The sequence below is a fragment of the Suncus etruscus genome, chromosome 2 (genome assembly GCF_024139225.1).
Source record: "Suncus etruscus isolate mSunEtr1 chromosome 2, mSunEtr1.pri.cur, whole genome shotgun sequence".
NCBI classification, from domain to species: Eukaryota; Metazoa; Chordata; class Mammalia; order Eulipotyphla; family Soricidae; genus Suncus; species Suncus etruscus.
In genome coordinates, this window is record NC_064849.1 from 92,748,131 (window position 1) to 92,820,219 (window position 72,089).

Sequence of the window (72,089 nt, forward strand, 5' to 3'; positions counted from 1 at the left end):
GATGCATACAGATACTGGCCTTGTGTGGGACATTCCCACAGGCCCTTGAAATTCTGTGGAGACCGGGATACTGAACCATTCTGCATTGTGTAGGGTCTGCTGGCCAATAGGTCACCCTGGGGTGACCCTGCAGAGTTCCCTGCACTGTTGGGAGTATGGTGGAGTGTTAACACCCCCACCCCCCGTTGGCTCAGGCCCAGCTCCCAGGACCGAGTGTCCCTTCCCTGCAGGGACTCCCCCACACTACTTTCCTTGGGGATTGCAAAGAGCCTTCTAGGCAGAGAAGAGCCTCACTGCCCTGCGGTGCTGTGGTGCTATCTGGGCCTTCCCTGGTCCCCACCCGTGCAGCCTGGATTTTTATCTTCTCCCCGGCCCACCCTGGATCCTCCCTGCTCATTAGTCCCCTGCACCCCAGCCCACTCTACCGATCACTCCTCCCTTCTTCCCTGACCACCCCTGGCCCAGACCTTGCAGCTGTGAGGTGCACCAGTAAGTGGGGCCCAGCATGAGAGAAGGGGAGACGGCCCTCAGTCTCTCTTGGTCTGGGCTGGATGCTGCTCTAGCTGGGGCCAGCCGCCACCTTGTGGGCGCTGCAGGCAGTGCCTGGTGCCCTTCCCAGCATAGTCTAGCCCTCTGCCAGGTCTGCTCCCCTCACTTCCTCTTCTTGCTGGGCTCTGACACACCCCCTTCTCAATGACTGAGAATTTATATTCTGCTACCCCATGTGCACAAGTGAGGGGCACAGAGATAATGAGAGAAGGACAAAGCTGCCTGATGACCGGAGGGTGGGGGGTGGGGTGGCGGAACCCTCTCTCATCCTTTCCCATCCCAGCCATTTATGATCTAATTGGACTAGATACCATTTTCAGCAGGGAAGAATTTTTCAGTTTTGCTAATTTTTATTGATGTAAACACTGGTTTACACAGATGTTCATGATACATCTGCTCCAACACTAAAATCCCTCGACCAGTGTCACCTTCCTCCACTGTCCCCAGATTCCCTTCCCCTCCCCTTGGCAGACATGAAATGAATTTTATTTTTGTTTATAACAAAGTGGTAGTGGAATTGTTGGGGGGGGGAATAAAATGATAGCTAAAGAAAATTCAGCAGGTGAGGGGCCGGAGTGACAGCACAACAGATAAGGCAGTTGCCTTGCAAGCGGCCAACCGGGGTCTGGTCCTTGGCATTCCAAATGACCCCCTGAGCACTGCCAGGAATGGTGCTTTTTTGTTTGTTTTTTGGGTCACACCCGGCAGCGCTCAGGGGTTACTCCTGGCTCTACGCTCAGAAATTGCTCCTGGCAGGCTTGGGGGACCATATGGGATGCTGGGATTCAAATCACTGTTCTGTGTCTAAGGCAAACTCCTTACCACTGTGCTATCTCTCCAACCCCAGGAATGTTTCTTGAGTAATCCTGAGTGCTGCCATGTGTGGTCCCTCCCCCCCCAATCAAAATCAAACAAAAATAATAAAATTCAGGCAAAATGTCACAGGACTGATTGGCTCAACCGGATTACTGGGTGCTCCCCTCTGGTCCCCCCCACATTCATTCCAACCACAGCTGGTTGTCTACTGTGGGATTCCAATTTATGCTCCTTACTGGCCACGGCTGTGTCTGCTACTGTGGCAGCCTTTAGGCTAGAGTGGAGACCCTTTCAGGTCCCTGGGGACAGGAAGCAAGGTGAGGACAGCACAGTCTTCCCAAGCCCCTTCTTTAGGACTCCCCCTTCTGCCTCCCCTTCCCCCACCAACGAAGCAGCAGGCCCTCCACAGACGTCTCATTTTCCATGGCTCGCCTCCTCTGCCGTGGCTAATTGTTGTGGGATCTACTTGTTGCAGAGGGAGACCGGGAGTCCCGGCTTCCCTGGTGATGCGGGCAACTGGAGGATAATTGGTCTTTCATCTGAGATGTTCTTCCTCGAGGACACTTGCTGCAGGCAGACCAGGTGCTATTGGCTTCCTTTCAGAGATAAGGTTTGCCTCAAAACATGGGTGCCAGTGCTGCCATGCAAGACCCAAGCAGATCTCAGCTCCACACAGGGAGTGGGGGCTAGACAGAAAGGCGAGGACCTGAGGGCCACATCCCAGGTGGCTTCTGTTGGGGGTAGGTGTGAGCCCTGAGAACTGGGTGATGGACACGGGTCACCTGTCCCTGCAGGAAGCCTGTGGTCTGGGGAGACTGCCTTTTGAACCCAGAAGGTGTCATCTGCCCACATCCATCTGCTTCCCACTGCCTCATGGAACCTGGATCTGAGAGGGCACTGCTGTGAGGGCTGCAGAGGACACAGATTTGGGGCAAGTGATGCAAACATTACCCCAGGTACTCAGCACCCAGAGACCTTGAGCAGCCAGGTCAGGGGAAAGTGGGTGACTAGGAAGGCAGGGGCCCAGCCCCAATGGTGCCTTTCAGGGTGATTAAGGAAACCACGTATCCCCCCCCCCTCCCCGATCCTGGGACCAGCTGCAGCTGCTGCCCCCACTCTCAGAAGCCTCTTACCCCCTATTTCTCAACCCTCATACATACCCTGGCACTGCCCACAGTCTCTCACTCCCACCTACCTGGCCCCAAGCACCATGTGCAGGGGATAAGGGTGATCTGAGGAGGAGGGGTTCAGTGTCTGCAGACATTTGTAGCTTCTCTGGTGATCTCCTGCCACTCCTTGGTTGCATGTCGAAATGTCCTGGCCGGTTCTTCTGATTCCAGTTTCAAACAGACTGGACATGCCATGTAAAGGGCCAAAGTTAGGGGTGTGAGGTGACTGAAATTTCTTCTGTCTTGCTGTCGCAGGACCATGCTTGTGCTCAGTGTACAGCCCACCTCCCTGTCTCAGGGTGTACCTGGGACATAGTGAGGTCATCCTCCAGTCAGGCAATAAGCTCCAATGTGATCGACATTTAGACACCGGCCACCTGTATCTTTAGCATGTGATAGGGCTCAATCCCTTTATTAGTCATCATCACTCACCAATGAATATCTTTTTTTTTTTTTTTGGTTTTTCGGGCCACACCGTTTGATGCTCAGGGGTTACTCCTGGCTAAGCGCTCAGAAATTGCCCCTGGCTTGGGGGGACCATATGGGACGCCAGGGGATCGAACCGCGGTCCTGATCCTTGGCTAGCGCTTGCAAGGCAGACACCTTACCTCTAGCGCCACCTTGCCGGCCCCACCAATGAATATCTTTATGAATCATCCATGTTTACAGATGTCATCAGCAGTCTACTATTTGTTTTTTTTTTGTTTTTTTTTGTTTTTTTTTTGAGCAACACCTGGTGGTGCTGAGGGGATACTCCTGGCTCTGCACTCAGGAATCACTCGTGGCAGGTTGGGGGGATAAAAAATTGGGTTGGCTGCTTGCGAAGGCAAATGCCTTCCCTGATGTACTATTGCTCTGGCCCCTCTTTTTTTTTTTTTTTGGTTTGGTTTGGGGCCATACCAGGCAGTGCTCAGTGCTTACTCCTGGCACTGTGCTAGGAATCAGCCCTGGAAGATTCAGGGGACCACATGGGATGTTGAAAACTGAATTCAGGTCTGCCACACGTACAAAACAAGTGCTCTTCCCACTGTACTGTCACTCTGGCCCCATCCTGGTGGCCCATCTGTCTGGTGTCTATTGTCGATCATTTCTTCTGCATTGCCTATTTTTTATTGTCTATACATCTATCTCCATGCTCCATCTGTTCCCTGTCTCTCTCCCCATGTCTCTCTCCATGCATTCTAAAAGAATGCTCCTTGGGCTGGAGAGATAGTGCAGTGATAGGGCATTTGCCTTGCGTGCAGCCAATTCAGGACGGATGGGACCACACCCCCCATTTCCTCCTGTGTAATCTTACCTGCTAATAGATCCTCCCATCTCTGGGAGGGGTCTTGGAAGGTTATAAAAGATTTTGCCTGAGGGGCAAAAGAGGATTTTGGCTGGATGAGGTTGGAGATAGGAGCAGGAGGACACATGGCTGAAAGAAGTTAAGACTCAGCAAGCTAAGATGGCATGTGCTTAAATAGGTTTATGGTATAGGCCACACATGTTGGCCAGGGCAAATAAAGATGTTCTCTCTCTGAAAGCCTGACTGCATGTGAGTTTTCTGCCCGCCGCAATCACCTGAACTGGCAGGCCCGCCGGCTGATGGAGGTGAAGCCACGTGCTCCTGTGCTGGAGGACAAAGGCCTCCATCACCATCCACCTCCATCTAGCTCCATCCAAAGGGCCCAATTTATTATTTTAATCAACAGGGCGGTTCGAATCCCAGCATCCCATATGGTCCTCCGTGCCTGCCAGGGGTGATTTCTGAGTGCAGAGCCAGGAGTAACCCTTGAGCACCACCGGGTGTGACCCCAAAATAAAAACAAACCAAAACAAAATGAAACAAAAATAAAAGAATGTCACTCGACATTCTGGGGAGAGGGCAAGACAGAGAGACTGCAAGAATGAGCACGAGAGAGAGAGAGAGAGAGAGAGAGAGAGAGAGAGAGAGAGAGAGAGAGAGAGAGAGAGAGAGAGAGAGAGAGAGAAAGAGACAGAGAGACACAGAGACAGAGACAGATGCTGAACCTCGTCTTGGCCAGGTGGGGGCACCACAGAGCACTGCACGCAGGAACACTGCATGCTCCCTGCCATCAGCCCCCCTGCATGTCATTGCTGGGAGGGATGTCAGCAAGAAAACCCAGTATTAACCTGCACCCTCAGGACCAGGCAGTTGCCCTGTGTCCTCAAGGTGCCCTGGAAGGCAGAAACCCACTGAGAGGAGAAAGTGACTCTGGGTAAAGCCAGTGCTCAGGCATTTACTCTGAAATGGCCCTGGTGTGTGTGTGTGTGTGTGTGTGTGTGTGTGTGTGTGTGTGTGTGTGTGTGTGTGTGTAAAGCCAGTGCTCAGGCATTTACTCTGAGATGGCCCTGGTGTGTGTGTGTGTGTGTGTGTGTGTGTGTGTGTGATGGCCTTGGTGTGTGTGTGTGTGTGATTTCTCACTTTTTTACAATCCTGGACAAAGCAACAATCCAATCACTTCTGAAGGTGCTCAGGGGACCCTCTCTAAGCTGGGGGATTGATAGAACCAGGATCGGCCATGTGCTCCATCACCCCAACTAGTCGTATTCTATTTGGATTCTATGAGGATTCCATTCTATCTGCAAAAACATTCCCCCAAAGATTGCCTTCTCCAGGCTAAGAATCAGGTATGCATGAATTTATTGAAAATGTGTCCAATAAGATTTTCCACATGGAAGGAACCATATTTTTAACCTCTTTCCGCATATTATTATAAACAATATTTCCTCATTTTCTGGGATTTCTTAGAAAGGGCTAAGTTGGGGAACAGAAGAGAAAATGAAGGCAGGGAGAAGAACAGGAATGAGATACCAGGAAGGGTGTATAGGTGGCAGCTTGGGGACCCTAGGGTGACCCCTGCCGCGAGGACACGGGGACTCAAGAGAGGGGAGGAGAGATCGGGTCATGCACACCATCGAATGATCACGGCCCCCCGCGGTCCACATTCCCTGATGAGCACAGGATGGATGAGTCAATGGTAGTGGTAGTGGTGGGGTCGTCTTCTGTTTTGGGGGTAGGCCGAGAGAGAGAAACACACCACGCAGGGTCTGCCCTGTCCCACGGGAGAGGGCATGTCAGGGGTAAATCCTGTACCCCTCACAGTCCACAACAAGCACCCAGTTTCACCCAGGGTTGGGGGGGCAGCCGTGCTAAGATGTCTCCAGAACCCGGCCACTTCACATTTTTGCATTTTCACGAGTCAATGAGATAAGTCTAAGCGAGGTATCTGGGACATGAGAGACACGACCATGGAATTTTGTCTCTGAATGGCAGTGGCCTGCCAGGGTAGGGTCAGCAAGGGGCAGGACACAGCAGAAAGGGGCCTTGGGCACAGCATTGCCAGCTGGGGTGAAGGGCGGGCACAGCAGGGCAGGAACGGGGATGCTGGTCATAGCTGCTGTCCAGGGGATGAGCGGGGGCCACGGCGGGCAGGCATGGGGCAGGGCGGGCTGGGACCAGGCCCTTCTCTGTGGGGACTCCCAGGGGCCTCGGATGGGACCGTCCGTGCATGGAGGGAACCGCAGGCAGGGCTGCTGGCACATCTGTGCAGAAAGAACTTCGACGTCTCCTCGGCGTTCGGGGCTCAGTTCCTGCAGAAGGGCGCACGATGGTGGAGGAGGAGATGAGGGCGTGAGAGGGGTGAGTGTGACTGTGTGTGGGGGGACGCGGCTCGGAGAGGCGGCGCGAGGCGTGGCTCAGCCATCGGACACAGGTGGGGTGACCCAGCCATACTTCTCGTGCGTCTTCACCAGGCTCTTGAAGGTCGCCTCTGCTTCCTTGCGGCTGAAGGATTTTTTGGACTTGCCGGCTTTTCTGCAGATGCGGCCCTGCAGGAGAAAAGAGAAAGAACCAGGTGAGGGGCCAGGAAACAACTGAAATTTTTATTGTCCCACTGTCCTCATGAGATGCAGAGAGGGGATGGGAGACCCTGGCGATTGCTCTAACTCAGGGGTCCTAGAAATTTTTAGATACTGTCTCTCAGAACGATGGCAGGCCGAACTATAGTTGTTTTGTTTTGTTGTGTTGTGTTGTGTTGTGTTTGGGAGTTACACCCCCCCGCTGTATTCAGGGTGGCTTTGCACTCAAGGATCATCTAGGTGGTATTAGGGGGGTAGAGAATGAACCTGTATCAACTGTGTATAAGGCAAGACACTTGCTCACTGTATTATTACTTTGGTAGCCTCATTTAATTTTTATTTATTTGTTTACTTATTTTTGGTTTTTAGGCCATGTCTGGTGGTGCTCAGGGGTTACTCCTGGCTCTGCACTCAGAAATCGCTCCTGGCAGACTTTGGGGGACCATATGGGATGCCGGGTATTGAACCTGGGAACGTCCTGGGTTGGCCGCGTGCAAGGCAAACGTCTTACCCCTGTGCTATCACTGCAGCCACACAGACTATACATTTAAAAAAAAAAAAAACTATGAACAAATTCCTATGCATGATGCACATACCTTATTTTGAAGTTAAAAACAAAATGGGAACAAATACAGTATTTAAAATGAAGAACAAGTAAAGTTAATTCAACAAACTTATCAGTATTTCAATGGGAACTATGGGCCTACTTTTGGCGACCTGAAGTTATTTGGAGGACCACTGCCTGAGACTGAGACTGAGAAGAGGAGCCAAGAGACAGACAGAAGGAGGGAGTTGGAGAGTGGTTGCACATCCCACACTTGAGCACTGTGACTTGGAACAAGTTAGTGGCTACGCAGGATAGGCAGCAGGAGCAAAAACACCAGCGGGCCTCATGGACCCCTACTGTAGCTCATTCTTTTTGCATAATTCTGAGTGTGTCATCTGAACACACATGTCTACCAAGCCACAAAGCATTGCCTTAGAACCCAGCTGCCTGGTCTACACTAGGAAATCATGTCTCTTTTGTGATGACATATTCTGCCTGTCACTTTCCCTCCTTTTGTCCCCCAGTTCTGGCCCAGAGGGACCTTTTCCAACCCTTGCTGTTATGAGGAGCATTTTCAATAATGCTCAGATGCACACAAGCCAGCTGGACTCACTCTCCGGTTCTCACCGGCACCCACTTCTCTTCCTATAACCATCTTTTCCTTCTCTACTGACACACATGATGGTACTTTGGAGGGTTGCATTTGCAGCTGGCTGAGCATATAGATGTAACTAGACCTCCTGGGCAGGTGGTGTCAAGTTTTGAGGTTTATCATTAATTTCTGGGGCTAAGTTTTAGGCTTTCAAACCTTCGGAACACACAGCTATGGGACTATAAATTGTCTCGTGCCTGCCAAAGTGCCCAACACCAGTTATTTTTTTCTTTTTACTCAGTTTCCTTCCTTCCTTCCTTCCTTCCTTCCTTCCTTCCTTCCTTCCTTCCTTCCTTCCTTCCTTCCTTCCTTCCTTCCTTCCTTCCTTCCTTCCTTCCCTCCCTCCCTCCCTCCCTCCCTCCCTCCCTCTCTCCCTCCCTCCCTCCCTCCCTTCCTCCTTCCCTCCCTTCCTTCCTTCCTTCCTTCCTTCCTTCCTTCCTTCCTTCCTTCCTTCCTTCCTTCCTTCCTTCCTTCCTTCCTTCCTTCCTTCCTTCCTTCCTTCCTTCCTTCCTTCTGAGGCATCTTCACCCTAAAGTTCTACCCTGAAGACACAGGAACTTGAATCTGAGGGGAGGGCTGGGCCCACGTCTGTGGCAATGTCCTTAATAGTCACAAATGAACTCAACCGAAGTGCTCAATGCTGAGAGAAAGATGAAGAAAGGTGTGTTTTCTCTGTATACAGAACACTCCTCACTACCACACATGCAGTGTGATAGTGCTTCACTATCACAGTGAATATAGGTGAACCCTTCCCCCAATCTCCTTTTTCTCTAACCTCTTCTTTTGGTTTGTAAAAGCTCACCTGGTTTACAGGACCTCGACCCACGCTGGTGGGTAGAGCTCTGGATAATAAAGAAAGAATCTGGCTTTGGGCATGAGAGAGAAAGCACATGGCAGACAGAGGGAGCACGCGGCAGAGAGAGGCCATGAAGATAAAAGCAGACTGACTCCGGTTATCTTTTTCCCGCTGCTTGGTGTATTATTTCTCTGCCGCTATCTTGCTTCATCAGACCTGTTCTACTAGGGATTAGAAACACAGTGCCTGAGGTGGCCCTACCCAACTCGTGGATATTTTTTTATATTTTTATTTTCAAGTGACCATGCCTCATCACCACAAGAAATTCCTCGCTACCACAGAAGATGAACCATATTTTTGGTGACAGGATGGAGGGCTTCATATTAAGTGACATGGGTCTAAAAGAGAAAGGTTGATCTCACTCATAGTCTTGAGAACCACAGAGAAACCACAGGGAATAGACAGAACGAAAACAAGTCTCAGTATCTTTTTTTTTTTTTTTTAAGTCTCAGTATCTTGCCCACAGATCCTTGGGTGACCAAGGGGCCAGGCACAGTGTGGGGGAGGACTTAACTCAGTAATGGCTGGTGGGTAGATTTGCAACATTAGAGAGGTGTGGACCTGTACCCCTAAAATATGTACCACCTTGTATGCCACCATCACCTCTGTTAGGTCACACTTATTTTATCTAAAACAAAGATCATCCCTGGTTCCTTTGTATGTTTGTTTACAACTTGGATTTACCCCCAAAACAGAGATTGTTTTACTAGCTTAGGGTAGCTTAAGCTATCTGCCTTTACACTGTCCTTACTACCCCACCTGAGGATGAACTATGTACTCAATAAAAATGACAATTCTGGCACGCAAATGGCTCTCCATACAAGGTAGAAGACTGCCAGACAACACATGTTTCACCTCAGCCTGGTTTGGATTATTTCATGCATGACCTTGACTCAGACTCATTCACCTGAGGTTGGAGATATGGCGAGTGGGGTGATTTTATAACCTCCACGAATACAGCGGCACAATCACAGAAACTGTTGTGGAGGCCAATAAGTGAGAGAGCAGGTGGCTGGAATATCTGAGGCCCTAGGGTCAATGGTTCCCAAACTCCACCATGGCATATCTGTGGTAGTGTCTGAACACCACAGAGACTGACCCACAACAGCACGTGGATTAACTCCATTCAAAACAATAGGAAGGGAGTCTGGAGTGATAGCATGGTGGTAGGGTGTTTGCCTTGCATGCAGCAGACCCAGGATAAACCCGGGTTTGATCTCTGGCATCCCATATCGTCCCTTGAGCCTGCCAGGAGTAATTTCTGAGTGCAGATTCAGAGTAACTACTGACTACCATCAGGTATGGCCCCAAAACAAAACAAACAGACAAAAACAGACAAAAAAAACCAAACAAACAAAACAACAGGCAGAAAAGTCACCTCAGCTAGGTGTCTCCCCAGTGAGACACTAGAATGCCACAGGGCACCCTCAGTGGTATGAGACCAAGAACATAGGTGTTTCTGCTCAAGGGGGAATGTCCTTGGGGGTCAATAGGCCCTGCTGGGGTTCCTGGGGACTGGGTTCACAGACATGGTCTTGAGATGGGACATCAGGGGGTCTGAGACCAGTGGGGGCAGTAGGATTTGGGGTAGAGAGGCCTGGACCCCGGTTTCAATGCAGGAATGTCGAGGTCAGTGCTGAGGGAACTTGTCTGTACATGTGCCCAAACATACAGATATACATGTGTGCATGTGTGCATATGTGTATTCGTACATGTGTGTGTGATGGAGAAATCAGAGGTCTGGGAGTGTGGGCTGAGCTGGTCAAGGAAGCTCAGGATGGGTGTGTAGTCCTGCTGAGAAGCTGCACTGAGGGCCTGGGGAGGGAGAAGTCATCTAGGAAACAAGTGTTTGTGGCTCTGGCACGTTGTTCCCAGGAAACATTGGTCTGGCCTCCTCCTCCTCCTCCTCCTCCTCTTCTTCCTCCTCCTCCTCCTCCTCCTCCCCCCTTCTGCTTCCCCCTCCCCCCTCCTCCTCTTCCTTCTCCTTCTCAATTAGTAAGTTGTTCCTGATTGAGTTTCAGACATGTCCAACACCCTGTATCAGGGCACATTTCCTGCCACTAATGTCCCCAGTTTTCCTCTATCCTCCCCCCTGTCTGCTTCTGGGGAACACATTTTTCTTCTCTCCCTCCCTGTTATTTGCAAGATTGTTACTGAAATGGTATCATGCATATCACTCGTGGCTGTTTTTGATGCTTGCAAACCCATGCACCACCCCCCACTTCAAAGAAAGTTCCAGCAGTGATGAAATCAGTCCTGAGATAGATTATATTTTCTCTGATGAAGCAAGCAGAGAAAAAGAAACTTTTAGCCAAAATTTTAAATTTGAGTAGAATATCAGTAGAACAAGTTTAAACCTGATGAAATCAGTCCTGAGATAGATTATATTTTCTCTGATGAAGCAAGCAGAGATAAAGAAACTTTTAGCCAAAACTTTGAGTAGAATATCAATAGAACAAGTTTAAACCTGCTTTCTTTGGGGGAATGAGCTCCCTTGGGACCTTGCAGATCAACCCAGGGGCACTGGGGTTTGAGCTTAAAGCCTTACTCTGGCCAAGCAACACCACAAACCATTGAGCAATCTTCTGGGACCCTTAGGGCAGGAATTGAGTACTCCTCCCTGCAACCCTCTAGAACAGGGGTCTCAAACTCGCGGCCTGCGGGCCCTTTGCGGCCCTCCATACAACATTTTGCGGTCCTCTGTACATTTTGTGGCCCACGGCCGGCCTTCAAATATCACAGTATTTGCGATTATTTGCTTACCGAATAATTGCAATAAAAATCGCATTAGTAAGAAAAAAAATTGCATTAAACATTTTTTCTTACTAATGCGATTTTTTATTACGAATATTCAGTAAGCGAAATCCCTTATGCGGTCCTGCCTCACCCTGACTTTGCCTCCTGCGGCCCCCAGGTAAATTGAGTTTGAGACCCCTGCTCTAGAAGGATTGACAGGGGAATCAGACCTGCAAACAACCCACCAAAAGTCACCCAGGATTCTCACAGCTCTGGTCCTCTGCCCAGCCTCACAGCTCTCGATGCCCAGGGTCTGGGGTATTCTGACACTCTAGGGAACACCACGGAGAGCCCCAACTTTCATCTGCATCCTACTGGACTTGACTAGTAGGACAGACATGGAGCCAAGCTTGAGGATGCTTGGAGCCTCCCAACACAGCCCCAGATGCTCAAGCTGTCTCCCATAAACCACTTTCTCAAAAACTCAAAGTCTGGTTCATAGGGGTACAGTGAGAAGACTCCAGAACTATCTCTAAGTCCTCACAAGATAGCCAACTTCCTGCTAGACACTCGCCTCTCTCACAGGCTGATTCTCTTCTTTCCATTCATCAGCTTCCAGGTAACCATGTCAGATAACACTGCCCCACCCTGAAGGCCTCCTGGGTTTCAGGGATGGTGGGTGGTAGGACCCCAGTCATGTGTGCCCTGGGGAGGAATATGAGGAGAGGATACAGAAGGCTCAGGGGACACTGAAACCCAGTGGGCTAAAGCTTTCTCAGACCAGTTTCTTGAGAGAAAACACTCCCTCACCCAGTGTTACCCTCACTCAGAATCATCATGAACACTCCTCAGACCATGGACTCTTTTGCAGCTAATGGACCTCCACAGCCATCAACCATTGACGCTCAGTCCATTGACCCTCCCTGAACCATGGAACCTCCTCTATGGTATAGGATCTTCTCAGACTATGGGCCCTCCTCAGATCATGGATGTTCCTTAGACCTTAAGCCCTCTTCAAATCATGCACCCTCCTCAGACCATGGACTCTACTCAGATCATGAAATTTCCTCTAGGTCATGGATTCTCCTCTAGGCCATGGACCTTTCTCAGATCATGAGCCATCCTTAGACAAGGAACTCTCTTCTAGACTTTGAACTCTCATTTAGGCTATGGATATTTCTCAAACCATGTATCTTCCTCAGATCTTAGTCCCTCTTCAGCTCATGGACTCTCCTCAGATGATGGACCCTCCTCCAGATCCCTGATTACATCCTTTATGCCCCTGGTTCAGGACTGAACTCCAAAGAAGCATTTGTGGGGGTATGGCCAAGCCCCTTTGCATTTGTGAATGTTGGCATAACCCACACAAACTGAACTTCATACAGACTTTCTCTGGAGGTAAGAAAACTTAGGGCAAAGACTGCATGAACCAGGTTGGGGCTCTCAGAACAAGTGGGATCTTTCTGGCAAAGGCAAGGCTGTCTCCATAAAAATGTCCTGTGATTGTCATCCAGGTAGGAAGTCTGCCTGAAATGCCAAGTTCTAGTTTCTCCATCCAACCCTGCCCAGCCCAGGGCTGATTTCATTTGACCTACTAAAAACTACAGGTGCTTTTCTGGAAGCAGCCAGGATGGGCTATTCTTACTTTCAGGTCACGGCTTTGGGGAGGCTCCGACTACAGCTCTTTCATCTAGAAACGGCCATGCTGCTGGGCTTTGGCATGAAACAGAAATTGTACAGAGCCAAGGAGAGAATTTCATCAGTGGGCTGAGAAAGCATCCCGGGGCCTCTTCAGAGCAGCCCATGAGAAGTGACGAGTTTCGTGAGGCCTGAGCCCGCCCAGCTGCTCTGCTGTGGAACTTGCAGGAGTGCCCAGAAGGGTCCCTCATGGAAGGTGAAATCAAGACAAGTTTATGGGCCCAGGTTCTCAGAGCCAGCGGAGTGGCTGGGAACAGAAGATACTGGAGTACCCCATAGACAACACTCTGGGCTGTATCAATGAGTCTGCATTTTACTGATGCCATTTCGGGGCCTCCCAAGTGGTCATTGGATTTGTCAGGGGGCATCTCCTGGCAATTCTCAGCCAACTGAGTAGTTCAAGGGGAAGGGTTAATGTTTTGGAATTTAGGGCCACTATGTGCTTGCTGGGTGTGCTCTGCGGCCATTCCTGGTGCTGCCTAAGGGACCACATTGAATCAAAACCAAATGGAGGTTCTCACATGTGAGGCCTGTGCCCCAACCCTGCATGATCTCCCTGAACCTTGCAGTTTCTTTCTTTCTTTTTTATTTTTAGGGGTGCAGTGAGGTTGTGGCACACCTCATTGTGCTTAGGAGTTATTCCTGGCTTTGTGCTCAAGTATGATCCCTGATCCCTGGTGGTGTTCAGGAAAACCTTCTTGTGGTAGCAGTAATTTGAAATGGTATTGGCCATCTGAGTGCAAGGCGAGTGCTTCTCCCCTGCACTCTCTACTCTCTTGCAATTTCTTGCTTATTAGTTTGTGTGTTTTTTTTTGGGGGGGGTGGGCCTCACCCAGCAGTGCTCAGGGATGACTCCTGGCTATGTGCTCAGGAATTACTTATTCCTGGCAGTCTTAGGGGGAACCCTACATGATGCATGGGATTGAACATGGGTGCATCACGGTCAAGACAAATGTCCTCCCATTGTGCTATCATTCTGGCCTCCCATTCAATTAATATATGGGCACCTCACAGTCTATATTAATCAGAAGCAGAGTTTTTGGATCTACTTCCAACAGTCTCTGTCCATATGGGAAAAGACCTTTCTCTCAGGGTGGCCCGAGATTCTTCAGTCCATATGAACTGGTCATCAGGATTTTGTTCTATTCCTTCATTGTATCCCCAAACTGATTTCCCCTTATCATTGGAGACTTCGCCTTCTTCCTGATCTACCCATGGAAATGCCACCTATGGGTCCTGTCTTGAGTCCCAGCCCACGTGAAGCTGAGAGTGATGGAAAAGATGCTCCAGGGTGCCCCAAGCCTGCAAGGACGCAGGTGGTGACCCTGCCCAAATTGTTGAGACTGAGCGCCACTGTTCAGGGGTCTTTTCACTTTCTTTCCCTCCTCATGTGGCTTTTTTGACACAGGAGTAGAGAAGGAAGAAGAAAGCTCATTGCTTGCCCATGAAAAGCCCAATCCTTGTCTAGACTATCCTTCTGTCCACACTCCGCAAGGACTGTCCCTTTGGCCAGAGTCCCAAAGGACTGTCCTTTCTCTTAGAGTCCCCAAGATACCTGCAGAATGTTCCAAATGTCCCAATCAAATTCCCCTCAAAGAGGGACCAACATGGTTGGTCCTCTGATGTGTGGGTTACTAGCTGCACATCCAGGCTGCAGATGGGGGTGCCCAGAGGCCCTGGATGAATCTCTGACGCCAGGGGAAGGGGACTCTGAGTTGCAGAACAGGACACAGGGACCATGCAGTCCAGAAAGTGGCCAGAACATAGGGACTGTCCCTCTCCCTGTCACACTTTGGGGAGGACACAAATGCTTCCTGGATGAAGGTCTCATCACTCTAACTTCCCACTCTCTGGCCACTCCCTCCTCACTGACAACATTAGCACTGAGAACCCCACCCCGAGACTTCTGCAGAGAGTTCCTGAACCTGAACAATCTAGCACTCATTGGCAACCTAATGACCAGTTAGGGGGCAACTGGGTCTCGTGGTTGGGGGAACCAGATCTGCCTGCTGGAGATGGGCACATGTGAGGGGGTTTGAATGAACAGGTGTGAAAGGGCCTTATCTGAGAGACCCCACTTGCAGGTCCAGCCCTTGCCCTCCTTTCTCGAGACATGGCAGCACTTGAGAGTCTTAGCGATGCCCTTAGCCAAGAGAAAGATGCATGTTGGGGGTGGGTGCCTGTACTGACAGCAGGAAACAAAAAGAGAACACCATGACAATCTCCTGTGGTTGGCCACAGTACTGAGGAAGGCCCCATGCTTGGTGGTAAAGAGGGGGAGAGGAGAATGGGTGTGGGGGGAAGGGACGCTGGGTGCTATCTTGGTTCTGCTTCACAAAAAAAAATTTTTTTTGGAGCTGGAGAGATAGCACAGCAGTAGGGTGTTTGTCTTGCATGCAGCCAACCCAGGACAAACAGTGGTTTGAATACCGCCATCCCATATGGTCCCTGAGCCTATCAGGAGCAATTTCTGAGCTCAGAGCAAGGAGTAACTCCTGAGCACCGCTGGGTATGACACAAAATCCAAAAAAAAAAATTTCTTTTATGGCTGTCAGAGTCCGGACCTGCTAACCTCTGGACCCCAGAATTCCACATTACTCCATGTGCACCCCACACATGGTTTATACTGGACATTGGTGATAGCCAGGCCAGGAGCATGAAACAAGGGGCCATCTCCACTGACAGGCACTGGGTAGGTGCTGCGACATGCCAACCTGGACTCAGGGGCCAACCTGGCCCATGCTAGGCCCATGTAGGGAGTCAGGGCTTCCTGAGAAGATGCCAGCAGTGGGAGGTTGAGTCGGTGCTCGAGAGCCAGTAAAAGCCACAGAACAGGGCCCCCACAGGACAAGGAGAGTGGCCCACCATTCCCCAGGGAACACTCAGCCCTGTGCTTACAAGAGCTGCTATGAGAAGCCACAGAGCAAATCACCAATCGGTTTTCCTGCCTTCTGAGTGTGACTGGGGCTTGTGTGGAGTCAATACTCACACATACACACATGCACACCGTGTCCTGCACACACAAACACATACTGTGGGACGACACAGATGTGCAATTGCACACACATATATACACACACATGAACACACACAATGCACAAACACACATGCATGCACATATGGGTGAAAACACACACCACACTATGCACACACTAACCATGCACACACATTCATGATGCACATGAATGAACACACACATATATACGCACACACAGCTTCTTCCATCTCCCATTGGACCTGGCAGAAAGAATGGCCTCGGGGTTTCACCCGCCTCCCAGGGTATTATGAGTTTTTCTGGGCCACCTGGATGTAATAGTCTGTCGACCTCATTCTTTGTTGATGAGAAAAATACCTACATAGAAAATCCAAAAGGCTCAGTTGGATTTGAAAAACCTCTTTGTTGAGGTTTGAGCCCTTCACACATATACAGATGTCCACACACAGTTGTACACACATACACACGTGCAAACACAGATACACACAGATGCACACACACTCTCACACACAGATATGCACACATGCACATAGACACAGATGCACACAGATGTTCATACACTTGTACAAATGCACTTACACAGATGTATGCTCACATAGAGACACACATAGATGTACACGCAGGCATGCTCATTCATGCACACAGACACACACAGATAGCATTGAACATGGCTAATGTGCATTAGAGGATTCCCAGACTGTCCCCCAGTCAGATGTGTCCTGGACAGAGGCACTGGGTGGGGCAGGGCCTTCTGGGAGATACACTCATGGTTCATGGCATCACAGAGGGTGCTGGGAAATGGAGCTTGGATGGGGGAGGAACCTGCTGGAGCACAACTGCCACATGTGCTTCGAGAACCTGGGAGCACCGGGGAGTAGGTGTAGTCACTACAGGGGCAAGGGGTAGGAGCCTGCTCTGGGTACTGTGTGCTGTGTGCTAAGCTGATGAGTGAGAACAGCATGAGAGGCTGGGCAGGCAGCATTGAGTGGATCGCCTGGGTGAGAGACGCAGACCCTCCTCCTACACAGCCATGGCAGGGATATGAGAGCAGAAGTGGGAGAGGACATCTGGGGTGTGGGACAAGCACAGTCTCACGGCAGTGTGGCAGGGAAACAAAGGGGTGTGTGTTCTGCATTGCCCTTTAATTGTGAGTGGAAATTAGAGGACGCTCCGCACCATCCTGACTTCAATACAGATTCCAGATCTTCAATACAGAAACAGGATTCCAACAACATAGACTGTGTGAAAAATAAAACTAGTGGCACGACAGACAATGACCTGGACTGGACAAAATATTTTGCCTGGAGTCTAGAGTTGGTCTTATGCCAGGAAACTTCAGGGGTAGGGTCTCCTTGTATTTAGGCCAAGGCTTTTCCTTCCCATGTCCCCCATACTTTGGTGGGTCTATGCAAACAATAATTGACACTCTAACACTGTTTTTACTGTGTTCCTTTGACTCTAAACCTTAAAAAAAAAACCATTTAAACTTTTGAGGTTAAGTTAAACTAATATGTGCATGGAAATGTAAAAAACTACTATGCCTTCACGTTTAAGGAGTTACATAAATATTATGGCTTTAGATTGCTTGGTGTACCGCTAAGAAATGGTATAATGTACTACAATCTGGGGACTTTAGGGACTAAGTAATTGTACATGGGTTCGGTTTTATTTTTCTTAATGTTCTTTGACTGTAAGATCAAAAGTAAAGGGTCAGCAGGGGGATTTCTTGAGAACTCTGTTTTTGGGTGATTACCCTTTCACTGTAACTTTACCTTGTCCTCTTTGCATCATTGTTCACATAATTAAAAATAAATAAAAAACAAACAAACAAAAGGGGGTGTGACCACCTTAGTCATAGTTTCATTTCTTATTTGATTTTTGCTAAAGGGTGAGGAGGGGTCAGATGGACGCTCTCACTTTCATCATCACCATTACCTTCATCACCTCTATCATCACTCTCACCTCCATCATTTTCACCATTACCATCATCACCTCCACACTACCATCACCTTCATCATCACTTCACCATCATGTTCTTACCACCATAACCTCTATCACCACCATCACTTAGTCACTACTATCACCTCCTTGCCACCATCTTCTCCATAACCTTCACCACCATCACCATCATCTCCTCACCATCATCTTCATCATCACCGTCACCTCCATCATTACCATCACCTCATCACCACCATAACTTCCTCACCACCATCACCATCACTCTCATAACCCTCATCCTCCACAAAGGTGGAGAAGGCAGTGTCAGTACTGGCTCCTCACTCTAAAACAGGCTGTGTTTGGGGACAAAGCCCAAACACCCCTAACTGTGTGACAGCAGCATGTGTGCTCTGTGAAGGGTCCAGGAACATGCCTGCAAAAAAGTGGGCACAGTCTCTCCTTTGTCTGCTTTCTCAAGCCCCAGGGCCTCCACCTAAGGCAGCTCCTGTTCCCACTGGCACCGCAGCTCAGTAACTGTTGTGAAGTTGAACCAAATTAGAGCAATCTCCTTCCCTAATAAATCACTATTATCACAAGGGCAGATCAAAGTTGGCAGTCACAGAGAAAAATCCATTTGTTACTTTCCCCTCTAATCGACATTTTTTAGGTTATATGCATTTAGTGAAGAAATGAAAATATTCTGTCAGGCTTTGACAGAATATTTTCATTATGATATTAAACAGTCAGGAAAGTTACCCTGAAAAATGAAATGTAAACATCTAAGCACTTTCTGTCTGATTAAAAAGTTAATAAATTGGAGCCAGAGACAGCATGGAGGTAAGGCGCTTGCCTTTGCATGCAGAAGGACGGTGGTTCAAATCCCGGCATCCCATATAGTCCCCCGAGCCTGCCAGGAGCAATTTCTGAGTGTAGAGTCAGGAGTAACCCCTGAGCGCTGCTGGGTGTGACCCAAAAACAAAAAAATTAATAAATTCATATTTATCCTTGTAATTCAAATATGCCTTAATGGAGTATTACAATGACAATGTTTACTGGTTTTCTTTTATTTTATTTTTTGGTCACTACAAGAAGTGCCAAAGGGACCATATGCAGTGCTGGAGATAGAACTGGAGTCAGCCACATACAAAGCAAATACCTTCGTTGGCCACTGAACTATCTGTTCCCTCATTCACTATCTCCATACTCTATGTACCTCATTGCCCCTTCTCCTAAAGAGTCATATCAGTGCCCTCTGGTTGGTATTTTTTGTTTGCTTGTTTTTTTTGTTTGTTTGTTTGTTCTGGGGCCACACCCGGTGATTCTCAGGGGTTACTCCTGGTTCTGCACTTAGAAATTACTCCTGCCAGGCTTGGGGGACCATATGGGATTGAACCCGGTCTGTCCCGGGTTGGCTATATGCAAGGCAAAATGCCTTACTGCTGCACTATCACTCCAGCCCTTTGGTTGGTCTTTTCACTTTGGCCTTTGAGTCAATTCCATGTCAGTATATTACACACATGGATGGAACCATCCAATACATGTCTTCCCTTCTGACTTACTGTCCTTCTCTGTTCCTGTAATAGCTAGATTCCCTCCTCCGTATAATTGAGTCATAGCTTTATCCATCATCAATCGATAAGGTTGTCTCCACACTGAAAATCACGCTGCCATAAACACTGGAGTGTACTGAACATTCAGTTACTGTTTTCAGCTCAGGACCCAGAATGCAACTGGAGGATCCTATCATGGCTTTCACTTCTTGAGGACACCGCATCACATTTTTCAAGATGGTTGCAAAAAAAAAAAAAAAAAAAAGATGGTTGCCCCAGTTTTCATGGCCAGCAGCAAACAGCACAGAGGCATATCCTTTCTCTGCATCCTCTCCTCCCCGTGATACTGCTGTTCTGGTGTAAGCTCTTCAGAGATGCATGGTGGCCTCTCACTGAGTTTTCAACGGGCATTTCCTTGGTGATGTATAAAAATTAGCAATTTTTTCCACATGCATATCACTTTGTCTTTTACTGTTTGTTTTGGGACCACACCAGTGGTGCTAAGGTGTTACTCTCAGCTTTGTGCTCAGGGGTCTGTCATGACATTGGCCAGGGACCACACGGTCCTGGAGATTGAGCCTGGATGTCTCACATGCTGAGTCCTTTATTTCTTCATCCCCCTGTAGGTCCACCTAAAAAAAAAAGGTCTATTCCAAGCTTGCATTCATTTCTTGGTGGGGTTGCTTTATGTTTCTGCATTAAGTTGTCCAAATTCTTTATCCGCCTTGAATATTCACATCCACAACATAATAGATTTATGATATGGAAGTCTCTTCTGCCATTCAGCCAGCAGAATTTCTGTTCTATTTTGTTAGTTTACTATATTTTTTAATTTATGGTCATCTCATGTAAATGCTTCACATGCTGTAATCCCACTGGGGAAGTGAGAAGTGAATCTGGAGCAAGGCCACCACAGGAAATAATCCAAACCAAGCAGAGGAGAGATTAAACACCATTCTAGGGACCTTTCTACCATGTGGAGCAAGAGAGAGAGGCTGGCTGGGGCTGTAGTATTTATTGGGAAATTAGGACCAACCCCCATGGGTGGGACTAACTAAAATATAGAGCCAATCTAGAAGTTCTCCCCACCTAGGTGGGTCTTTGACATGTAAAGGAGGAAACTATAACTGTTAAGGGTAAACATGACCATCATAGTTCAGATGAAGGCTGGTTAACCCAATAATCCCAATTATTGAACTTTACATTTATTTCCTCTGCTATTGAGATAGTTCCCAGACCCATTTCTAATGTTTATTACAGAATCTTCCCCATGTGTTATCTGCTAAGGACTTTCTAGTTTTGAGCTTGGCATGAAGATTTTTGTTAGGGGGGGTTGGGGTACATCCAGCGGTGCTCAGGGTTAACTCCTGACTTTATGCTCAGAAATTACTCCTGAAAAATTTGGGGGAACTGACTATATGGGGTGCTAGGGATTGAAGCTGGGTTGACTGCATGCAAGGCAAACACTGTCCACTATGCTATTGCTCCAGCCCCAGGCATGAAGACCTTTAACATGGTGTATTTGTAGATGGGTTTGAGAGTATTCCAGTTCCAGTTTCACTCTTTTGCACATGGCTATCCAGTTTTCCCAGTACCACATGTTGAAGACACTCTCCTTTCTCCACTGTAGGCTCTTCCCTCCTTTATCAAATCAAATATTGATAAGTGTGTGGGGTTTATTTCTGGATTTTCAATTTCATTCCATTGGTACGTGTCTATTTTTATTTCAATATCATACATTTTTAATTACCGTTGCTCCCGAGAAGTGTTCAGTCAGGAAACATGAGGCTTTATTTTTCTTTCTTTCATAGGATGGCCACAGTGGCTGGAAGTCATTTACAATTCTATGTACACCTTATTGTTGGTGGGAATTGGGACAGTGTTCAGGGGTTACCCTCAGCTTAGGACTTGGAAGTCACTCCCAGCAGCGCTTAGGGGTATTTATGGTGAGTGCCAGGGTAGAATCTTGAACCTCCTGTATGCAAAGCAGATGTTCATCTTGTGAGCCATTTTCCTACTCCTAAACCTTAGTATTTGTTTTTTTGTTTATTTATTTGTTTGTTTGGTTTTAGGGCCACACCCGGTGGTGCTCAGGGGTTACTCCTGGCTCTGTGTTCAGAAATCTCTCCTGAAAGGCTCAGGGGACCATATGGGATGCTGGGAATCTAACCAGAGTCCATCCGGGATTGGCCTCGTACAAGGCAAACACCCTACTGTTATGCTATTTCTTCAGCCCCTAAACTTCAGTATTATTTTCTTTAAGAATAGATTTTTCTGGAATTTTAATTGTGATTGCAATTTATCTGTATAATGCTCTTGGTAGAATAGATGTTTTAGCAGACTTGATTTTCCCCATCTCTGTCATACAGTTTTTATTATACAGGTCCTGCACCTCCTTCCTTAACTGTATTCATAGATGTTTAATTACTCTTTTTTTTTTTTTTTTTTTTGGTTTTTGGGCCACACCCTGTGACGCTCAGGGGTTACTCCTGGCTATGCGCTCAGAAGTTGCTCCTGGCTTCTTGGGGGACCATATGGGACGCCGGGGGATCGAACCGCGGTCCGTCCTAGGCTAGCGCAGGCAAGGCAGGCACCTTACCTCCAGCGCCACCGCCCGGCCCCTGTTTAATTACTCTTGATGCAGTTGTAAATGGGATTTCTTTATTCATTTCTTCTTCTTAGTTGTTGCCTGAACAGAGGAATGCTACACTTATTTGCATGTTAATTTGGTGACTTCTGCTGTCCCCATTAACTGCTTCTATCCTCTTTTTGTCTGTAGGGTTTGGTTTTCTTTTGGGTTAAGGGCCACAGAAGGCAGTGATCAGGGCTTACTCCTGGCTCTGTGCTCAGGATCACTTCTGACGGGATTGAAGGGATATATGAGATGTAAGAGATTAAGTCTATGCTGGCCACGTGCAAAGCTAGTATTCTTCCTGCTATGCTTCCTCTATGGCTCCTAGTACTGTCCACCCAGGCCTGTTCACTCAGTACTATTTGTTTGAGTAAACAGTTCTTAGTCTAATCTAATTCTTCTTTTCATGTGCTTGTTTCACCTAGGTGGGAAGCACCTCTGGACAGCCCCCCCCCTATTTGTTCTCTACCCATGGGAGAGTCCAATAAAGACTTTGAGTCAGCAGTAGCTCAGCGGTAAAACATTTTTGCCTTGCATGTCGTTGACCTAGAATGGACCATGGTTTGATCCCCCAGAGTCCCACATGGTCCCCCAAACCAAGAGAGATTTCTGAGCCCATAGCCAGGAGTAACCCCTGAGCATCACCAACTGCGGCCCAAAAGCAAAAAAAAAAAAAAAAAAATTTAAAAAAAGAAACTTCTTCTGGTTTCGGTCCCACAGCCATCCTGCCTGCCTGCCAGTAGTACCCTTTGCCTACTTGCAGATAGCTTATGGGGGAAGTTCCTGAATCTGTTTTATGTCTCTAACTTGTGCGGATTATTTCCTGTGTTGGTGTTGCTTCTAGACACACAATCCCAAATTCCCTGGGACTGGGGCATGAAGCTTCCACTATAACAGTCCACCTGTACTAACCACCCAGGCCCGTCCACCCAGGTCTTTATGTCCAGGACTGCAAAAGAAGTTTCCTTCACCCCTAGCCCCCAATCATCCTGGTTTCCCACTGCCTCTTGCCCATGATGGACCCAGGTCCCCTAACAACACCTTCACTCTCAGAGCAAATGCACCTGAGAGTTGATGGGGTGAACACAGTAAGCCCTGATTCCCACTGAGATGACCCATCATTATAACTCTGCCTTCTCAGAGCCTTAACCCTGTGGCCACTCTCTTGTCTGCTGGACCGGGAACACTTGGGGACGCTGAGCCTGTGAGTGAGCAGGAAGGTGTGAGAAGATGCCACCTTCCAGCTCTGACATCTCCTTTCGCAGAAAAGACCAACAGTTCCGAATGTTCTAGAACAAGAAATCAAACTGAACAACCCAGCATCAAAGCCCTAAGGAAAGTCTGAGGAGAGAGTTGAGAGGCTAAGCCCCCGCTTCTGTGTGGCTGCACAATCAGTGTTGTCAGCGATGCCCAGTGTGACCTGGCTGTGCTCTACCTGGGGTCTTCAGGTGCTACAGATACTTCCCCTGCACTATAGCCAGTAGCACAGGAACCCCACAGATTAAGGGATGCAGCCCCAACAAAGAACCAGAGACAGCAAGTGTAGAAGCAAATGTAAACACAACAGAGGCCCAAGTGAACATAAGCAGAAAGTACACCAGAGTCATCTCCCCCTAGGAGTTTGCAACTGAATGTGTAAACATCACAGCAGATATGTGTGTGCCCCAGAAGAGCAGGAAAAGATGGGAACAGTCGACTTGACTCAGTAGAGGATGCAGTATCCATGCCCAGCACCGACTCTGGTCCCATTTGGACCTTGCCTGAGAAATGCCACTTGCTGTCCAGAGGCTCATTCTTTCCCTTCCTACTCCTCCCTGCAGACCCCCCCCCATAGCACCCCTACATTCTCTGGAGCCCAGATGCTGTTCTCCATGTTTGCAATCTTTTCCCTTTAAATCATGTGCTCATTGGTTTCAAGGCTCAACTGAGAATTTTCTGAAGCCATTTCTACACCGTTGTATTAGGAAAGTCACAGCCAAGTCAGCTGGAAGAAGAAAGACAAGGTGAACACACTTATCTGTGGTCCATAGGAGAACAGGACGAGGAAAGATCATGGAGAAAAGGGATAATGCCCAGGTCTCCCTTGAGTCCAGAGATTAGGGAAGAGAACAGGAGAGGAAAAAAATCAAGGCAGAGAGGAAGATGAGAAAGAGAAGGAGGGAAGGAACAGGGGTCTGGGTACAAGTCATACTGAGGATGTGGGAGAGTGGTCCAGCTCTATGTCCACAGAACAGTCTCACTATTCATACTGAAAACATGAGAGCTAAGCTGCAGCCACCTAATGTGCCTGTCAAGGTGCCTGTCTAGGTGGCAGGCAGGGTGTGAGGGAGGTTGTATGGGAGGTGAAGGATGGGATGATGGAGCCTGGGAGCATTGGTGATGGGACTTGACACTGGAGGTAGGTTTGTTGTTAAAATATTTTATGCCTAAAATCCAACTATCAATAACATTGTAAATCACAGTTCTTTAAATATAAAATTTAAAAAAATGGGGCCAAAGTAATAGCATAGTGGGGGAGGGCATGCCTTGCATGCAGTCAACCTGGGTTCAACCCCCAGCATCCTATCTGGTCCTATAAGCCCTCCAGGAGTGATTCCTGAGTGCAGAGCCAGGAGTGACCTCTGAGTGCTGCGGTGTCTGGCCCAAGCCCTCACCGCCAAAGAAAAAGTAAAGTGCAGCCACAGCACAGAAGCCGCTAAGTTGATGATGAAGGAAACCCAGGTGGGCTCAATGCTCCAATGGGCTGTGATTCTGCAGAGAAACCAGCATGCAAAGTGTAGGAGCAGTTAGCAGTTGCAGGATTTCAGAGGTGAGCTGACGCGTGAACGTGTCTCTCTCAAGCTTGAGAGACTCCCGACACTGTGCTCTGACACCCCAATAAGTCACTCTGTTGGACTTTCCCTGCTGGGTTGGGAGTCAGATGGGGCAGAAGCCTTCCCTTGCCCCATGAATCTCAGCTTTGTGCTCAGCATTCTGGGCAACTGGATTCATGGTACAGTGTTATGTTACACCTTATTTTATGTAAAACAAAGATCATTCCTGGTTCCTTTGTATGTTTGTTTACCACTTGGATTTATCCCAAGAGATTGTCTTACTTGTAAACCTGGGTGGTTTCTGTACTCAATAAAAATGGCAGTTCTTGCAGGAAACAAAGTTTCCATATGAAGTAGAAGACCGTCAGACTACATGTATTCACTCTCAGCCTGGTTTAGATTATTTCATGTGTGATCCTGATTGAGACTCGTTCACCTGAGGCTGGAGATATGGCATGTAGGGTAATTTTACAGGACAGTGTGGAAATTTCTGTGCATGAGGACTGCCCAAAAGCATTTAGGAAGGGGTTGGGGGCTCATTCTCTGCTGTAACCAGCTTGTTCTGCCCAGTCCTGCACAGCAGACCAACTTCTCTCTACCGAGAGCCCTCCAGCCTTGTGGGGACAATGAGGCCCCAAAAGGAAGGGAGGGCGAGGATGCTCCATGGAACTCCTCCCAAGTCCTGTTCTACCAGCGGAATGAAGGTCTGTTTCAGTTGTATGTGTTGCTCTCAGGTGCTTGTGAAAATGAGGGTACTGGTCTTGTTCCTCCTGTTCCCTACCAAATCTGCCTCCTGACAGCGTTCTTCACCTCCTGGTCTTCCAGAAACACCTGTACAAAAACGCTTGGTAAGACCCATTGCTAAATGCCAGAGTGGCTTTCGGAGTCTGACTTTTATGGGGCATAATGGGGCCGAGGACACTGAGAATAATAATGGGCATTAAGGTGCATATTTAGGGATGACAGTGGTGTGTATTTGAAGAGAACATTCCCTCCTGTGATGGGCTTCCTCAGCAGCAAAAGGAATGAATCTGACCCGAAGACAGGAAGACCTGAGAGGTTCTTGAGCAAGCAAAATCATAGAAGGAGAACAGCAGTGGCGGAGTTCAAGAAGAGAGTTGTAGAGCCCAAGAAGAGCATTGTAGGGCCAGCTAGAGCACTCTAGGCCCCAAGAAGTGCACTGTAGGGCCTGAGAAGAGCACTGTAAGTCCCAAAAGAGCACTCTAGGGCCATCACAGAGATCAGCGATGGCTTTGCTGAGGCAGTAGGAAGGTGATTTGGAGAAATGATTTGTGAAATTGTGGTCATGTATGAAAAAGAGCCCAGTGGATGTAAGTATCCCCTTGAAATACTAGAAGACCTTAGATCGCCTCATTGGTGCTGATAAAAAGCTGGAGATGGGACAAGGTCCCACTTTCTCTGGATCTACTGCAATAAATGTGGGACAAGTTCTTTCCTTCTTCTCTTCCTCTTCTTTTTCCTCCTCCTCTTTCTTCTTCTCTTTTTTCTCCTTCTCCTTCATTTGTTTTTTAGGCCATACCAGAAGCACTCAGGGCTTACTACTGGCTCTGTGGTCAGGAATCACTCCAGGTAGTGCTTAAGAAACCATATGGGGTGCTGGGGATCAAACCAGTGTTGGCTATGTGCAAAGCAAGCACTTATCTGAAATGGGTTAATTCCTTAAAAGAAAGCAGCCATAATGAAGTAATCATATGCACACTATTTCAAATCCTATGCACACTATTTTACACAGTTAAAAGCATCATTTTCAGGGGAGTGATGGGTGTTCCTGGAGTCATAAGCCATGCAGTTTTCCTGTCCCAGGGCCATAGGTGAAGGGAAGGGATGCTTGAGACACCCACCCTCTAGGACTGATCTGTGTACCTCAGACCCCCCCCCCAATCTTTCTCAGCCATGGTCAGACATATGTCAGGATTCCATTTCAAATGAAATGTCTAAAAATTAACCACTGTAATTCAAGCCTGCAGAGCTCAAACATGGTTTTATTCGGGAATTATAATTTCCTTTAAGTTTTATGCCATTTTACTAGCAGATAGAGGCAACATTTTAGAGAACACAAGACTCTTAGAGGTGAGGATGGTGCAAGTCGATGGTAAAGGAAGTGGAGACAGAGCAAACTGGATAGGTGCGTTGTGTTGGGAGCAGCCACTGTGTGTGGTTTGGGTGGGATTTTCAGGCATTTTCCATGTGGCACCAAGGAATTTCCTGCCCTGCTCTTGGCCCATCATCCATCCTCTCTTCCTGGTTGATTCTAACAGACACTTGGGTGGTGTCTCTCTTTCACATAAGCCTCCCAAACAGTCCATTCCCACGGAGCAAGAAATTACCCTCCACCTCAGCGGCTGGATAACTCTGAAAAGCTGCACTTTCAAAGCCTGTCATTGTCCATGGCCTACAATTAATTTAAACCCCTGGTGAATTTAATTCCATATTTCTGCCATAATATTTGCACTTTTGCCTGGCTGAGAAGGCAAACGGAGTCAGGGGTGTCTGTCATCCCTTGTGAAGGGCTTTAACATGGTAAAGACTTGCAGCAATTAATTTTTCTACAGTTACACCCAATTCCTGAGTGGGATCTCCTGGGAAGTAAAATAGAACCCCAGTGGGGCAATCAAAAGGGGCCTCAATTCATGTGTATAAAATAAATAATTGTTGAAGTAATTACAAATACAAAATGTCCAACTTTCTAAATAGGTAATAGGTGATTTTTTTTATTCTATCTATTCTATATATCGGTTATAGCCCATATATAACCATGTTTTGATTTGGGGAAGTATCTGATTTTCAAGACCTCAAATTGGCAAGCAGACCCAGGTAAAATATATTTCTGAAATTTTTTTCTTTTTTTGTTTCAATTCCTAAGTGAGCTGAATGAATTTCAAGTTAGGAAATTTCTGATCCGGACTGGAGAGATAGCATGAAGGTAGGGCATTTGCCTGGCATGCAGAAAGACGGTGGTTCGAATCCCAGGGGGAAAAAAAAAGGAAATTTCTGATTCATGGTGACAGTGTAACATGATTCATCTCAAAGGACTTTTAATAAAGAGATTGTGGGAATTCTTGCCAAATATTGTGACGGAGAAATAGTATTTATTTTATAGAAAATTATTTTTAAGGTAGTAATTTCTTCAAGTTGAGTGGTTTTGCCAATGTAACAATTATGTTCAAAAAAACACATCTTCCCTGAGTTATTTTCAGAATCTCTCAAGTCTAAAAGTGCTTCCTCTTTTGTGTCTAGAAGAAATCTCTCTGTAATTAGGATCCATCTGCTACAGTTTGAAAGAATCGAGCATTCTTCCATTTCATGGGGTCGAAATGGCGAATGGAGACAGAAGTGGTTGTTTATCTTTGCTGCGGTGGAGATGAATTTCTGGTGAATTTAGACACAATCAGTTCTTCAACTTTGCCATGAATGTAGACAAGTTTATGATGAATTTAGACCCAGGCGGGTACTCAAACTTGCTACCAGTGTACACAACTTAAGGTAAATTTAGACACAATCAATTCCTCAACTTTGTTGCTGGTGTAGACAAGATTATGGTGAATTTAAACCCAAACAGGCATTCAAATTTGCTGCTAGTGTAGATAAATGCCTGGTGACTTTAAACACAATCGGTTTTTCAGCTTTGCTGCTGGTGTCTACGAGCTTTCGGTGACTTAAGACATAAGCAGTTCTTCAATTTCGCCGCTAGTATAGACAAATTCTGGTGAATCTAGACAGAAGGAGTTATTCCACTTTGCTGCAGGTTCGGCACCACATGCTAAGACACCATAGATGCCTCCCCAGGTGGTCAACATGGAGTCTGGAAGCCCCTGACACCATATCCTTGCAATGCCAGGGCAACCGCCAAAGTGGGCATCCACGCTGCATGTATCACACAGTTGCAGAAGTGGCTTCTCCTGGTTTTCAACCGCTTGAGAGTCCCCCCGCTTCCATGTCCCATCCCTCGGGTACAGGCTCCATATCAGCAATCTGTTTCTTCCCATAAAAGGACAGAAGTCAAGAGATGTGGCAGGAAGTTCATCCACTGACCCATGATGGGCTCCATGTACTGTCACTGGCCCCGAGAAGCTGCTTATCATATTGGTGACTGCAAACATGACCAAGATGAAAGAGACCAGCCCAGACAGGCAGTTCCAGTGGAGACACACCAGCTAGGCACAGGCTATGCGGCAGGAGGAAAAGGTAGCAGGAGTGACAGAAAGTAGTAAGGCAGGAGGAGTGAGGCTTTGCCAGTCCTGGCCCAGGATGGTCTTGGAGGGAGGCAGCAGAGGTCTTGGAGCAGCTCATATAACTGAGGAGGCTAGGGAGTCCTCTGTGAAGGGGGGGGGAAGCACTTTCTTGGCATGGGCACCAGGGAGCTAAGGGAGGGAGGAGAGCAGGAGCCTACACTTCATTGAGGTGCCAGAAGGGAAATCCCTCGAGGCCATGGTGTATGTATGCAGGGAAGCATCCCAGTAGGCAGTGCTGGGGCACGGTATGTGGTAACAGGTCAGGACTCAAGAGGTGTAAGGATCACAATCAAGGTGTTGCAAGGTGGAAGAGGCATCAGGAGGGACAGAGAGGTAGAGAGCGCTGGTCCAGGGAATCCATAGGAGACTGATGTGAACTCATGGAGGTGAGGACCAGGGAGGGAGAAGCAAATGGTAGGTACAGGGAAAGGATGAAGGATTGGTGGGTGACTGAATGATGGAGTGATGGGTAGGTAGATGGAGGATGGGGGGTGGATAATGACAGGTAGACAGATGAATGAATGGGTGAGGGAATGAGTGGATGGATAAGGAACAGGGTGGATAAATGGCGGATAGATGGTGGATGGATGATAGGTGAATGGAGGAACGAGCAGATGAGTGAGAGGAAGGGTGATGATAATGGGAAGATGGATAGTGGATAATGATAAATAAATAAGTGGATTCACAGATAAATTAAGGGAAGAGTGGATAAGAGGAGTGATAAATGGATAACTGGATGAATGAATAAATGGAGGGAGAGATGACAGGTAAGTGGATGGATGGAGAGAAGGGTAAAAGGCTGGCTGACTGGCTGGCTGGAGAGTGCAAAGGTGAGGAAATTACAAATACTGCTCTTTACCAGATGGCTGACTGAGAAAGAAAGCTGACATACTTCCAGAGAAATCCTGGCCTCACAACTCTCAGATATATTTGGGAAAAGCCCAGCTCTTTCTACTTGCTTATTAGGCACCCAACAATGCTCAGAAAGCAGGCCAGGCCTGACTGTCAGGGTCAAGGTAATGTGAGGTGAGATGGGGCCTGTCATGTGAGGACCCCACATCTGCTCCCAAATTCCCTGGCAGACCCTGGGTCAGTTCTCAGGGTCCCCGTGTTCCAGGAAGGGGGATTGCCAAGGCCATACAAAGTCACTGGGACGGCTGGGACAGTTCCCACAGATCTGGGCATTTTTTTGTGTGTGGTTTTTTGGGTCACACCCGGCAGTGCTCAGGGGTTACTCCTGGCTCCATGCTCAGAAATTGCTCCTGACAGGCATGGGGGACCATATGGGACACCTGGATTCAAACCGATGACCTTCTGCATGAAAGGCAAATGCCTTACCTCCATGCTATCTCTCCGGCCCCAGATCTGGACATTTTTGACCTCATAGCAGGGCCTACTCCAGGGCTGGGTGAGCAATCTTGGATGTTCCTTCGGGGTTCACATTTGCTCTGCTGTGGATTGCTGACCACAGTGGGGAGGATGAGGCTGTGACGGAGACCCCTACAGGAGTGGGCATGGGGATAACAGTCAGGGCTGGCAGTAGAAAGTTATATCCAGTAAGGTTGCTGGGGGAAGTGAGAGTTCTTAACCCAATGCCCTCCCACCCCAGTCCCCAACCACTAAGGATGCTTCTCAGCTGTGATCACACATTTCAATTCTGTGATTCTTTTTTGTTTTGTTTTTTTGGGCCACACTTGGTAGTGCTCTTGGCTCTGCGCTCAGGAGTCACTCCTGACAGACTTGGGAGGCCCTATAGGATGCTGAAAATCAAAACTGAGTCAGCAGCATGCAAGGCAAATGCACTCTCCACTGTGCTCTTGCTCCAGTTCCTAATTTTTATTTTATTTTTTAAAATTTTACTTTATTGAAACCATTGTGATTTACACAGTCCTTCATAGCTGGAATTCAGACATACAGTGAATCCCACTGCCAGTGTCAACCTTCTTTCACCAATGCTCTCCAAGTGCATTCCATACCACACTCCCCTGCTCCCCAGCTTGGCATTTTAACAGAACCATTTTAAGTTTAGATTGTTCAAGTTTGGATCTCTTGATTCCATTGTTGTTGCCTTTGGCTTGGATATTTAGTTCTGTCTTTTTTTGACACCAACAATGCACCTGAGACTGCTTGGCCCCTGGCCCCATCCTTTCATATTTGTGTTTCTCCTCTTCCACTGTTTCTTTCCTTTTCCTCACTATACTCTGGAGCCAAGGTAACCCCTAATTATGTAATTCTTAATCTTAAACCCCCAAGGCTGATGTGGGCCCAGGAGGTCTGAACTTCCCAGAGGACAGCCCTGGTCTGGCAGATGCTGAAGGCTCCTGAAAGCCAATCTGGTCTCTGCCTGCAGGGGAGGGGAGGAAAGCAAGTCCTACAGTCCCAATTCCCCTGGTCTCCACCACCTCCCAACACAGGCGAGCAGGCTTCAGGAGTGGCAAAATGGGTCCAAAGAACTCACTCAGTCTTGGTGACTGGCTTCTTGCATAGACACAAAACTTACTGGGCTGGTTCTTTAGTCACCAAAGTGGTGAAAGAAGTAGCTGGCCTGAGGCAGAAAGGGATGGAGGGAAGAAGGGAGGCAGATCAGGCTTCATAGCCAGCCTTGGCCGAGGGTCTCGGCACACACTTGGCACCAACAAGCTGGGTGGCATGAAGCAAAGTTGGAGAGACAGAATAGCTGGTAGATCTTGCCTGGTTCCATTTTAAGGTCTCCCAAGCACCAGTCGTGATCCCGGGCACAGAGTCAGGAGTAAGTCCTGAGCACTGCCAGGCATGACCTGTCTCCCTCTCTCTACCAAAAAAAAAAAAGTAAAAAAAAAAAAAGCAAAGCTTGTCTCTGCTAGCCCAAATCCCAAACTCAGCAGACTCACACAGACAGCCTGGTTTGGGCATAGTCCCATGGCCACCTCCAGGAAGGCAGCGGCCACTATTATTAGCCATCAGGCAGGGAATGTGCCTGGCCAGCTGTGGAAAGCCCGCCAGCCCGTGGCTCTATTTTTACGGCCGGACTCTGTGTCCTCCAGGCCCAGGACGAGCTATTTTCTGTCCCAGCAGGCAGGCAAGCACGCAGAGACCTGCAAAGTCATCCTGCCGGGTCATTATATCCATCACCCACAAGGGGCTGGGACCAAGCAGGACCATGACTCAGCCCCATGGAGCCTGCTTGCTCGGTGGGTGAGTCACACCGCGTGACCCACTCCTGGGAGCCACTGTTCACACTCTGGGGCCCCCAACTACCTGAGACCCTGTCCCTGAGGCCAGCTGGCCTGGGGCCTGTCAGCTTGCCCCTGGGATCCTAAGGAGAGATACATTTTCCTTGTGTGTGGGATGTCCCTTACTTAGCCAGCCTTTGCCCGGAGAATTGGCACCCAAGCTCAGCTGTTCTGGCCGCCCTGTGTGTCCCCAAAGGCCACCTTGAGCCTGTGCCCAGGGCTGACAGGAATGAAGTTCCCCCTGGGGCTTGCTTTGGCTTCCCTGGAAGCACCAGGGAAGGCTGCATCTGTGTCTGTGTCTGTGTGTTTGAGTGTATATATGTGTATTGTATATGTATATATGAATGTGTGCATGGGTATTGGTGTGTATGTGTGTTAGTGTGTGTGACTGTGTGCACATGAATTTGTGTGTGAGTGTATATGCATGTGTGAGTATGTTAGCATATGTGAAAGTTGAGGGTATGTGTGACTGTGTGCACATGAGTCTGTGTGTGAGAGTGTATGAATGTGTGCACTGTATAGTATGCATGAAAGCGTGAGTGTGAGAATGTGTGAGTGTACGAGTATAAGCATGTATAAACATATTAGTATGTGTGGAGTGTATGGATGTATGAACTATGAGTGTTGAGAAAGTATATATATGTGTGAGTGTATGCATTGTCTTAGTATGCATGAATGTATGAGTGAGTGTGAGAATGTGTGTGAGTGCATGAGTGTAAGTGTATGTAAATGCATAAGTATGTGTGAGAGTGTATGGATGTATGATTCTGAGTGTTGAGAAAGCATATGTATATGTGAGTATGTACATATGTGTGTTTGTGTGTGTTAAGAGTGTGTGCATATATGAGTGTGTGTAACTGGGTTTGAAGGTGGGATAGTGTGAGAATATGATCATGTGGTATGTGTGAGTGTGTATATGAGTGTGCATATATATAATGTGAGTGGCTATGTTGAGAGTTTGTGTGAGTGTATGGCTAAGTTTGAGCATGAGAGTTTGTGGTTGTGTGTTGAGTATGTCTGTGTCTATGTTTGAGAGTTTAATAATGTATGAGTGTGTCTGTAGGTGAGCACACCATGACTTGTTAATGATGCCCAGGAGACAACTCAGTACTAGTCCCTTCAGCCCCTTCCTGCTCTCAAAGCCCCTGGGATCTCAGTCCTGCCATCTTCCCTGGGCAGACCACTCAGATTCAATGAGTTTCAGTCACACTGACCACTTAGCAACACTGCCTCATCAGGAGACTGAGTATGATTTGGCCTGTCCTCTAGGCCTAGGCCACCCTATGGGTCAAAGCCAGCTACAACTGTTCCGAAACTGGTGGTTCTCAGAATTGGGAGTTCACACTGAGGTAGGGAATCAGAACAGGGGATAAACAAAGATGGAAACATTGGGGGCTGGGCGGTGGTGCTAGAGGTAAGGTGCCTGCCTTTCCTGCGCTAGCCTTGGAGGACCACGGTTCGATCCCCCGGTGTCCCATATGGTCCCCCAAGCCAGGAGCAACTTTTGAGCGCATAGCCAGGAGCAACTTCTGAGCGCATAGCCAGGAGTAACCCCTGAGCGTTACCTGGTGTGGCCCAAAAACTAAAAAAAAAAAAAAAAGAAAAAAGATGGAAACATTGATCCTAAAGAAACAGGAAAATAGACATACAGAACCGGACTTAGAACTCTACAAAACCTGACCCACAGAATCCGACACATGAATCCTATAGAACCTGACCCAAGAACTCTATAGAATCACAACAATGGATCCTACAGAACCCAATTGACAAATGCTACAGAAACCAACCAATAGACCCTACAGTACCTGATCTAAAAACTTCACATATAGAACCCGTCCTACAGACCTACAGAATCAAACAAGAGATCCTAAAGATCCCAGCCTATAGTCACTAGAGAATGTGACCCACAGACCAACAGAACCCAACCCACAGACATATAGAACCTAACTAATAGACCCTACAAGATCCACAGACTTACAGAAACCGGCACAGTGACCTAAAGAACCAGACCCTCAGGCCTAGAGAGCTGACCCATGGACCCCACAGAATCGACCCACAGACCCCACATACAGAATATGACCTCCGCACTCTACAGAATCCAACCCACAGACAAATAGAAACCATTCCATTGACCTATAGAATCTGACATATAGATCTACAGAATCAAACAGAAGACCCTACAGAGCCCAGCTCATAGACACTAGAGAACACAACCTACAGACCCTAAAGAATCCGACATTAAAGATCTAAAGAACCAGACTCACAGGCCTTCAGAACCAACACATGGACTCTACAGAACTGACCCACAGACCTACAGAAGCTAATCATGGAACCTAAGGAACCTAAACCACAGACTTAAAGAAAAGACCCACAGGCACTACAAACCCTGATCACAGATCTACAGAGCCCAAACCACAGACCCTACAGAACATGACTCACAGATATCCAGAATCTAATCCACAGACCTACAGAACCCAACTGCACAACTGCAGACCAACATGACCTGACCCACAGACCTACCAAACCAGACCAACACACAACTACAGAACTCAACCAATGATTCCTACAGAACCTGACTCACAGACCTACAGAACCTAACAAGCCCTACAAAACTTGACCCACAAATCCTACAGAAACAAACCACAGATCCTTAAGAACATAACACAGACCTACCAAACCTGACTCTACAGAACCTGACACAATGACCTAAAGAATCCAACCGACACTACAGATCCCAACCAATGGGCTCCTTATAGAGCTCAATCAAGATACCTGCAAAACCTGACCCTACAGAACCCAGTTCACAGACTCTACAGAACCTGACCCACAGACCTACAGAACCCAACTCACATGTTACCCCTCCCCAGGGCAAAATGCTAATCTTCACCTGATGGTCAGACCAGCCCACATCTGGGAGGGGTCTATGGTTGGTAGCAAAGGGATTGCCTCAGAGGTTAGAAGGTGGCTCAGCAACAGAAGGAGCAAGAGCAGCAGAGAGAGAGAGAGAGAGAGAGAGAGAGAGAGAGAGAGAGAGAGAGGGAGAGAAAGAGAGAGGAGGAGAGGGAGAGAGAGAGAGGGATAGGGAGAGAGAAAGATCAGAGACAGCAGCATGAATGCAGAGGCTGTTAGCTTAGAAGCCACACATGGTGGTTAGGGTCTTATAATAAAGATGAATCACTCCTAAAACTTCATGACTGCTGTGGGTCATTTCTCTGCTGTCACCCAGATACCTACAGACCCACCGTAGGGGCTGTAGGCATTGGCCAGGCAAACAAATACCTCACCATCCATTTTTCCATCCATCCATCCATCCATCCATCCATCCATCCATCCATCCATTCATCCATCCATCTGTCACCATCTAGGACTCTTATTAATTTAACCAATACAACACTCACAGATCTACAGAATCAAACCATGAACATTATAGAATCTGACCCACAGTCCCTAGGGTCCTCAAACTTTTTAAACAGGGGGCCAGTTCACTGTCCCTCAGACCATTGGAGGGTCTGACTATAGTAAAAACAAAACTTATGAACAAATTCTTATGCACACTGCATATATCTTATTTTGCAATGAAGAAACAAAACAGATACAAATACAATATGTGGCCTGCGGGCCATAGTTTGAGGACCACTGCCTAGAGTATCTGACCCACAGATGTACAGAACCTGACCTACAAACCTACACAACCAACCCTTGGACCAACAGAATCCAAACCATAAACTCTATAGAACCTGAACCATAGACTTACAGAACCAACACAGAGACAATCTTGTGTTGGACATTTCTGGAGGGAACCACCCCATCACAATAGCCTTGACTCCTTTATCCCTGATATGCCAGATTTGAACACTGAGCCTATGGAGGTGCCACCTGCCCCCTGTCCCACACCTGTACTGATGGGATGATCATTCAGGTGACCTCACGTTCAACAAACTCAAGGACCTCTGCTGTCACAGCTAAAAGCAAATGCACACCCCACCCCAGTGGAAAAATGGGAATTCAAGGCACTTTCCAGAACCCCAAAGTCAGGCTGGGGGATTTCTATGCTCTATGGACTGTTCCGAGCACTGATTGAGGATGTCAGACTTTCCACTGCTGCTCCTGAACATGGGCTACACAGGGCATGGGGCCTGATAGCAGAAGTGGATAGAAAAGGGGTTCACAAAGCTCTCCATGGGCCAGCAGGCCAGGCCAGAAGGATGGACATCCCTGGGAGAGCCAGAATTCACAGCATCACCTGACCTGGGCCTGGGCTCAGCAGAGGCTGCACTGGGGATGACACGGCAGACACTGCTAATAGCACATTGATCTAGAACATTCTGTGTGCATAGCTGGTGCAGCAGCTACACTCTGGGAACTGGCTCATATCAGCCTGGACAGGGCCAAAGTGTCCACAAGTGACCTTCTGGCATAATCACGGTTCAAGGATTCAATTTTGCACATGAAGTGCATAAACAGAACTGCTGAATTAAGACCTGTGAGACTCCTGAAAAGATGCTCTGATCTCTGAGAAGGCACTGGACCTTGAGAAGATTCTGAATGCAGACAGGTAAAGGGAGCAATTTCTGAGTAGGGTCTCAACCCTCCTCTAACTCACTCTCTTGAGCAACATCATTTCCTTAAGCAGAAACAGCAGCAGATGGAGGGGCCAGTCCCTGATACCCTGTTCTTCCCCGGCAAGTAATTACTGGTTTGGTAGCGGCCAGTTGGGCTCTCTGAATGCCTCGTCAGGCACCGGAACTGCTTTCCCAAAGTTGATTACCTTTAACAATGAGAATAATCCGCTAACTACAGGATCTGTGTGTCCAAGCTGTGGGGAGGAAATCCTAAAACTGCAAGACTCAGGCAAACCCAATACCTAAGGCCTGGGCAGAAGCCAGAGGCCAGAGATGGATGGAAGCCGTGATGTAAGGTTGGTTCATTCTCCAGAACTGCTATGTGTCTATTCTTCCCCTTCTCTTCAGCTCAAATATTAGCAATGTGCAAGGAAATGGGATTGGCATTTAGAGAAAGTGCTCTCAAAGGGGAAAAACTTAGAAAGTCCCTGTGCCTTAGAATAAAACTTTTTTTTTTTTGTCAAAGTATATCATTTTAGATGGTTTAAACTCTAGAATCTAGATGAAAGAACCTAACCAGGAGGTGGCCCCAGAATTTTGTCAAGTAATGTTTGGAAAAAATTTATTAAAAATGTGGAAGGATGAATTTTTGCAAACGTTGTCTTCTCTCCTACAATGGGCACGGAGGCTTCTCAGTGTTGATTACAGAGAAGAAATACACATGTCAGTACTGCCATTTCAATAACAGTCATAGAGCAAGCGCAAATTGGGACATGTTTGCATGTTTGAGACATTTTTTTAAAAAAAAAAAAAACAGCAACAACTAAAACTTTCTCAATGTCCATTTGATATCTGTGTTTTTCGGCAATTTTCAAAGCTCAGGCAGTGACCTCAGGCCCTCTGGATCATTTCCAAACCCCAAATGCTGGAGAATTCTGTGGACCAAAGAAAGGCACAATGATATCCCCTCCCCTCCTTTCCAGAGCTACTCACACAGTGAGAATATGCAAAGATAAGATGTGATTCCAGAGAGCTCTGTTCAGGAATGATTTAATAATCACCACTATAATAATATTAATAATAAGTGGAAGAAATGTTTCTGCAGAACATTCTTCTGCCTCTGTTATAGATGCTGTTCAGAGGCTGGGTGACTCCTGCTTCTTTGGGAGTGGGGGGTTAGGGTAAGGGATCACAGGTCCCAGAGGTCAGAGGTAGGATCCACTTCAAGATTCATCACAGAGCTCTGGAGCCTGACTTGGTCCTGTCTCAGCGACAGATGCCTCTCTAGGCCTGTCACAGTCACCTATCCCACCCCACCCCCATTCCTCAATCAAAAACTCAGTAAGTCTGGACCGAAACCAGAGGCTGGCAGGGCCGTGACGGGGCAACAGCACCTCACACCTCGGCAATAGACTCACAGCCCCTCTGCTGGAACTAAAATGCCATCTGTTCCGTGACCAGCGACATCGGCACCACTAGTCTGATTTGATTCGCGTCAGACAGACCCTGGTGTGACAGGGATAGAGGCAGGTGGCTGGTGGCGGGACCCAGGGCATTGAAGCTGGCAGCAGCAGGAAAGCAGGAAGGAGGTCATGGGGGAAGTTGTTGAGCCAGGCAAGGCTCTTCTGTGACCCCAAGATGCCCAGTGCTATCTGGAGGTGTGTACTATTATTGGCTCAGGGAAGACCACCTCCTCCATGAAATCCAGAGTACAGAAGAGAGAAAGCAAAAAGCATAACCTGATGCCTGTGCCCAGTGAGGATAGATTTCATTCATTCATTCATTCACTCACCCAGATGAGATTTCATTCATTCATTTATTCACTTCAGGTGGGGGCTTCTTTGCAGCAAAGCTGCTTCTGATGCAATAGGCAAGTGAGTGCCAGAATCCTCGCCCCCCCCCCTTCCATTCAGTAAACACCTTCAGCTTTCAGAAGGATGAAAACTCAGGAGAAAGCGAGGAACAGACAGTGTGACAGAGACTGGGACCTTGCCCTGCATACCCAGAGGCTCCAGTCCTGGAAGGTGCCGTTTCCAGGTGTTTCCTGGATAGAAGGAGGCCACCCTCAGCTCCTCTGGTCACACCTCTGCCCTGAGAAATGTCTCAAGAGCAAATTCCCACCTTTGCACGTGGTAGGGCTGAGCGTGAGCGGTGGTGCAGGAGATGCGGGGTAGATCCACCAGCTGGAGGAGTCTGGAAGGAGGTAGGTTTGCTGGGGGGTGGGGCACGACTGCAGGTGTGTGTGTGTGTGTGTGTGTGTGTGTGTGTGTGTCTGTGTGTGTGTCTGTGTGTCTGTGATACTCAGGTTGGACAAATCTCAGTTGAGAAGCACCTATCAAGTTCCACCTTGTGGAAATCCTGGGAAAAGGAAAGGGAAAGGTGGAGTGTGAGGGCAGAAAGGGAGAGGATAGGGGGTTGAGCTGGGGACTGGGTGAGAGAGGGAAGGAAGGAAGGAAAGAAGGAAGGAAGGAGAAAAGGAAGGGAGGGAAGGAAGGAGAAAGGGAAGAAGGAAGGAGAAAAAGAAGGAAGAATGAAAATGAAGGATGAAAGGTGAAAAGGAAGGAATAAAAATGAAAGGAGGGAGAAAGGGAAGAAAAGAAACGGGGAAGGGAGGAAGGATAAAGGGAAAGGAGGAGGAAATGAAGGGATGGAGGAGAAGGAATAAGGAAGAAAGAAGGAGGTAGAGCGGGGAGGAAGGAAGGAAGGAAGGAATGAGGAAAGGAGGGGTGAAGGGGGAAGAAAGGAATAAGGAAAGAAGGAAGAAAGGACGGAGGGACGGAAGGAAGGAAGATATAAAAGGGGGAGGGTGCTAATCCACTACGGTGGGCGCTGCAGAAGTGGGGAAAGGATAGAGCAGTGCGCAAAGGAGGCAAGGGCGCAGCGGAGAAACCCAGAAGGAAAAGGAGAGCCGGGACGGACAGGGGCGCGGGACAGAGGGACCAGGATGCTCCGGTCATGCCAGCGGGGTCCGGGGCGCGCAAGATCTGGGGGCCAGGTCCCAGGAGGGAGGGAGGCTTAGCTGGAGCCGGCGCCCCCGAAACCTGCGTCCCCCATCCCCAAGGGCCCTGGGCGCTCGGCCCCCATCCGCCGCCCGGTGGGTCGCACTCACCTGGCCCTTGACCAGGCTGGCGGCGAACTGGCGCATGACGGCCTCCACCGTGTAGGCACTGGACCAGCCGCGCGGCGTGAGCAGCTCCATGCAGATGGCGCCGCCGTCCAGCACGTAGCCGTTCTCCAGGCGCGGGCTGAGCACCCGCATGAAGGGCGGCGAGAAGGGGAAGTTGTCGGGGAAGGTGAGGTTGAGCAGGATGAAGTCGGTGTTGGTCTCCTTCATGTCCTGCCACAGCACCGAGTCCTTGTCCACCTGATGCAGCTTCACGTTCCAGTCGAATAGGCTGTCGTCCACCAGCTCCACCGAGATGAAGCGGTCGCTGAGCCGCGCGATGTCCTGCAGCTCCTTCATGAGGCGCCGGCTGCGCACCTGCGTGCAATGCTGCTGGCGCGCCGCGGGGACCAGGCTGCCGCCCGCCGCCGCCGCCCCCGCCGGGCCCGATCCCGGCCCCGCCCTGGCGCCCGTCGCCGCCGCCGCCGCTGCCACCCGTTCCCGGGGGCCCCCGGCGCCCGCCGCCCCCGCCGCGCCCGCCGCCGCCGGCTGCGGGGGCTTGTCGCGCGGGGCCAGCTCCGCCACGCGCTTGCCCTTGCCCTTGCCGGGCCCGGGGCTGCCGTCGCCCGCGCCCCCGAGGGGCTGCTGCTGCTGCTGCCCACCGGGTCGGTGCGCCCCGTTCTTGCCGCCGCCCTTGCCACGCAGCGATGCGCTCTGCTGCCCGCCGCCGCCGCCGCGGTGGTTATGGTGATGCTTGGGGTCCTCGGTGTCCCGGTTGTGCAGGCGGATCAGCCCGATCTTGCGGAGCAGCGTGGCCATCTTAGACTCGCCTCCCACGGGCGCTGGGGGCTCCCCTCGCCTCCTGGCCCCGGAGTCCCCCGGAGCGGAGCGCGGTGCGCAAGTCGCGGAGACCCCTGGCTGGCTGGCTGGCTAGCTGGCGCGCTCCCGTCCCTGTTCCTGTCCCTGGCGCAGCGATCGGGCGGGCCGGCCGGGCCGTGCGCTCACCCGCTGCTCCTCGGAACGGGCCGGCGTGGCGTGGCGTGGCGTGGGGGGCGCCCCTCCGGATGGGTCCCCCGCGCGCCGCGCGCTCTGCGCCCCGCGTCCCGGAGCGAGCCGGAGAGGTGGCAGGGATGGAGATGGGGGGCTGGGGAGGCTGGTGGCGAGGGTGTCCGAGCTCCTTTGTGCGCCCAGCTGGCCCGGGAGTCCGAGGAGGGTCGCGGCGCTTTTCCCGGAGGACGCGGCGAGGTGGCCGCCGACTCGGCGGCTACCGCGGAGCCCCGGCCGCTGGCGCTCGCGTCGCCTCCGCCGCCGCCGCCGCTGCGGCTGCTGACATCGCAGACGCGGCTGCCTTCGTCTGAGCCCGGCGCGGCGCGGAGGAGGCGGCCCTGCCGGCCCGGGTGGGAGGGTTTTGGGGGGGGAGACGCGGGGCGGAGCCGCGGGCTCTGCCTGCGCCGACCGCCCCCGCCGTCCGCCCCGCCGCCCGGTTCCCGCGGAGCCCCGCGCTCCGCCGCTGGGGGGAGACCGCGGTGCGCGTCGGGCCACTGGCCGGCGGGGTGCGGGGCGCTGCGGTGGGGGCGGGGACCAGGCCGGGATGGGAATGAGGATGGGGATGGGGATGGTGGGTGGGAGGGAGATGGGGGTCGCGCGCGCGGAGATCGGGCTCCGGTCTGCACGATCCCGACACTTTGCGCACCCCCCGTGCGCGCCTCCAAACATCGTGAAACGGGTTGGAACGATCCGGAGGGGAAGGGGTGTCGGGGCAACCTGTTTATTAAGTCAGTTCCCAGCCGGCACCCGGCGCAGCCCCCGCGGGCCACACCGCAGGACCCGGCTGCCCAAGAAAGAGGAGCCTGTCGGTCAGCAGTGCCGTGCCCAAGTGTCCCAGACGCGCGTCTGCGAATTCAGCGGGGTGCGCGCCAGCACTGGTGGGGAGGGAATCGGATAGGCCCCGTAGGGATTCCCAAAAACGGTCACGGGAAGCGCATCCATACGCCACCCAGGGGTCCCGGTGCGCCCTGCGGAATCCCACTACACTTGGCTGAGGCTTGGGTGCCCTTGGAGGGCAGAGTGTACATTCCACGCAATGAAACTTTTTTTTTTTAATCGGGTAAAATTCCAATGAGCGCGGGATTAGGGAGATAGACCCTCTTTCTCACTTGGAGACGGTGATGCGGGGCAGCGAGTATGGTGGCCGCCCCTGGCGGGAGCTGGATATCCGACTGCAAATCCTGGTGCAGAGACCCCAGAAGAAAGATTCCTTTCCCCTACCTCCCCACGCGCGCGCGCGCGCCTGGTCTGGCCCACAAAACCTCGGCTCCTCAGCAGAACGTGGGCTCCGTGGAGCTCTCGTGATTATGGTTTTGGGGCGTCATGAGCACGTACGTTCACTTTCCGACTTAGTCAACGCGTTCCAGTGATTCTTACGTCTCAAAATCACCCGGGAGACCAGCGCAGGCCGGTGGGCAGTAGGAGGGGGGCTTGGAGACGCTGTGAGCCAGGAGAGTGAGGGACCAGCAGGGCTCTTAGCTGAGGGAATAGCTGGCACCCCTCGGGGCGGGTCCCCCCCAGACGGTGACCTTACTCGCAGGTGCATTTCCCTGGTGGATTCTATTCTGTCTACGTACTGTGGCAGCTGCTCTCTCTCTCTCTCTCTCTCTCTCTCTCTCTCTCTCTCTCTCTCTCTCTCTCTCTCTCTCTCTCTCTCTGTCTGTCTGTCTCTCTCTCTCTGTCTCTGTCTCTCTCAATGTCTCTGTCTCTGTCTCTCTGTCTGTCTCTGTCTCTCTGTCTCTCTGTCTCTCTCTGTCTCTCTCTCTGTCTCTCTCTGTCTGTCTCTGTCTGTCTGTCTGTCTGTCTCTCTCTTTTGGGTGGGAGGCACACCCGGAGGCTCTCAGAGGTTACTCCTGGCTCTGTGCTCAGAAATCTTACCTGGCAGGCAAGGGGGACCATATGGGATGCCGGGATTCTAACCGACGCTGATCCTACAAGACAAACGCCCTACCACTGTGCTATCCTCTAGCCCCTGCTGTTGTTTCTTTGTCGGGGTCTCATAGGTTGTTTGGGGGCCTGGGGTTGAGGAGGAAGGCTGGGCCTGGGAGGTGCGGGAGCCCCTCTCAAGCTGGGCAAGATGGAACCAAGTATTGCTTTTGAATTTCGTCCCTCCAAGTTCTCTCTTGTTCTTTGATGGAAAGTCAGGCAGGCTTTGGGGGGTTTCAGGAGTGACCCCAGATGGCGATGACCTCCTGTATGCAGTGCTAGGGATTCCAACTGAAGCTGTCAGAGGCCAGCAAGAGTCCTAACCACCGCACAGTTTCTCCAGTGCAAGAAATTGAGTTTCTAGGAAGCACAGCTTTGGTTGGGTCCTTGTTTTGTTGTTGTTGTTTGTTCATTTGTTTTAGTTTTTAGGCTACACCCTGCGGAGCCCAGGGGTTACTCCTGGCAGTGCTTGGGGGGGGGGGATAGTTGGGGAATGCCAAGTATTGCATCCTGGTTGGCCACATGCAAGGCAAATGCTGTCCCAGCCGTGCTATCCTCTGAGCTCTTGGGGAGCCTTGTTGTGAATAGCCGATCAGCCCCTTCCTTGACCAGGTATTGGAACAAGGGCGTTGGCAGGTGATCAAGAGTGTCAGCCCTGTTTCAGAGGCAGAAGTGAGATGGCCTGGCTGGGGTTACTGTCATCTGCCAACCCAGCTGGCCTTGGTCAAGGAACTTGGAAGGGGGCGCAGGTATGGTCCTTCTGTTTATGTGGAAATCTCAGGTCACAGCAATGAGGACTTTCCTTGCATCTTGGCACCTGGGATGGAAACTAGGGCTCATGTGCACCACTTCTGAGATGTACCTCGGGCCCAGCCAGCCATTATTTCCCCTGTGAGGACCGGGTTGCTCATGGGCTCCTCTCTATAATTCTCAGCCAGATGGCCCAGTGGCTCAATGCAAGGGCTGTTTGGGACCACAAACCTTGGAGTCATACATGGAGGTGCTCAGGGGACCAGAAGGGCAAGAAAAGGACAAGGACTGGCTATATGCAAGGCACATGCCTTTATCTTTGTGCTGGCTCTCTTCCTGGCCCAGGTCTTTTTTTCCCCAAAGTCTATGGCTAGGGTGAGTGCCCCATTCCTTGTCTGTGACTTCCTTTTTGTTTTTGTTATTGGGATACACCCAGTGGCTCTCAGGCATTACTCCAGGCAGACTCATGGGACCATATGGGATGCTGGGGATTGAACTGAACTCTTGCAAGACAAATGCCCTCCCTGCTGTGCGATCACGCTGGACCCAGCTTCTTTTTGAAGCAAGAGGGTCACAGTTAATAGTAATTGTTGATTAAATAAAATCTAAAGCATTAAGTTCACGTATTGGGTGAAGCCACCCCAGGTATCGCACCTGTGACCCCTTCTGCCAGCGGGATCTGAAGATGTAAGGAAACAGCAGAGAAATAATTCACAAGCAGTCAGTTAAAGTTTCATTGGAATAAGCTTGCCTTATTCCCTTATGACTTTTCTCCGTCATGAGCCTCTGTGCCAGGTCTGCCTAACTCATGTCTCTTAGTAGCTCTGTCTTTCTTTCTTGCTGCTCCTCCCTATGCTTCCTTGCTTCTTCCTCTTGAGCTCTCTGCAGCTTCTAATTCCAGCATTTTTCTTTATCTCAAAGAGCCCACCTCTTCCCAGGTGAGGGCAGACCTGATTCTCTAGGTGGGATTAACATCTCAAAAAAAGAGGTTAGGGAAACAGGAAATTGGGGGCAGGGATACCTTACAAAAGATGCTGGGAGACATAGCTGAAATGGACCAGTGTCAGATGGTGGGCCTTGCTCTGTAACTTTCTACCATGGCACTTCACAACAGCTCTGAAAAGGCAGATACAAGTCGCAGCTTTTCAACAACCACCATAAGAAGAGTGGGCCTTAAGGAAAATAAAAGTCATTTTTGCAACAATCCTCAGAGACAATGAGAGGAGGGCTGGAACTTCCAGCTCACTTCATGAAGCTCACCACAAAGAGTGGTGAGTGCAGTTATAGAAATAACTACACAGAGAACTACCATAATCATGTGAATGAATGAAGGAACTGGAAAGCTGTGTCTAGAGTACAGGTGGGGGTGGGGTGGGATGGAGGGAGATTTGGGACATTGGTGGTGGGCATGTTGCACTGGTGAAGGGGGTGTTCTTTACATGACTAAAACCTAATGACAATCTTATATGTAATTAAGATGTTTAAATAAAGAAAAATTTTCAAAAAAAAAAAGGCAAGTGGAAGGGCATATATTCATATAGCTAACGTCCTTAGTCAAGATGTTCATACAAGATGAATTATTCAAGTTCTACACCATATATTTTTGGTTTTGGGGCCACACCAGTGTGCTCAGGGGTTACTCTTTTTGTTTTGTTTTGTTTTTGGGTCACACCTGGCAGTGCTTAGGAGTTACTCCTGGTTTTATGCTCAGAAATCGCTCCAGGCAGGCTCAGGGGTTCATATGGGATGCCGGGATTTGAACCACCATCCTTCTGCATGCAAAGCAAAAGCCTTACCTCCATGCTATCTCTCGAGCCCTCAGAGGTTACTCTTGGATCTGCACTTAGGAATCATGCCTGGCAAACTCAGGGGACCATATGGGATGCTGGGGGAATGAACCTAGGTCAGCTGGGTTGCTGAAAGTAGGGCAAATGCCCTCCCTGTTGTGCTATCATTTTGGCTCCTACACCAAAATTTTAAGGAAGAGTGAAAAATTATAGCCAAAAATTCAGGTGTAATGGCTTGAAAGTGCAGAGGACAGAGCTGGAAGGTTCGCAGGGGCTGTGTGGGTGATTCATTAGTATCTGTGCCTGTGCTGGGCTGAGTAACTGGAAAGACCTTCCACTCATGCCTACACCACCCCCCACTACCACCATTACCTGAGCCCCAGGCACCAAAACGAGAATCTGGTCAGACATGGGTCTGCAAGGGAATTTGATACAGGGAATAATTCACACAGTGAAAGGGTACAAGAATAGGTTCAGGAATTCCAACACTCAAGCCAGGAATCCCACCACTCAAACCTTCAACTCCTGAGAAGGAATGCAGCTTAGTGGAAGAAGCCTGAAGAATGAGTGCCTGCCTTCCTCAGACCCCTGATTTTATTGTCAAGAACCAGGCCACAAGAACCCAAGGGTGGGAGAGAAATACCAAGTAAGAAATAATCCAATCCCATCACCAGATCACACTATAAGGTGGAGTATCAATATTGATTAGGATGGAACCAGTAATCCAACACCCCCCCCCCCCATTGGTTTTAGTAAATGGGTAAGTAGCCAGCCCAGCGAGGGGAGAGGTTCCATTTTGCTCTCCTGGTTTTCTCTTTTAATCAGCTTTTTATATATTTTAAATAGGAAGTCTCACAATTCAATCAAAAAGGGATTCACTATTTTCAATATGAATTTGTTGATGGTTAAATTGGCCACACTGGGATAGTTGATCTGAAAGCATTTCTGTGCCATAAAAAACTGTCAAGAGCCTTGCTTGGTAAGTGGTTGCAGTGACTTCATATGGAACCCCATGACTGAGCATGGGGTTTTGTAAAAAATATGATTGCCTATAAGTATATGATTTACTATAAGAAAGTATTTGATTTGAGGCCTATTTTACATACCCAGGCTTGCATGAACATTCCTGAGGTGGAAGAGGCTGGGAACGGGGAATGGTGTTATCTCTGTCAAAGGTGCTTGGCCTCAGCCATTTCTCAGGTGCAGGCATTTTCTTTACATTAGTGAATCTCTTCCCTTTGGGTTACTTTTGTTTCCTCCTGAATCCCAGTCTCAATCATCAGAGCCTTCATCACCACCTCAGTGCATCTGACCCCAATTCAAACATAGTGAGGGGAAAGAATATCAGGTTGAGTATCCTGGGCTGTTAAGTGGACAGGAATTTTTCTTGGATGGCTGAGTGGAGCAGGAGAGCCCACAGCAGGGTCTGAAGTATAATTTGATCTCACTCCAAATAAAATTTTGGCCAACCTAGAGATTATTCTACGCCTTCCTTTTTGATCTGTGTTTGTTCCAGGCAAGTAACTTCTCTCCAGCTCAGATCCTCTTATGATATGGTGTTCTTGGCTTAGTGCACATGCCTTGTGAAGTCTCTTCTCTGTTGGTTTCCCTCATTCCTACTTATGGGGCTCTTGTCGCTCTCAGTTCTCAAAGTCTTCACTTCAGGGACCCTGACATTGCCTCCTCCAAAGTTTAACTCAGTGAGTCACAATGGTTTTTATCTCCTTCCTGGTTTGAATGAATTAGAATCTGGATCAATGGTTGGGAAGTTCTGGTGTTGTGTTTAGAGGAGAATTGTCCATCTTATGGGTATCTCTACAGGTGATGCCAGAAAGGCAACTAAATTCTAGACTTCTCTCACTTAACTTCAGTAATTCAGGAAGAAAATATGTTGGTTAAACTAAGTCATGAAATTTTAAATAATTCATAGATTCCCCCAAAATATTTATAGTTAAATAGTTAAAAATCAACATCAAAACACAGATGTTGCTCTAACAAAAAGTAATCCTGAAGGGTTACAAAAAGTAATCCTGAAAAAACGGTGTTTATTTCTTGTATATTTTAGGATATGACAATTACCTCAGGGACAGGGAAGTGGCCTCAGGAATAGAGCACAGTAATAGGGCAGTTATTTAAGTAATAGGGCAGTTACCTCAGAAACAGAGCAGTCACTTCAGGAATAGAGCACTTTCCACAGGAAGAGGGCAGTTACTCAGGGACTGGGCAATTATCTTAGGGACAGGACTGTTATCATAGGGATAGGACAGTTACCACAGGGACATAGTAATTACCTCAGGTCCAGAGAAGTTACTGCAGGAATAGGAAAGTCATCACAGGTCTAGGACAGCTATCTCAGGGACAAGGCAGTTTTCCATCTGACCACCTGAGATTTCCAGTTCTTCCTTTGCTGATTTCATAAGTGACAAACTAACTCCCTGGTCTTTGCCACCTTCACCGCTTTACCAGCCACACTGACGCCCAGATCCATTGCTGCTTGGGAGGGTCTTTGATAGGTTGTCTTTAGCATTTGTGTGTGTTGACTTAGGAGAACTAGACAGAAGTAGGGAGGCACGGGGTCAGCTAGGTCACTCACCATTGGACTTTCCTACCTGGAGTTGTCATCTTTTGGTTAAGTAGGGCAGGATTAAGAGTTTATCTGCACATGATGGCTAGTAGGAAGGAGTTTCCCTCCAACTGGTTCCTGAGTAGTCCCTACTCAGCCCCAGATGAAGGATAAGGGTTCCTTCTCATACAAACGATCACCCAGTTCTTTCCTTTTCCTTTGGGTAAGGAATGACAGCATTTCCATTGGGTGGAAACAGGCTCTATGTTGACATAAGGTCAAGGAGACTTGAGGGAGAGTGTTGATAACAGACCTTCCTTTAAGGTGCTCCTTGGGTAAGAGCACAACTGGTCCTGAGGCTGCTCCACTTTCCATATGACCAGTTGTGAAGCCCTGTCTGGCCTAGGATTCATTAGGAACACTGAGCTCATGTTTTCAAGGAGGAGCTTTCTTCTCATTGACTGATTTATAATTATTGTAGTCTAGCACAAATATTTACAATAGTGCAACACTTATGGTTTTGTTACACATAGTCACCTCAGCTCACAGCCACAAAAGTGCCCAAGAACCTTATACCACCACTCCTATTCTGTTTCTTCCTTCCCCATAGTTCCCTCTTATCTTACTAGTCATTTCCTTTTTGTAATCTAATGTCAAGAGTCCTTTACCATTTGGCATGTCCATTCCCTTGCTTATTCTCCAACACGTACAGTTGGGTGAGACCATCCCGGTATATGTTCTTCTCCCTCTGACTTTTTACATGATGCTTGCAGTTCTACCCACATAGCAGTGAACTACTCAATTTCACCCTTTATTCCAGTTGCATAGAATTCCCTTATCTATATAATATAGCTCACAATTTCTTTATCCACACATCTGTTCTTGGGCTTTTGGGTGTTTTCCATATCTTGGCTATCCCAATAAACTTAAGAATTCACTGATCTTCTTGAGTAAATGCTTTTATGTTTTGTGGGGGTAGACGCCAAGAAGTGGAGTCTAGGAATGGAGGGGGAGGTGAAAACAAAGGGTTTTGGTAAGGTGGTGGTAGTATCTCAAAAACACTGGTGGATGGATGTGTGTAGTTCTCTGTAACTCAAAAACAACTTTGATGTTATGGCCAACTATGACACCTCGATTAATAAAATATGGAAAAGAACATTTTTAAAGTGGCATCTCCAGTTGAGATATGTGTTCTTACTTTTGGGGAAATATTCTCTGTACTGTTTTCCACAGTGACTTCTCTCAGCAGAAAGAGGAATATTTTCACATCATCCATCCCAACACAAGGCAAGAGATTGAACCCAAAGACTTGGTTACAAAGGTGCTGCAGTTTTGTTGAGGATCCAAAAAAAAAAAAAAAAAAAAGCAAAAAGAAATGTTGCTAAAGAGACCCAAATAAAGGGGAATTGCCTTCTGAGCTTAGAGGCCAGATACCTTTCCACCCAGTTTAGTATACAGGGGTCTCAGCAAGGGCAGGGGTCAATCCTGGAGGACTTCTTTGAAGCCATTCTACACTATGGCAGTAGCAGTGCATAGAAGCTTCTGAATTCACTCATGACACCTAAATCCAGGGACTCAACCCTCCGGCCAGCTTGGGAACCACTTTCAAGAGACTTAAATGAGCCACCTCTGGGGCAAGCTCTGGAGGTTTCTTTTGGGGCTATACTTAGCTCTCCCGAGCAGAGAAAACTCACGATGACTTTGGTAATTACAGAATGTGGATTTTCTCTGGCAGCTGAAGAATGCCTGAGTGATGAAATGAGTCACACTGGGTCTTTTCAGAGGAAGGAGCTGCTCGGTCCTAAAGCTCTTTCCAGAGACGATTCTCTGACTCTTCCTGTCCTTTTCATCTTTGCTGGAGGCAAAGACAGTTACTTTCTGGTTGTGTGCAAGTGGGGAGTGACAGCTGATATTGTCTGTCAAGGTGGCATCTCTATCCAACACTACCTTAAATATTAGGGCTAAATATAGGTTCAAGCATCATATTCTGAGCCAGAAAGTCAGTTCTGCTTCCTGGCATCGCGGAGGGGTGGTGAGTGAAATATTATAATTAGTTGAAACTGAGAACATGTATTATATTTATCCTCTGCATTTTCAAGGCATTCTAATATAATGGAATCTTCTGAACCTTTTCCGTATTTATCTTCCCAGAGGCGTGTGACAGCCTATACCTTATCACTCTCTTATTAGCTTTGAAAGAGAGAATAAAAACTAAATTCTATAAATTCAGTACTCAACAATAAACAGAACATTTTCCCAAACTTTGAAAATGGTTGAGTCCTTGGCAAATAGTGAAGTGTACAAATCTTATTGGACAGCCCAGTTGTTTTTCAAAAATATATTTGCTTATATAACTTGGACCCTGATCAAGGGTGGATTATTTTCATCACCCTTCATTTCTTTTGCCTTAAGCCAGCACCTTCCATTTTAGTTTCTGTCACTAGAAATTAGGTTAGGATAGATTGTTTGTCAACTTTGAGTAAGTAGAATCACACAATATGTACATCTTACATCTGGTTTTTGTTACTCAAGATGTTATCATTTTACAATTTGTATAGAACTGTATGTAGTTTCTTGTTATTGATTAGCATGCTTGTTGCAAGAGTATCTCTTTCCGATTGTAAGAGAGGGCTAAGTCCCCACTTTCAAACTTTATGCACTGAGATACACTATGCAGGAACAAGTCCTTTGGAAAAGATGTCTTCATAAACATTCGCATGTGGCAATTCATTGAAAGTGTGGCTAAAAGTAGGATAACTAGGTGAAAGCCTGGGCATGTTTGTCTTCACCCAAACTTCAACTGTCTCCTCTAAGTCAAAGGCATCATTTCACACCATGACCAGCATAAGGTGCAGAAGAAGGAGGACTTCCTGGGAGACAAGAGTAGAGTGGAGCAGGTTTCTGGAGAGACCAGCCAGGGAACCCCTGAGCTGCTCTATGGGAACATGAGTGGAGAGGGAGAATGGTCAGGCACCCAGACCCTGGAGGTTTAACTACTCTAACAATGCCGATATTAGAAGATGCTCTAAGAGCAAACATTGGTGCATCTGGAAGACCAGGGTGCCCAGGAGAGTAGGTACCAACCAGCTCCCCATAAGCCTTAGTATCAGGACACAAAAGACATCAGAACCAGCATCCTGTGAATAGTGGATAGTAGATACCATCATACTCTTGCAGAAAATAAGATACTCCCAAAGGTTGGAGAAAGAGAAGCCATAACAGAGAACAGTAATAATGATGGTAGCTGAGCCCAGGATAGTGTTTTAGGGTCACCAAACTCAGAGACTTCTGGTGATTGGTGGGATTTTGCCCTCTGCTAGAAGGAATTCAGCCTATTACCAGAGCCCCTTCTACAGACAAAGACACCACCCTAAAGCCTGGCTGAGAAAAGAAGGACTTGATTGCAGCCTGGAAGGGGCTGTAACTTGGCTTGGAATATCGATTCAGGAAAAGCAGGGAAGCCCTAGTCAGAAAGGCTGAGGGTGTGACAGTTCATGGGAGGTCGGAGTTGGGCTGAACCACAGTTCCTGTCCCCTCCTGCTTCAAACCCTGATGGTTTCTCAGAGGGCAGGAGTAGAAACTGAGCCGGATGGAAACAAGAGACTTGGCAGAAGCTGCTGCTGGTTGGAGATCTCCAATATTTATTTTTGGGAGCAAATGGTATTTTTGGATGGTGGCTGTGGATTCTGACTTGCTCCCGATGCTTGACACATATTAGAGTTTCATCCCATCCTTTATCTTGTTAACAATGTAAATGCTAGTTATAAGCTCTTCTGCAACCAGTGCATGCATTTGGAATATGTGTGTGGGGTATAACTCCAAAGCAAGAAAGATCCAGAGGATTCTCTGGAGGCTGGCAGAGTCTTCCAGACATTGTTGACAAGATCCCATGTCATATTTCAGAAGGGGGAGCATTGAGGTATGATGGCCCCTTTCCTCTGGACTGCAGTCTTGTGATGCTATCAAAAACAGCTCATAGGGCAACAAGCCAAACTGCAGCTGCCTGTGTTGTCCTAGGGCATATGAGCTGAGAGGTTTCCCATATTCACAAGGTCATGATAGAGCTTCCTGGCACTCCCAGGGATAGGTTGTCCCTTGAAGACAGAGATCATCTTTTCTTCTCAGAAGATGGGCAAAGACGATCCAATGTTGGGCAGTGGGTTTCATCACCCTTTTCATGTTTGGGCACTTTCTTTGCTTTTTCTGTAGACTCCAAGACTGAGTTCATTTTCATTTTTAGAACATGTCATTGAAGGGCTGGAGTGATGGCACAGCAGTAGGGCATTTGCCTAGCACACAGCTAACCCAAAACAGACCATGGTTCGATCCCTTGGTGTCTCATATAATCCCCCAAGCCAGGAGTGATTCACGCATAACTAGAAGTAACCCCTGAGTGTCACTGGGTGTGGACCCCAAAAGAACATGCCATTGGTCTACTGTACCCCAATTCTTCTCAATCTCAAAAAGTGTGCTCCTCTCCTATTTTTAGTTCTTGTTTCTCTGAACCCTTTTGTAGGGAAGAAAGAAAACAGTTCTTTGAAGTCCTAGTGGTCCAAACTAGATCCTTCAAAATGGCTGGATGCCCAATTTCTCCCCATACCTGGCTAGGATCAAGTCCCAGGATACCTCTCATTGTGGTCTACCATGTGACCCTGGTCATCAGAACATCCAGCCTAAACCCTAAATTGTTCAGCTGCTTCCACAAGCAGTTGACAAGCAAAACTTGTATGACCTCACTATGAATCTATCACTTTGCCACTTCATCTTTCTGGGGAAATTTGCTATGTTTCTGGTACTACTTTTTTTTTTATTTAGGCAGCAATATTTTTCTTGAAAAGAGATTTTATTCAGAGTAAGCCTCTGCAGAATAAAAAATTAGACAATTTTAAAAGATAGATATTGCTTTCTCCAAACAGATAACTTAAAGAGATAAGCCACAAGCTGTACACACATATACATACACACACATACACATATATTTTTAAAAGCAATTACCATCTGTCTGATAGAAAAGAAGAACTCTGTGGGAATTGAGGTTTATGGCATAGTGTTATAATTAGGATGCCTTGGAACAGAATAATATCCTCATCAGAATTCATGAAGAACGTCTTCTAATATTTTCCTTTATTTTCAAACTCATTATGTAAACAGCGTTTTGAGTTCCGGATAGAGGCAGTTGGGATGGGTGAAGGGTGTTGTTTCGCGGGGTGAAGCATTTGCTATCATGTTTTTGCTCTCTGAAGAGTTCTGGGGAGCAGGAGAGGCAGTCGAAGTGAGTGTGGGCCCTTGCTGTGTGAGGGGAACACATTTCATGTCTTTCCTGGCAGATTTGGGGGAACATGCTGCCTTTTTCAGCACCATGGTCAGATCCAAACAGAGCTGCATTTCCACCTGCTGGTCCCCATTACCTTCTTCCTCAGGAAAACTGCTCCCTGAGATGTGTGTGAATACCCATTCCCGGTGTGTCCCCATTGCTATGAGTGATTTATGTTCAAAACCAGGCATAATCTCAGACTTTGAGGGTCTTTTCAGAGGCTCAGTGGAAGTATTTAGGGTAAATCTAACCCTTAAAAGAGGAGATCAAGGATGCGACACACACATAGATGTCTCCCTTGCTAGGACCCAGGGGGGAGGATCATGTCCTGCCCAGGGTGGAAGAGCCTTGTGCCCCAGGGGAAGCTGTCCCTGCCCACCCTGGGATCTGGAACACCAGCCTTTAAACTAAGAAGTGGCATTTTGTCCAAGAACCCTAGAGGTCAGCACCCCTGAAAGATCTGCACCCCCAGATGGCCCATATGTGAGTGACCTATGAAGCTTCTACCAGCTTGAGATGCAGGAACTCAGCATTAACTTCTCCAAGGGTCCCCTAGCTACCCATCCCCCTCCCTAATCTAAGAAGCCCCACTTTTAAGTCAGCGAGGGACTTGGGTCCTGCATCTGTGCCCTGTAAAAATGTAGGGAGCCAGCTACGAGCACCCCCAAACTCTCAGCTGCAAGAGCTTAGCAATTCTCTAGCCCCTCTCCTCCTCTACCCTCCGGTGAGCAAAGAGCTCAGCCCTCGGTGGTCCTGGTGATGGAGGAATCCTAAGTCGCTAGCGGGATGTGGTCTCCACACGTCTCGCCCAGCCTGGGAAGCGCTCCAAGGCTGCGGAACAGAGAGGAGCCAATGGGCGCAGTACCAACCACGGAGGCTATTTTTAAGTCAGACACAGGAGCTGTGGGTGACGTCAAGTGGAGGTGCGTTGGTGACGCTGCTGAGGAGACGTCACAGTCTTCTTCAAGGACCCAGGACTGGCCAAATCTTATTCACGAGCAAACTTTTTAATGGCTTCGATTCAGAAACATCTTTGCACATAGTGTTGAACTCCAACTAGGGAAGCAAGGAAGGTCTTCTGACCTCGTCTGAGGACATAGTCCTATTTCCTGAGCTGGGGTGGACACGTACATCTAAATTTCTCACTGAACCTACACACTCTGCCTCTCGTGAGCCCAGCTCACATTTAAGCAAAGAACTCTTTCATTTCTTCCTCCCTCCATCTCTCCTCTCTCCTCCCATCTCTCAGCCAATCCCAGAAGTTGTCAAGCTGTGGAAAAAACCCAAGATCCATTCAAATGCATTTTGCCCTTGAGCAGAGAACCTCTGTGATTTACAGTGATTTTAAATATATATATTAAAATTGTTTTTTGGGGGGCTGGAGAGATAGTACAGAAGAAGGGCATTTGTCTTGCATGTGGTGGACTTGGAATGGACCTGGGTTTGATCCCCAGCATTCCATATGGTCCCTCAAGCCTTCCAGGAGCGATTACTCAGTGGAGAGTAAGGAGTAACCCCTGAGCATCACCAGGTGTGGTCCCCAAACCCAAAAATAAATAAAATTTTTGTTTTGTTTTGTTTTAATGAAGCCCACGGATAGTGCTCTTGCGAGAATGGAGTCAGGGTTTTAAAGCTGATATCTCAAAAGATAATCAGATACTTCTAGAAATTATTTTGAGACTAGGTCTAATCGTAGGGTTCTCCCCTGATAACCATCTGCAATAGTTCGTCTGGTTAATCTAGAAGAATCCATTGTGCTTGGGTCAATGAAACTCATTTGAAGAGAACTTGTATTTTTCCACAGTATGACTGTTTCTGGGGTTGGCAAAGAGAGGGGAGGAAAGCAAAAAGAGGGGGTGTCCAGTGTCCCACACTCATCTCAGTTTCCCTCTAGGCTCCCCGCCTACCTCTAGAGCAGACACAACTTTCATCTCTTCCTAATTTTACTCATGTCCCCTTCCCTGATTTATTACCCCTCCACCCCCAATTCAGTGGCCAACTTCCGTTAAAGATCTGTCCTCTGTCTCTGCCTTTCTGTTGCCTTTGGGGCTTTGCTATTCCCTACCAAAGGCTCTTTGTCTCTCACAATAGGGGAGATCATTCTGTGTCTCTCTCCTTCTACCTTCATTCAACATGATGGATTCCAAAGCCAGTAGAGTATTGGGTGAAACTATGCTAAGATTTTCCCAAACCCCCTTTTTTTTGGTGACCTCTAATGAGTGCTCAGGAGACTCTGGGCCCTGCCCAGTGATTGCCCAGTGGTTCAATGCCAGGCCCTGTGAGTGCAGGGCTGTTTGGGTTCTGTGGAGTTAGGAATATCCAAATTTCCTGGTGGTGCTGGGCAGACCCTCAGAGGTAACCCTTATGGTGGTGCTCAGGTGAGCTGAGGGCTATACCTGGTAATACTCAGAGGACATCATATGGTGCCAAGGATGAAACTAGAGTGAGTTGCATAAGATTCACATGTCTTAACTCCATGACTATCTTCCTAGACTGAGGCTACTTTTATTCACGGTTGGTTTTGTTGTTTTGGGGCCACACTTAGCTGGTCCAAGGCTACCTCCTGGATCTGTGCCCAGAGATCACTCCTGGTGGTGCTCAGAGGAATGAGGGTGGGGTCAGGGATCAAAGTAGGGTTAGGTTAATGCAAGACAAGTGTTGTCTTGTGTCTTCTCTGCAACTACATACCTCACTTATCTCACCTACCTACCTATAAATGCAAGAAAGAGATATTTCTATGTTTCCATATTTTTTTTCACTGACTGAGGTGCAGAAGTCCTGTTTGCTGGCTCTGTTTGTTAGTGTGTGGAAACACCAACAATGTCCTCGTAGATCTATTTTTTTTCAGACACTAACACTCCTTTACCAAGGGCTTGGCAATGTAGAGCACTTAAGTGAGGTCCTGATGACTGCTTTATGCCTTCTAGGGTGGGAATGCTTGTGATGTGGTAATATCCTCTGTTCTAATTGTGACGATGAAGAAAAATATTTCCCTTGGTTGTCAAGTGCTGCCTGATTGATATCATTGTGCTTCTCCAAAAGAACTGTTTCTGGGGTATGGAATGCCTGGTCTCGTGATGATCCACAGAGGTTTCTTGAGACCACCCGTGCCGCTTCCTACCTGGTCTCCATGGTAACCTGCTTGGCCAAAAGAGAAGTGGGTATTCAGTGCCGAGAGGAACTTCCTCCTGCCAGCTGCTTTGTGGCTCAGCAGCTGTTAGGAATTTGGGTCACAGCTTATGGGGTTGAGGCCTGAAAGAAGGTGACAGCCCCTGGAATTGGCTTCATCATTAACTCTGACTGTTCACTCACTGGTAGCTTCCAGAGATGGATTGGCAGAGTTTATTTTGGGTGGGATTGGAAGAGTTTTAACACAGTAGTTGAGCCAAACACAATGAGCTCGGTTGCAGGTGCTGTTGGATTCAGAGCATGTGTGCACATGTCAATAGGTTTCTCCCATTCCTTTCACCCACCACAACCCTCATCCATCCATTCATCTTCCAGCACACTCTCTCATTCCTCTACCATCTACCCTCCATCTATCTATTCATCATCTGTCCATCAATCCATCCATCCACTCAGGCATCCTCATCAACTTCCACCTACCTACCAACTATCCACCAGCCAGACAGTCACAGTGAAAATATCTTTAGAGTGACCTAGCTCTAAGACAAAATGGTGAAAGTGACATGCATGGTACCCTTTCATTAATAGTAGTGCAAACCATAGTGTCAAAAAGAAAGAAAAAAGAAAGAAAGAAAGAAAGAAAGAAAGAGAAGAAAGAAAGAAGGAAGAGAGGAAAGAAAGAAAGAAGAAAGAGAGTGAGTGAAATAAATTTCTGCAAACCATAGTGTCAAAGAAAGAAAGAAAGAAAGAGAAAGAAAGAAAGAAAGAAAAGAAAGAGAGAAAGAAAGAAAAAAGAAAGAAAGAAAAGAAAAAAGAAAGAAAGAAAGAAAGAAAGAAAGAAAGAAAGAAAGAAAGAAAGAAAGAAAGAAAGAAAGAAAGAAAGAAAGTGAGTGAAATAAAATTTCTGCCCCAGAAGCAGGTGTAGAAGGGTGGATGGGAAAGAAGAGGGCATGAGGGAGGTTGAAAGGAAAACTGGGGACATTAGTGGCAGAAAATGCACAATTGTGTAGGTTGTTGTACATTTTATGACTGTAACTCAATCATGAACAACTTTGTGAAAAAAAAACCCTATAGTCTGAACAATAGTATAACCACCGTGGTTAAACAAACAAAAAGACAAAAGAGTATCATATATATAATTACTTTATTTAAGCACCTGGTTACAGAATTGTTCAGTCATAGACTGTATACCACCTTTCTTCACCAGTGCACATTTTGACTATGTCTTTTGTCTTTGCTAAGTGCTGAGAAACTAAAATTTCAGTTGTATACTTTAAAAATTATGGATATAACATTATCAAATGATTCAATAAAAACACATGACTATTGTATAATAATAATGTTATCAAAATAATTATGTTTAAATCACAGGCATGAAGTGTAGCATGATTAATGTGTAACATTTTATGCAATATAATTCACATAGCATAGACATAGAGCACATTTTGATAAATGACCAAATTGGAGTAAGGAACTCGAGGCAAATGCCTCCCCCCAGGAACATGTCATTAGATTTAGAACTTTACATTTTTATAAAGAAGGAAGATAAAATTCCTGTGCCAAAGGACATTGTAACATGGGGAAGTGCAGCACATGAGCGAATATCACAAGCTTTTCATGGTAAAGTGCTTCATAAAATAACATTATTACATATAGAATTTTTTGAAGTAAAAGGAACCTGCATTTTTCTTATGAAATTTAATTTTCCATGTCTTGGAGCTGGGGGGGGTCATTATGCTGAATCTCTGCTTATCTCTTTAAAAATGCATTCATTTCTATCTATGCTTAGAAATGCTTGTTTTATTCCATGAAAGACTTGGAGACGCTGAATTGATTAATCTCTTCTAACTGACTTCTGTTTTCCTCATACCTTCTAAAGTTTCAACACTAGTGCTTACACTCTGGCTTGTTGGAGTTTTCCCTTTTCTTATTTTTTTGAGGGGATTTTTTTGGGGACATTCCTGGGGATAGTTAGCAAACTGAGATCACTCCTAATGATACTTGGTAAGCTGGGATCACTCCTGGTGATATTTGGTAAACTAGGACCACTCCTGATGATACTTGGAAAAATGGTGGTTCTTGGAAAACTAAGATGGTATGAAGTCCTGATATTCTGCTTGGGCCTTGTGGTACTGGGACCAAGAAGCCTTAATTAAAAGTTTTGGGGGCCTCTACATACCCCATGGTTCTAAGAACTTCAGAGCTACATATGCTTTGTTTGAAGGACTGTGTAGTGCCACAGACCAAACCTTGTGTCTTGTGAATGCAAATCATGTGCCCCTTACCTCTATGTTTTCTTCTCAGACTGAAGGAATTTTTTTACTATGGGCATGTTTGAGCCCAGTGAGCTCCAGATTCTAACCTGATGTGTTAGATGACACTTATCCAGAGGTTTACTGTTTAGAAGAAAAGGGGTGTCGGCTTAAATATTCTAACACTGGATCCCAAAAGCTGCCTATTTCACATGTGGTGACATCTCTGTGACTCCTCAGAGCTCGTCTGACTCCAAGCGAAGTTGCTCTTGGACTGTTGAATCCATACCACTGGATGTGAAACATATACCTTTCACTTTCATTTTTTTTCTTGGTTTTGGATCCATACCTACAGTGCTCAGTAATTACTCTTGGCAGACTCGGGGGACCATATGGAATGCCAGGGATCGAATCCAGGTCAATTATGTGCAAGGCAAATGTCCTCTACTTTAGACTATCTTTCTGACTGCCATCTCTCATTTTTCATACAGCTCCTCCCAACATACCACAAACTACCCCAAACACTGTAACCGGAAACTGACCTTCACACGTATCTGTGCAGATCCAGCGGAAAACTTTCCCAAAAGAAGTCATGTGCAACTTTCTCCATTTTCCTCAGAGTAGAGGAGCAAATCCAGGAGTGGTGGCCTATAACCTCAATGGAATATTATTCAACTATGATGGAAGATGAAATTCTGCAGGTAGCTTCGACTTGGGAAGAACTAGAGAATGTCTTGCTAAGTAAAATGACTCAGAAAGAAAATCACAAAGACTAGCTAATCCTATTCAACTATAGAGTATGAGGACGACAAGGTATGAGAAAAATCTCCAATGGAAAGAAATACTGAAAAACGTTTCATAGCACTGTAATCTGAGGATGCCAAGGGACACTAAAAGAAACCATTGGGGTGATATCCTGGCAACCTAGTAGTGAGCCTGATATACCAGCACTACAAGATTTTAATATTAGTACTTAAAAATTAGTCAATTAATAAAAATCAGAAATAATGTAAAAACAGTAATGGAAGATCTTTAGGATTTTGGTGATGGTAGAAGTTCAGTCAAAGCATGAACATTAACATTGTCATAACTGTTACTGTAACTTCAATAAAGCCAGTCAATCAATCAACCAACCAATTCATTAGAACAGAAATTAAGATGAGTAGGATTTGTTGAAAAGGCTGGAGGTGCTCCTATATGCAACCCCATTTCTCCGTCATCCCAAGAGCTCTGAAACCCACCAGTCAAGGAGAGCTGATAAAGACAGGCACTTGTTCTCCTGGACCAAGAAGTCCTGGAATGGGGATGATGCTGGGTTCACCTATAGGTCTATCCTCTGGAATTGGTGGCGAGCCAGATGCTCTCATGAGATAAGGGAACAGAGGAACCCCTGAGTCACAGTGAAGTCACATGACCACTGCAGTCCTCCACCAGAATCTGTAGACAGAATCCCCAGAGAACCAGAGCTGTGGGGAAGGGAACTATTTGCCCTTTGTAGGGTTCTTGAGCTTAAATTACCCCATTTTAGGGCCTGGAGAGATAGCACAGCGGTGTTTGCCTTGCAAGCAGCCGATCCAGGACCAAAGGTAGTTGGTTCAAATCCTGGTGTCCCATATGGTCCCCCGTGCCTGCCACGAGCTATTTCTGAGCAGACAGCCAGGAGTAACCCCTGAGCACTGCCAGATGTGGCCCAAAAACAAAAAAAATTACCCCATTTTAGTCTCTAGATAGAAATATTGGGACAGTTATTGGTCACAGTTAATTAATAACAATCAATTCCACGAATTTAGAAAAACAGGAGGCCACAATAAAACAATTTGGACTTAAATGGTCAACTAGGTGGGCATAGACTTAGGTTATCAGCCCAAATTGAGTTCCACCGGCATCCTGCATAACCAGGTTTTAGAGGAAACTGACATAACGAAAGGAAGAGAGAGGATTGACAGGAAGCAGAATTACTTGGAAATTTCATTCCTTAGAGTTTTATTGGTTTTCAGTCAACCTGACCTTGGTTACTATGGAGAGATGAAAAACACCAGACCCTGGCATAGTTCTCAGAAGGCTGTGCTGAGCTGAAAACAAGCTCATCAGTAAACAGGTTTTTCTTTCAACTTACAAGTTCAGTAAAATGCAGAGTCGAACTCTAGTTGGCCTTGAATGCCAGGAATGATGTGTGAACCTGTCCAGTTAACTGCCTCTAGTCAAAGTATCCTCCTGTCTAACTGTCCCCAATCTAACTGCCCTCATCTCACTGCCCCTGAGTCTAACTGTCCCCCCATCTCACTGCCCTCCCCTCTAACGTCCCTCTCTATCTAAAGCAATGCATAAGTGGGTTTGAGGTGTCTAATCATTCCTGTGAAAGATGATCTTGTTTGTTGTCATAGTTATTGCTGTCAGTTATGCTGGTGATCCAGGCAGTGTTCATGGGCCTGGGGCCTCTCCAGGTGACACTCCTGGTTGTGACTAGGCCTCCTGTCCAGCAATGTGTTGGTGCTTGACCCAGCTGTGTCTGGAGTATTGTGACACTGGGGACCAAGTTCTGGACCTCCAGAAATATTTTGAACCAAACAATTACAATACACATGAATTTTCCTCAGTTTTAGAGCCTGAAAGTCCACTGTTAAAGCTGCTGGAAGTTTAAGGTCAAAATAGATGCAAGTCCAAGGTCAAAGTCACTAGAAGTCCAATGGCTTCCTCTGGCCAGATCTTACTCCTCAGCTGGCAGAGGTCCAACCTTTTTTTTCACAGTTGTCTCTAAACACCATCACATGGACAGTGTGAAGGTGACAGGCTGTGAATTTGGCAGAGGGGAGGGCACATTTCCCTCAATGATGAATGGCCAGACAGTGTATCTGTGCAGGACTCTCCTTACTGGATGAGGAGACAAGGCCACATTCTAGCAACACGGGTTCCTTGGAATGTCTCCTCCTGTGTTTCCCAATGCTGTATTGGGACTCTTCACTTCTGACACCCACTAAATCCTCAAATCCTCAGTTTGTTCAGTCAGTGGACTGGATCTTCAGAAGATTAAATTCAACAAGTCCCCTAGCCTTGGCCTTGAGCCATGTAAGATACTCACAGCAGATGGTCATGAGGTGGGGGAGGTGGAGAGCTGGAGAGGGAGGACATGCCTTGCCAGTCCCTCATCTTTGGGGAAACCCAGAGAGACAGTGATAATCTTGCCCCTGGGACCTGTGCACCTTTTTGGGAAATGGACCATGAATTTTGGGGGTGGCATTTCCCTTGGCTTCCCTGATTTCCCCCCAAATTCAGTAACTTTCAAACTTTCCATTGCCAGCCCTGGTTCTGCGGCACAAGGTTCCTCTCATAATATTGCATCTAGGACAGCCATCAGCCTCAGCATCCACTTGCCCCATCCATCTTCCTTCTGATTATGGTCCTGATTCACAGCAGCAGCACCCATCATGGTTGGCTCTGGGCCTCGCAGTGGGGTCAGCAAGAGCCTCACAGCACAAACCCACTATCCTGAGACACCCTTTTCCTTCCTGAGTTGGCATTCCTTGCTTTTCTAGACATCTGCCCTCGCCCAGAACCACAGTCGGCAGGGTCTTTATTCTGACTGTTCTTTTCCCACCCTCCTCATTCCCAAGAGGAGGTCCTACCCACTCCCAGTCTTCATGGTTGATCGTCATTGCCAAAGGACAGAGCTGAGGCAGCAGGAATCTCTCAAGAGCCTCAGAGCTGGACTGGCTTCCAACCTGCCCACTCCCCTAAATAACTAACCCTCCCCAGTCCCCATACTTTGCCTTCTCTGAACATTGGATATGCTCTGCCTCATTCTCTCTTGGGCCTGGCATGCCTCAGTGTGCAGCTGGCTCCATGCAGATTAGCCAGGAGTACTCAGGCTCTGCAGGAATGGTCACATGTGTTCATCCTGTACATGTACTGGCTGTACATGGTTGGGTTCCATATGAGAAGCTATGCAGGGGTGGATCACAGGTGCCCAAGTTGTACATAGGTAGGTCATGCACAGAGTGAGAAATAAGCCCTGAACACCACTGGGTATATCCACCCATAATAAACCAAAATGGTATATCCTTGGGGCTGAGATTTCGGTGCTTGTAAGGGGACACCACAATATGTGCTGGGTTTTTTCGGGAAGCTTTGCATGAATATGTTGGCTGAGGTGGGAAATACCTGTGAAGAGGATTGACTTGTCTGGGCAGCGCAGTTATGACATGGTGCCAATCAATAAGATCGCAGGCCAGCTCAGACTGGATGGGAGGCAGCTGATATTATATAAATCAGGCAGTTAATATATCTGGGAAATGGGGAAGCAGGGTCAGAAATCACTGAACACACACACTTGTACATAGAATAAAACTGGCCCTTCTATATTCCCTCAATCTCCAAAGCTGACAATTTCAGGAATCATGAAGAATGTTGAACATTTCTGTCCTCCATAACTTCCTACACTGCTCTCCCAAAACTCAATGCCACCCCCACACCATCATAGAAATAATGCAGTGTTGTATTGCAAGGACTAAGAAGCATGGATGCTAAACCCTTTGTATCACATGGTTGAAAACCAGAATTATGAGACATTGTGTCAAGAGAGAGTGTGAGAGAGATTAATAAGAATCTTTGATACCATCTCAAATTATTGCAATAGGCAGCTGGGAGAAAAGAAAACACACTGGAGCCTCATCTCCAAGGCACAGGCATGAAGAAGGCAGCCCAGAGCTTCTCTTTTGGGTGTTTACTTCAGTCTGACTGTCTGTTTGTGCCCCTAAGCACAGGCTCTAAAACAATCCCCTCTCCAGTGACCATCACACCTTTCAGAGCACAGACTCTGGAACCAGATCCTCAGGTCCTTGATAGTCAATGTGTATACAGGTTGGAGAACTTGGGTGGTAGGCCGAAGTCACCCACACTGAAGCATGCATCTGAATGACAGGGAGGTGCACCTGATTCCTTGCTCCTGATTCCAGGTTTGGATGAAGGACACAACACCCATTCAGTAGGTCACAAGGCTCCTGGCATCCCTTGGGAGAAACACTGATTATTTCTGGAGGTGCTCAGGAAGCCCGAGGGCTCCCACTCTTAGTCAACCACAGAGAACCATTGTTGGAGTATCCGATTTTTACTCTATAGAGGATAATTCTTCTTTGTGCTTGTCATTCATGGACTGAAAGCACCTCTGGATTGGTCCCTTATCCTTACTTGTTTTCTACCCTAGGGGGTGGTCCTTCTCTTCCCAATAAAGACCTTGGGTCACAGAGAGAAGCTGCTTGCAGTTTTGGTTTTATAGCTAATCAGTTTGCCTGCTGATATCTTTGCCTGCTGGTAGATAGCTTGTGGTGGAAGTTTTCTGAGCCTATTTTATTCTCTTTGACTTAGTGTGAATTAATTACTGAGTTGCCATTGCTTCCAGACCCATGTTTCCCCCAATCTCCTTGGTATGGGGGGGTAAGACTTTCACTAAAAACCATCTCTTTTAGGTCCCCCATCTTGGTTCTGAGAAGGAGTCCATAGTGGACAAATGTCCAGCACAACCAGACCTGAGCAAGTAGCAGGTCAAGGGGAGCATCCTCTCCTGCAGGTTATGAAACCATCCTGTGTAGACTGTGGTCAAATGTCTGCAGACCATGGTTTAGGACTCTGGGTGGTACCAATCTGTCAGAATTGATCTAGGGTGTGGGTGAGGTATGATGAGGGCTGAATGGTGGACCCCAAAGGCCCCCCAAAGGCAACCACAGTCTGGCGCTGAAATCAGCACAGCCCTGGGAGAGAAGAAGGCGGGCAAGCCTGGAAGAACAACACTAAGGACTCAGCATCAAATTTCAGACTCTCCATCCTCCTCGCTGCAGCCAGCCCAGGAACACTAGGAGAGAGAAGGGCTAAATTATTCAGGATAAGAAGTAGGGATAAATTATTCAGCCGGTTAGTTTGACATTTAAAAGAGCTATTTATAAAAATGATTTCTCCAGAAAATAAAAATAGTGAGTAAAGCTCTTGAAGTTGGCAATTCTCGGCAGAACCAGAGATGCGGGAGGAGTTTTCTGGGCCCCCTTAGAGCATCTGTTGGGCTCCGCTGGCAGGTTTGCTCTTGCTGACAGTCAGAGGAACCCCAGGAGCCCTGAACCTCACAACTTGGGCTCAGGCCCTTGGCAAAGGCATAGCTTTTGGCTCCCTGTGCCGTCAGCATCCACTATGCGTGCCCTGCTTGTGGACACCATGTGGCATAGCACTGGAAGCCACGTGGTCCCAAAGAAGTGGAGGGACTGTTTGTAGTTCTCAATCCAAGTAGGGGGAGACTATTGACTCTAGGCCCTCTTGGTCCTCTTCCTCCTCCTCCCACTCTATGTCCATCAAGGACATGACCTCCCAAATGTCCTCTGGCCGAGCTGACTTAGGGCATCCAGGGTGGAAGAGATGGGCCCTGTAGGGTCCATTATGGTGGCCAGGGACTGAGAGCTGAGTGTCCTCGTGGTTAATCTTGCTGCACTAATCACACCATGTGGGGCCACAGGTCTTGAGCCCCCTACATGAAGACCAAAGAAACATGATGCATGCAGGCCCTGAAGGTTGAGAGGGAGCTCTGGGGTTCTCCAAGGACTGTGGTCTTGTTCTTCATACACTTTGCTGATTGCAGCACCCCTGGTCTTTCCTGGGACTGCCTTCCAGCCTGTCTCTGGGATAACACACCATCCCACAGCTGGATGGGAAGTGCCTGCCCCAGCCAAGTGCTAGCCTCCACCATGTTTTGCTGCCCTGGAAAAAGGATGTGGTCAGTTGGTTTTGCTCGTTCATGAACGTTTTCTGTGGGAGTCCCAGAATGTTAGTTCTCAGGAGTGTGTCAAGGATAACATGAAGTTCCCACCCACCTTGGGTGACAGATGTCTAAATTTGTGCCCCTAACTCTGATCCCCTTAAATCTACACCCCCAAATATATACCCTTAAACCTGTATCTTTAACTCATTACCTCCTAAACCTTCACCCCTAAATATACTCCCCAAATCTGCATCCCCAAATCTGCACTCTTCCTCCTCTTCTCACTGTCATATGAGGCCTTTGTCCCTAGTGGGTTCATGCTTCTAAAGTTCCCACATGTTAGGTCTCAGACTTAGGGTTCATTGCTTCTCCTTTGAGACCACTGTAGGTGCTAGATCCCTCACCCCACAGCCCATAAGCTCAGGCCCTGCTGAATCTCTTTCCCAGTGTGCTGGTGCCATGAACATAAACATTTTACAGCTGGCCCTGGACTTGGATTCTTGGGGTTTCAGCAGTTTGGGGTGTATGAGGAGAGCAAATCTATCTCTCTCAACCAGAGCTCTCTGTGAGGGAGGAGGGACAGCCTAGAGTCAAACCTGTGAATCACTTCTGATCATCCCCAACTGTCCTTCCCCAACTCTGGAGTGGTGTTTCTGAGACTCCTGCCTCAAGAAGAATCCTTGGAAAAGTGACTCTATAAGGGTCCCTGGAACATTTGCTTTACAGGGGTTCCATCTGCCCAGTGGTTCTGGAATATAATCACAGGGGGGGAAATCCAATAGAGAGGCTCACATCTGGTGTTGCTATGGGTTTCTGTTGGTGGGGATGGTACAGGGAACACATATGTAATGCTGGTGATTAAGCACCGAGGTCTACAATGTGCAAGGCAAGTGCATTCTGTTCCTCTATTCTGTCTCTCAACACTCATTGTCTGCTCTTATTTTTTCTCTTTCTGGAGAACCCACACCAGGCATCTCCCAGGGATTACTCCTGGCTCTGCACTTAAAAATAGGCATAAGACCTGTAATACACCACCTCTTTACCTGTTCTCCCCCAAATGTAAAGTAGTCTTTTGCACCACTTTGGTCCTTTAAAAACTTCACTAACTCATTATATTTCCTTTTTTTTTTTTAAATGTTTGCCCTACATATACATTTGTGGGCACATGCAATTTTTTTTTTCTTAATCGTATTTGGGTATGTGACCTATTTATGTTACCCACTCTGTCCACCCCAAATACACCGACAATATAATGGAGCACCACTTCCCCCTGCAAAGGCACAATAAATAAAGGGGAAATCTTACATAAAAAAAAAACCAAGAGCTCTTACCTACTAGAGATAGGAGCTCATAGTTGTTTACAATACAGGGATATCTCCTACCTTGAAAATATGTCATGTGGAATCAACTTAGACCTCAGGTGATCGGATTCCATTCATCCAGCCTTGAACCCTGGTTCCCAGGCATAGAAACGGCACAGCTCTTCACAACAGCTGCAAGAAACAAACTCCATCTGGGACGGCCTCAATACTGCAGGGTCAACAACAAGGGCCAGCGCTAACATGATATCCCGACAATGAAGAAAACGTGAACAACTTGACCTTAGAGCAGTTTAGCCTACGTTACCAGCTAACGACAAGACAAAACCAGAAGACGTGGCACCCTTTGGTAGGTCCAAAAGCCAAGATCGTGATTTACAGAGGACTGGCTGCTAGAACCACGACCAGACTGTATACATCTTGGGACCAATCAAAAAGCCCTAGTCTAGGCTTTGAACTAAGACCGACACAATAAGCATGATCCCCAGCTCCAAAGGTCCGGCAGAGACAACTGTAACGGAAAGGGGCTTCTGGAAGCACAAAGAAGGACACTATCCTAGATGCCATCCTAGGTTCAGTGCAAAGACCAAGATCACCAACCACAGAAGACGGATCCAATTGGCACTGAGGCAACAGAACCTCTAGACTCACAAAGACTGACTTCACCATAAGGCCCACCTCAGGAGTTGTACAGATACTGAGACCACTCAACACAGAGCTCTGAATGTATCACCCTGGACAAAGCGGAAGTCTTCCACACACAAAAAAAACAAACCAAAAAAAAAAAAAAAAAAAAAAAAGAAAAAACACCACCGGGAGAGTAATGATCCTGAGCAAAGCCTAGAACTGATCCCATGACAGTATACTCCAAGGACGGAGAATCCCCATATCTCATAGGGCAAGTGAATTCCGTTTCGAATGACCCCAATATTTACTGTGCCAGGGCAGAGGGAAAAAACAAAAATGCAAAAAGCACAAAACCTTGGAGATATATATATTACCTTCATTTATTATTGTTATTATTAATTTTATTTACCTAGCTATTTTGGTCGATTTCTCGGTTCGGATGTGATTATTGAAATTGTTGTCCCCAATTATTCTTTTTTTTTTTTTTTTGGTGTGTGTTTTTTTTTCCTTTCTTTTCTTTCGTTATGTGCTACACCATGTCTCTTATTTCAAGACCACGGCGAGTTTTTTTTTTTTGTTCATATGTTTGTTTTTGTTTGTATTTTTTTTATCAGTTTATTGTGGTGCTTATCGATATAACTGGAGTCCTCACTGGATATTTGACACTTCTTTTGGTACTGATGGGGTGTTTCACCTTCTTTTTCTCCTGCATTATCCAAATCGATGAGGAGAACCTCTAGAAGGATTCTGCCCATTTTTGGGATATTAGACTCTTACCCCAGTTTACTCATTGTCTCCTTTTCAGGCAAAACCACCTAACTTGAACTGCTAGCCCTGCCCCCACTTAGAGGGGGAAATAAGGGAGGCACCAAGACCAAACTGATGCAAGACTACTAAGTAGTAGGTCAGATACAGAGGGGATCACATATTCTAGCCACCCTGGGGGTGAGGGAAGAAGAAATGGGAGGTAGGACAAAAACGGAGGTGTAGGGAGGACAATTTAGGGATGGGAATCCCCCCCTGATTTTATGTAAATATGTACCTAGAATATTATTGTCAACAATATGTAAGCCACTATGATCAAAATAAAAATTAAAAAAAAAATAAGATACTTTAAAATATGTTCACTTTAGAGAAAGAGAGATAATACACCAGAGAGCATGCTTTTATGATAGAAGCTCTGCTTCCATTCCAATATTGACTGGTCTCAGGAATGACCTCTGAGCACCAAACCAGGAATTTAGGTGTGGCTTCCAAACAAAAATAAAATGAAGAGAAAAGGAAAAAAAAATTGCTCCTGGTGGGCTGGAGAGATGACATGAAGGTGGGGTATTTGCCTTGCATGCAGAAGGATGGTGGTTAGAATCCTGGCATCCCATGTGGTCCCCCGAGCCTGCAGGAGCTATTTCTGAGTATAGTGCCAGGAGTAATCCCTGAGTGCTGCTGGGTGTGACCCAAAAACCAAAAAAAAAAAAAAAAAATTGCTCCTGGCAGGCTTGGGGGATTATATGGAATGCTGGGAATTGAACCCATGTCTGTTGTCCTGGGTTGGCTGTGTGCAAGGCAAATGTCCTACTACTGTGCTATTGCTTCAGTCCTTGTCTGCTCTTATTTTTTGAAGTATTTATATTTAAGTATTGAGATTTCCAGTACTGTTACTCACATGTTTTCTGCACATGTTATTCAATATCACATCTACCACCAGAGTCCTCTTTTCTTCCGCCAGTGTCCCAAGTACCCCTTACTTCCCCACAACCATGTAAACTCAGTTTTTTTTATTAACTATTGTTTTTATTATTTACAAAGTTGTTCATAATCTAGTTGTTTCAGGCATTCACGGATACCACCACTAGTGTAACCTTTTCTCTACCAATGCCCCCAGACTCTCACCCAAGCTCCCCAAGTCTGTCACCTTAACAGACACAAAAAATTTTATATTATCTGGCTTGTTACAACAATATGACAAATGGACTCACCAGAAAATCGATCAATAAAAGTCAATTTGCGTTCTTGTTCTATCTCACAATGGTCTGACTAAAGTCATTGAGGATTTGCTGAGCTGGATGGTGGGGCTGGGCCAATCTGGCTAGGGGGAAAGTCTGGTTACCTTCATTTCAAGGCCACAGTTTCCCTCCCCAAAACCCATCTAACTCTGACAAATATGGTGGCAGGACAGTATGATCTGTAAGGTCATTTTTATGGAAGAAACTTCAGTTCTGATGTGTCTACTTTTATGATGACCACCTTCTGCTTCTAAAACACCATTCGAGAGAGATAGAGAGAGAGAGATGAGATGAGAGAGAGAGAGAGAGAGAGAGAGAGAGAGAGAGAGACAGAAAGCTTATTGGTCTGTTTCACTCTCCATCAACCCTCAGTTTCTGGGGTGGATGTGATTTTTCTGCCCACCCCACCCCATTTAATGATTTTCCTCCTTTTCTCAGCAATGTCTCTCCTGAATTTCCTCATAAATTAAATACAGGAAAAGGAAATGTGTGGGTTTTTATTTTATTTTATTTTTTTGGTTTTTGGGCCACACCCGGCGGTGCTCAGGGGTTCCTCCTGGCTGTCTGCTCAGAAATAGCTCCTGGCAGGCACGGGGGACCATATGGGACACCGGGATTTGAACCAACCACCTTTGGTTCTGGATGGGCTGCTTGCAAGGCAAACGCCGCTGTGCTATCTCTCCGGGCCCCGAAATGTGTGTTTTTTAAGGGCACAAAGTTTGTAAACACAGAGGAAATTTTGGAGGAAAAAGTAAAACAGTTTTTTCAAGCAACTGGTTTAAAGGCACCCTCAAGGGTCCCCAGATCTTGTGGAGGAGCCCAGCATGACCAGAACAGCACCCAGTCACTCATTAGGCCAGCACAATGTGGCCAGCCCATTGGTCACTCACTCACTAATCCGGCACTCAGTCCATCACCACAGGAGCATGTGACTCAATCCCACAGTACCACATGGTACCGTGTGTGTGTGTGTGTGTGTGTGTGTGTGTGTGTGTGTGCTTCCATGTGTGTCTGCAGTGAACAATCTTGGGGATATATCATACCTAGTTTCCACACTTCTCAGTGCTCAGGATTGAAGCACACAAGACTGGCAGCAGCAAGCATCCCCAGGTATGTGAGCAGATGGACAAAACACTTGATAGAGGTTTTTTGTGGGTCTGAGCTCTGGGCCTCACTCACCAGGAATGAGTTCCAGGCATGAGCACACAAGAAGGCATCATCTCTAACCTTTCATGTAAGATGACAGCCAAATGCCTTTGTTTTGGGTTAACAGTTGGGTGTCATCTCCAACCTTTCAAAAATCACAAACCTTGTTCTTCCTATTCAACCTCTTTGGATCCTTCTAGATGTTGTCTGATCAGCATCTGCAGCAAAATGGGAGAAATATTGTTGCATTGGTGAAGGGGGTTGTTTGTTTTATGACTGAAATCCAACTACAAATGTGTTGTCATCATGGTGCTTAAATAAAGATATTATTTAAAAAAAATTTTGGTCCTCTGGAAATTCCACAATTCAAGCACACCACTATCAAGAGTGGATTTGTGGTAAACAAGACTCGAGAAGTGTGCTCCATTTTTTTAGGACCAACCAGAGTGCTAAAATCCTGTTTCTCAGTTAATCTTGCAAGTTGGTGGGATGGGTGGGAATTTAGAACACTGGCATTCAGAACGTCAACCAGGCCTCACAGTCACATAATTATCAACCTGCTCAGCCAAACACATCCAGTCAACTCATTGGCTGACCCAGACAGTCAGAACAGGGCATAGGTGCTAGAACCTCATGCTCTGTGCCCTCCTGCCAGTTGGATTCATGACTATGATGGTGCCACTACATGTGGAAAGACCTGTAGGTCTCAATTCCTTTTCCAAATTTATGACTTGAACCAGGAGAGTGAGAGGAAGACAGTTTTACCTTTAAGATTGTGCCTAAACAGTTATTAGACTCTATCTGCGATCGCAGGAGCAGGGAGAGAGAGATCAAGCAAGCAGAGAGAGACCCAGGGCATTGGGTCCAGGCTCTACTAGATGGGTGACAGGGATCCTGATGCATTTGGTTCTTCTCTTGACTTAATGGCAGGAAAGATGTCACAGTCATTCTAATTTCTCTGACCCAGGAAGGCACCACTACATCTTCCAATAGCTTCAACTCTACTGATGTTAGGGTTGGCCTTTCCAAAGCTGCCGATTTCTTATATAAGGAGCTTGTAGAGGCTGGAAGATTGGAACAAACTCTCATCCATCTCCCTTGAAGACTCTCCGGTCCTGGGAGACTTATGTTCTAGCACCCCCCCCCCCAGCAATAATAACAACAACAGGCAACACAAACAATCACTACCCCTGTCCCTGGGAGAATCACTTTCTGGAGGTATTGCAGAGAAATATCAGGGAGAAGGTGGGAAGTGGTGGAGCTGGTTTCCCAAGCAACACACTGCCTTTTTATAGGCATGTTAGGACTTCGTATTTTATTGACGCTGAAGTGGTTTGTTGGGGCAGTGAACAAGCTCATCCCACAGACAAGGGCTGTAACCCCCAGGAGATTTGCTCAAAATAAAGTGTTTTAACTGACTATCTAGAAAGATGCTAGATTGGGGGCCTGAGCGACAGCACAGAGGTAGGGTATTTGCCTTGCATGCAGCTAATCCAGGCTGGACATTGGTTCATCCCCAGTGTCCTATATGGTCCCAAGCCAGGAGTG

General features: G+C 47.5%; 1 protein-coding gene across 1 annotated transcript; it reads right to left on the reverse strand.

Moving 5' to 3' along the window:
- Positions 1 to 6,101: 6,101 nt before the first annotated feature.
- UBE2QL1 (ubiquitin conjugating enzyme E2 Q family like 1) lies at positions 6,102 to 41,323 on the reverse strand. Its single transcript, XM_049767940.1, has 2 exons — positions 39,952 to 41,323; positions 6,102 to 6,368 (listed from the first exon to the last, which is right to left on the reverse strand). The coding sequence occupies exons 1-2, from the start codon at positions 40,762 to 40,764 to the stop codon at positions 6,237 to 6,239; spliced, it is 945 nt and encodes a 314-aa protein (XP_049623897.1). The 5' UTR covers positions 40,765 to 41,323; the 3' UTR covers positions 6,102 to 6,236.
- Between the last annotated feature and the right edge of the window lie 30,766 nt (positions 41,324 to 72,089).

Bases quoted from the DNA above. Each gene is read 5' to 3' on its own strand.
- UBE2QL1 (XM_049767940.1), bottom strand. From the start codon at position 40,764: ATGGCCACGCTGCTCCGCAAGATCGGGCTGATCCGCCTGCACAACCGG. The intron at 6,369-39,951 runs GTGAGTGCGACC...TTTCTCCTGCAG, and splicing joins CCAGCCTGGTCAAGGGCCAG to GGCCGCATCTGCAGAAAAGC.